At 38.8% G+C, this 72,089-nt stretch overlaps 2 protein-coding genes and 1 long non-coding RNA gene across 4 annotated transcripts in view; 2 read left to right on the top strand and 1 right to left on the bottom strand.

The window, feature by feature from the left end:
* The window catches only part of PAPSS2 (3'-phosphoadenosine 5'-phosphosulfate synthase 2), a 101,704-nt gene extending 92,202 nt beyond the window's left edge, over positions 1–9,502 (top strand). For both annotated transcript variants that reach the window (XM_018041299.1, XM_018041298.1), the window contains 4 exons: positions 2,270–2,405; positions 5,302–5,570; positions 6,983–7,212; positions 7,752–9,502. In XM_018041299.1, the coding sequence (XP_017896788.1) occupies positions 2,270–2,405; positions 5,302–5,570; positions 6,983–7,212; positions 7,752–7,893 (777 nt within the window). In that variant the 3' untranslated portion in view covers positions 7,894–9,502. The remainder of the gene's footprint in view (positions 1–2,269; positions 2,406–5,301; positions 5,571–6,982; positions 7,213–7,751) is intronic.
* ATAD1 (ATPase family, AAA domain containing 1) lies at positions 16,580–55,974 on the bottom strand. Its single transcript, XM_005698174.2, has 10 exons — positions 55,898–55,974; positions 52,211–52,385; positions 41,299–41,397; positions 39,256–39,376; positions 37,245–37,445; positions 32,537–32,643; positions 26,510–26,599; positions 23,609–23,659; positions 19,911–20,044; positions 16,580–18,235 (listed from the first exon to the last, which is right to left on the bottom strand). The coding sequence occupies exons 2-10, from the start codon at positions 52,370–52,372 to the stop codon at positions 18,115–18,117; spliced, it is 1,086 nt and encodes a 361-aa protein (XP_005698231.1). The 5' UTR covers positions 52,373–52,385; positions 55,898–55,974; the 3' UTR covers positions 16,580–18,114.
* LOC102185707 lies at positions 56,010–62,462 on the top strand. The gene is made up of 3 exons (XR_311111.3): positions 56,010–56,133; positions 56,633–56,737; positions 62,377–62,462. It is a non-coding gene; the product is annotated as an uncharacterized LOC102185707 (long non-coding RNA).

Raw genomic sequence — 72,089 nt, 5'->3', positions numbered from 1 at the left:
CTTCGTTTGCAGCCACCCCGTCCTCTTCCAATGCTTGGCCTTGCTGCATGCCATGAGGACCCTCTGGGTCTGCTTGTGGGCACTCCAGGCGGAATGTCCCAGGTACACAGATGATGGTCTAGAGAGTAAATACAGATTTCAGGTGGGGCTGCTCACAAGAGGTTCCTTGCGCTGACAGAAGGGGCGCAGTTGAAGAAGACCAGAGTCGGGCCATCTAAAGTATGGGACAGTGCACAGGTGGTTCTTTCCAAAAGTCTCCTTGTTCTGTTCCTCACCAACCCTTTCCTGAAGTCACTTTTTCAACTGAGACTGGGTATTGAAAAGTGAGAATATTGATAGTAACTTTAGAGAAAACTTCAATGAAGAATAAGTTTTATCAGTCATCTATGTATCTACCATCCATCCATTTTGGGCTTTCCCGGTAGCTCGTTAGTCAAGAATCCGCCTGCCAATGCAGGAGACGCAGGGGACGCAGATTTGATCTGGGTCAGGAAGATTCTCTGGTGGAAATGGCAACCCCCTCCTGTATTCTTGCCTGGAAAATCCTATGGACAGAAGAGCCTGGCAGGCTACATACAGGCTATGGGGTCGCAAGAGTCAAATATAACTTATAGAGACTAAACGACAATTCAGTAGTGTTAATTCACCTTGTGAAACAGAGCTCCAAAACTTTTTTCATCTTGAAAATCTGAAACTGTGTACCTGTTAAATAACAAGTCTCCTTTCCTCTCCCCAGCCCCTGGTATCAACCGTTCTATTTTCTATGAATTTGACTATTTTAGATACTTCATGGAAGTGGAAAAATACAGTATTTATCTTTTGTGCATTGCTTTTTCACTTAGCTTAATGTCCTCAAGTTCCATCCCTGTTATAACCTGTGACAGGATTTCCTTCGTTGTGAAGGCTGAATAATATTCCATCGTATGCATAACATTCATGTTCATCTTTGGTTCACCTTTCGAGAGAGATCTGGGTTGCACCCACCTTTTAGCTATTGTGAATAGCACTGCTATGAATATGGATGTGCAAATCTCTGTGAGACATTGCTCTTAATTCTTTTGGATATATATCCAGAAATGGGATTATCAGATCATGTGTCAGCTGCATTTTTAATTTTTTGAAGAAACTCCATACTGATGCACCATTTTATAATCTCACCAACAGTACAGGAGGGAGTTCTCCACATCCTTGCCCACCCTTCTTATTTTCTGTTTGTGATAGTAGCCACGCTAATAGGTATGAGGTTGTATTTCTCCAATAACTAGTGATGTTGGACATCTTTTCTTATCTCTGTTGGCCATCTGTACATCATATTTGGATAAATGTCTGCTGAAGTTCTTTGCTGATTTTTAAATTTGGTTCTTTAATTTTTTATGTCAACAAAGAATATCCACAATGATAGAAAAAGGCTATTCAAGTATTTCCCTTTTCCAACCACCTATCTGAAGTTGAATTTTCTTTACCTGTTTCAGTCAAAATAACATATTACCATGGAATAAGTGAAAAAGTAGATATGAGAATCCAGCTGCCTTCTATTAAGTCAGATAATGAAGAGATTTGCAAACATGTAAAATAATGCTACTTTTCACTTATATTTTTGGAAAATATTATTTTTCACCAAAAACTAAAATGTTTATGTTACTATTTAATGACTTTACTATTGTTAGTTTTAAGTCAATAAATATTTTTAAGGATTCTCAGTTTGTTTAAAATTCATTTTACTTTTGGCCGTGCTGGGTCTTCACTGCTGTGTGCAGGCTTTTCTCTAGTTGCAGCAAGCAGGGGCTATTCTCTAGTTGCAGTGCCAGCCTTCTCATTGCAGTGGCTTCTCTTGTGGAGAACAGGCTCGAGGGCTCAGTACTTGTGGCCCGTTTGCTCCAGAGCACAGATGCTCGCACAGCCTTAGGTGTTCCGGGGCATGTGGGATCTTCCCGGATCAAGGTTGGAACCCTGCCTCCTGCCTTGGTAGGTGGATTCTTTACCACTGGGCTACCAGGGAAGCCCTAAGCGTTTTCACTTTTAATTTCTAAAATAGAAAATAATGATAGATACAATCAGTGTTAAAAAAAAAAGCTCTTGTTTATCCTCAATAATTTTTAAGAGTAAAGGATTTGAGAAATCAAAAAGTTTGATATATACTGTGCTAGAAATGTTGGAGAACTGAAAGCAGTTAGTTCAAGTAGCCCAAGATTGGTTCAGAAGAAGAAACTTTCTGAGATAAAATAGATAACAATATGTATCACTAAGAATTTTAATAAATTCTATCTAGATGGTGATGGAAAGTGGGGATTGGCTGGTTGGTGGTGACCTTCAGGTGCTGGAAAGAATACAGTGGAATGATGGTTTGGACCAATACCGCCTGACACCTCTGGAGCTCAGACAGAAGTATAAAGAAATGGATGCTGGTATGTAGGCTGACTCTCCTGCATTTGTTAATACTCCTAATCATCCTCTGCTTACAGAATTAAGGATATCAGGAAACAACATGTTTACAGGTTTGAAAAGTTGAAAACCTTCATTGTCTATTGATACGTCTCAGTTCAGTTCAGTCACTCAGTCGTGTCCGACTCTTTGTGACCCCATGAATTGCAGCACGCCAGGCCTCCCTGTCCATCACCAACTCCCGGAGTTTACCCAAACTCATGTCCATCGAGTTGGTGATGCCATCCAACCATCTCATCCTCAGTCGTCCCCTTCTCCTCTTGCCCTCAATCCCTCCCAGCATCAGGGTCTTTTCCAGTGAGTCCACTCTTCACATGAGGTGGCCAAAATGTTGGAGTTTCAGCTTCAGCATCAGTCCTTCCAATGAACACCCAGGACTGATCTCCTTTAGGATGGACTGGTTGGATCTCCTTGCAGTCCAAGGGACTCTCAAGAGTCTTCTCCAATACCACAATGCAAAAGCATCAATTATTCAGTGCTCAGCTTTCTTCACAGTCCAACTCTCACATTCATACATGACTGCTGGAAAAACTATAGCCTTGACTAGATGACCTTTGTTGGCAAAGTAATGTCTCTGCTTTTTAATATGCTATCTAGGTTAGTCATAACTTTCCTTCCAAGGAGTAAGCATCTTTTAATTTCATGGCTGCAGTCACCATCTGCAGTGATTTTGGAGCCCAAAAAATAAAGTCTAACACTGTTTCCACTGTTTTCCCACTATTTCCCATGAAATGATGGGACCAGATGCCATGATCTTCGTTTTCTGAATGTTGAGCTTTAAGCCAACTTTTTCACTTTCCTCTTTCACTTTCATCAAGAGGCTTTTTAGTTCCTCTTCACTTTCTGCCATAAGGGCGGTGTCATCTGCATATCTGAGGTTATTGATATTTCTCCCAGCAATCTTGATTCCAGCTTGTGTTTCTTCCAGCCCAGCATTTCTCATGATGTACTCTGCATATAAGTTAAATAAGCAGGGTGACAATATACAGCCTTGATGTACTCCTTTTCCTATTTGGAGCCAGTCAGTTGTTCCATGTCCAGTTCTAACTGTTGCTTCCTGACCTGCATATAGGTTTCTCGAGGCAGGTCAGGTGGTCTGGTATTCCCGTCTCTTTCAGAATTTTCCACAGTTTATTGTGATCCACACAGGAAATCATAAAGCTTAAAGCTTCCAATCATAAAGATATGGAAAGCATATAAAGTTGAACTACTGTAATATTATGCAGCTATTTAAAAAATATACACTGACACACAAAGATACCCAAAGTGTATTTGTTAAGGGAAAAAGCAAATTTCAGAACAGTATGTATAGAATAATCTCGGAAAACAAAGTAAAATGGGATAATTGTTTTTAAAACCCAAACCTACTTCTGTGTGTAGAAGTGGGAATGTCTGGCAACATGTGAACCAACCTGCAGCTACCTCTAGGGACAACTTGGGGCCAAGGGGAAGGGAAGATTTTCACTTTACATATTTTGAGAAAGAGAGAAAAAGTAATGACAGGAAGATGGATGATTTTTATATTCTATTTTGGGCTTTTCTGTATTTCCTAAGTTTTCTATAATGGATATACATTAATCCATTTCATAACCAAAAGAAAAATTAAGCCCCCCAGGACTTCATCACTAAGTGGAGTAGTTTTGAAGATTTTCGTAAAGTAAAGAAGTGTTTTTATATCTTTAAGTTGTTAAGATTTTGCAGATTCCAGAAAATGTTCCTAATCAATATTCACACCCTAGGAAAATGAGGCTGGAGCAGGGCACAAGGGGACGGATCAATACCAGCCCCTGCCTGAACTGCGGTTTGTAAGAAAGGTCTTGGCAACTAACATGTTCATTTCTGAGTCAGGCTCTCCCTTTAGGGCTTCCTACCTGTGTCCTATCCCTGTCTAAAAAGTCTGGTACTGGTACCTTTGGGAAAAACACCCCTAAAGATCCAGGTGGTTTTCTAGCTGGTTCTTAAAAGCAAGTGGATATACTCAAATTCATTTTTTTTAATGGCTGAGTAATACTCCATTATATATAGGTACCACAGCTTCTTTATCCATTCATCAGTCATGGACATCTAGGTTGCTTCCATGGCCTGGCTATTGTAAATAGCACTGCTGTGAAAATTGGGGTACGTGTATCTTTTTCGATTATGGTTTTTCTTGGGGTATGTGCCAAGCAGTGGAGTTGCTGGGTCATATATGGTAGATTTATTCCTCGTTTTTTAAGGAATCTCCATACCGTTCTTCATAATAGCTGTATCAGTTTACATTCCCACCAGCAGTGTAGCAGGGTTCCCTTTTCCCTACATCATCTCCAGGGTTTTAGTCAGTTTAGGGAGGTGGATGAACCCAGAGCCTGCTATACAGAGTGAAGTCAGAAAAACAAATATAGTATATTAATGCATATATATGGAATCTAGAAAATGGTATCAATGAACCTATTTGCAGGAAAGGAATGGATGGATATGTGGATGTAGAGAACGAACTTGAGGACACAGTAGAGGAAGGAGAAAGTGGAATGAATGGAGAAAGTAGCATCAACATATATATATATATGATCAGGTGTAAGATGGATAGCTGGTGAGAAGTTGCTGTGTAGAACAGGGAGCCCAGTCTGGCACTCTGTGATGGACCTGGAGGGATGGGTCGGGGGGAGAGGTGAACGTATGTATAATTATGATTGATTTTGTTGTTGCACGGCAGAAACCAACACAATATTGTAAAAATTTTTTGAAAATTTAAATTAAAAAAATAGAAGAAAAAGCAAGTGGATATAACAAGTACACTGAGCAATACCCACAGCTGTGTCTTTTTCTGTTCTGGGAGATGTTGCATGTCTTTGATCTTGGTGTTCTGCTTTCACATCCCAGACGCAGTGTTTGCATTCCAGTTGCGCAATCCCGTCCACAATGGCCATGCCCTGTTGATGCAGGACACCCGCCGCCGGCTCCTGGAGAGAGGCTACAAGCACCCGGTCCTGCTGCTCCACCCCCTGGGTGGCTGGACCAAAGATGATGACGTGCCCCTGGACTGGCGGGTGAAACAGCACACAGCTGTGCTGGAAGAAGAGGTTCTTGATCCCAAGTCAACCATTGTTGCCATCTTCCCATCTCCCATGTTATATGCTGGCCCCACAGAGGTGAGCAGTTCCCTGAACTGGGCTCTGGGACTCTCAAGTGCAGGGTCAAGTCTCACTTAGAAAAGCAAGAGTGCTTCTGGGATTCTTTATGAGCAGATTCTGACGTCTTTTGGTCTCTTTTATTTATCTGACCTGATTATGTTTCCATATAGTATTTGTGGGCTTCCCTGGTGGCTCAGAGTCTGCCTGCAATGCAGGAGACCCATGTTCCTGGGTCAGGAAGATCCCCTGGAGAAGGGAACGGTAATCCCCTATAGTATTCTTGCCTGGAGAATTCCATGGACAGAGGAGCCTGGCAGGCTCATGGGGTTGCAAAGTCAGACACAACTGAGCCACCAACACTTTTCACTTCTCATTTGTGAAAATACTAGCAACACCAAATCAAACCTAGCATATACTGCCTTTGAGGCTCTGAAAGTTGGTATGTGAACGAGGTAGATAATACAGCTTACCTGGGTTATAGGGCAAGATGTATCTAGCCTAGTATTTCAGAAGTCACCTCTTACTCTTCAGTGATTCACCATGCTCAGTGAGCTACATTAGAAGGGAGAGGTATCTTTAAAAGCTTAATGTCTCCCTTTCATCATAACACATTGGGCCTGTCAAATAGACTTTCTTTGTCACACAGCACCACCCGTGTAGTGGATATGAACAAGTTTGTGGTAAGAATGATGAACTGAAAAGGTCATAACACTTTGGAATGCTCCAAGGTGAGTTTAATGAATTGTCTTCAACCAGATCAAATTTCTAGGCCTCTAGCTCTCTTCCCTATCCTCTCTATTTCTATCTTAGCTTCAAAGAGGGCAACTTGTTTTGAAATCCCAGTGCTGTGTTGAAATGGAATCAATGTGTACATATGAATGTTAATTAGCTCATTACTGGCAGTTACATGGAATTCCATGGTAAGAGATTAGAGTTTGTAATTTCCCTTAAACTGTGATTTATTTTGAATAGGGAGGAACTGAAAAGTAAAATTCACATAGTTCTGTGGAACAGTAAGATCTGGGTGTTCATCTTCTGTTAGTCTGGAGAGATTACGAACTATAACCTCAGGTTCTGAGGGAAGGTTCTTATCTTTAAAGCTCCTGTGTTAATTGCTCAGTCATGTCTGACCATTTGTGACCCCATGGACTGTATGTAGCCTGTCAGGCTCCAGTTTCCATGGAATTCTCTAGGCAAGAATACTGGAGTGGGTTGCCATTTCCTTTTCCAAAAACTCCTATATTCTTCCCAGTAGGACAGTACAGATGAGCTAAGAGCAGCCTTGGACAGCTTACTGCCTTTCTTACAGTTATTGGTTGACCCACATTGCTGAATTACTTTGGAAGCAGAATAAAAGGATGTCTCCATAAACTGGGGCCCAAAGGATTGGCCAGTGATGATCAGCATGTCTTTGATGTGATATTTCCCAGGTCCAGTGGCACTGCAGGGCCCGGATGGTTGCAGGGGCCAATTTCTACATTGTGGGCCGGGACCCTGCAGGAATGCCCCATCCTGAGACCAAGAAAGACCTGTATGAACCCACTCACGGCGGCAAGGTCTTGACCATGGCCCCTGGCCTCACATCTGTAGAAATCATTCCATTCCGAGTGGCTGCCTACAACAAAGCCAAGAAAGCCATGGACTTCTATGATCCAGAAAGGTAGGCTTTTGGAGGAAAACTCTTTAATCAACATCTGTATGACTGGGATGATGAGAGAGAATCTTGGGAAAGCTCCCAGCTGGAGTGACAGTCCCTTGTAAGCTCAGACCTGGTCTTGCTCATTCTTGGTCCCCCAAAGATGTAGTGCATCTTGTGGTAGATGGTCCTTAAGCATTTCCTTTCCAACACACATTCCTTGCGCACGCTTTGAGTGCCTGGCACATTACATGGAAGGGTTGTATATGCGTAAAAAGATTTCATGTGTTAATAGAGCACTCAACCCTGCTCAGAGCTCCCCAGGTAGTCAGAGCTACAGAAGACAAGCCCCATGAACTGAGAGGCACAGTGAGCGCTGACTGCAGAGCTGCTATGATTTCCGGGTCTTCCGCAAGGTCCTTTACTGAACTGCTTAACTTAGAAAGATGCAGCCTTTTACAGAAAGAAAAAAATGTAGTCTCAGAACCCATAACATCCTCCTGGGGGCTTTGAGATAGATGTTATTTACCTATGCTGAGTTCTTTGTTGCTACCCTGTGACAGGCACAATGAATTCGACTTCATCTCAGGAACTCGTATGAGGAAGCTGGCCCGGGAAGGCGAAAATCCCCCAGATGGCTTCATGGCCCCCAAAGCATGGAAAGTCCTGACAGATTATTATGCGTCCCTGGAGAAGAACAACTAAATGCCCTTCAGAGCCCTTTTTGCTCTTTGATTTCTCTTTCTATTTTTGTGATTACTTTTCAATTGCTTTTCAATGATTGATTTTATTTAGCTTATATATATGTATATATACCACACACACATGTGTATGTATGTGTGTGTGGTACATATATAGTATATACAGTAAAACTGAAGACCAAACTTTAGCAGGTAAAAGAAATATTGTTATCATTTCAGAATGAAATTACTTTTCTGCTGCATCTGAGCGGTAGCTCCTATTTTCTTAAAGCTTTGACCTTGTGTCTACTTGCCAAAAAGTAAAGCGTATTTTCCAGCTGAAGTCTTGCCAACTTGCGCTCTAAAAGAAAATCTCACCCTAAATGAGGGGTTGCTCACGTCAAGAGTCTCCTTTGTTTCCCTCATGCCCAAATCCAGCCTTAATGCTCAGGCTCTTCTGTGCTGATGTATGACCCGACTGGAGAAACCCAATGAGTGAAAATGTGAAGTTAGTCTCAGAGAGATATGCAGTCTAGTTCTGCCACAAAAATTACATTGTCTAATAAGTCTTTTTTCTGTGAATAATAGAACTCCAGTTAAATGGTGACTTTTAATTAAATAGCATACAGGGCTTTGATGAAAAGATTTGCACTCAGGCCTCAAACAATCTGGCAATGTGGAGACTTAATATTTTTCCTCCTCTTTGCTGTGGTCATTGTGTTCCACGGAGATGCTGCACCTATTAACTGCCGTGGAATTGGCTGTGACCAGACACGATTCAGACCCATCAGGCTATTGAGCTGCTGGAACTGGACAAAAACACAGGAAAAGTCAACTTCATCTTGCAGGTGACCAGGCTAAGATGGTGCACGAGCACAGGCTTGGTGAGGGCACTGTAGCTGAAGTCCCAAACTGGCATTTTGGAAGTGCTGGTGGCACGGAAGGAGCACCCAGCTCTCCTGACTCAGGCTGATATACCGTCTGCACTGTACAACACAGGAGCTGGGTCTGGTTCCTGTCAACCGCTCAACAAAACTCCTTAACAGAGGCCACTTAACCAAGAAGTTTTCTTGGATGCTGAAAGGTCCAGTTTTTTAAAACCCAGCTGATTTTATTACAGTTGGGAAAAAAAAAAAAAAAAACTTTTCCAAAGACTCAGCATGCTGCTCAGACATCCAACCTCTGATGGCTTTACTCTCTGGGAGGCACTCTGGCCCCTTATGTGTAATTCCGTGTTAGGAATATATGAAGAAATAGTACCTTTTGTAAACAGGTCTCTCTGGAAGAGACTCTGGAAAGAGAAAACTGTGATTTTTTTTCATATTCAGTTTTTAAAAGAAAATGCTAATCCAAGCTAATGAAACTTCTTTTGAGAAATAAATCACAATGGCCACAGCAAAGTATGACTATCTTGAATAGTGTTATAGTGCCTATATTCAGGTAATCAGAGGTCCTACTGCCTTTTAAGAAACAGCATGAAAACACAGGACAAGATGCAGTGCCTTAATCAATATATTTTGTGAGTTTTTAATACATTTAAAACTGCTCTTCTGCTTGAGTAGCACTTAGTGCAAATCACAATTTCTATGTACAACTGATGCTTAGTCTTAATAAATTTCCAAGATAAAGGCTGAGTCTTTCCTGCCTGTCTTTTCAAGGATTGGTTGATATGTGTTGGTTGAAGCCCCTGTGAATTGGTGTAATTGGATAGAAACGGCAGCTCTTTCAGACCATAATTAAGAGGCTGTTTACCTCTGTTTGTGTCATTTTTAAACTGTGCTCTCTACGTGAAGGCACAGGATCTCAGCCAACACTGCAGTTCCTCAGGGACCTCACCCTGGGATTTCAATGCAGTGGGATCTGGTGACCTTTTACTTTTCCTTAATTTGTTCCCTTTTCTTCAAAGTGCCTCCAACAAGCTTAAGCAGTTCCAGCAGTTCAGAAGTAGCTATGCTTTTCCATGGCACCCACTGCTCCTCTCACCTCAGCAATTGCTGCTGGTGTATTCAGTGGCCTTGGCACAGGCCTGCAGGTTTGGGGGTCTTGGCCTCCTAGAGTCCCGCGTCTCTTCTGTGTTGAAGGCTTCATGCAAATTTTTGTTCCTGAACTCACTCTAAACAAAACTGGTGTAATAGCCAACTCAAAGGTGCCTTTGTTACCACTTTCTCTTTCTCTCCAAATCTTTACTTGCTGGCTCCTGGACAAAGCAGAGCAGGGAATGTATAAGTAAATAAAGTCAGAAGTGGTACTGAGGGAGTAGGCCAGACCGTACAGGGCTGTGTGGAAGGCACATGTGAATCACTCATTTGTTCGGATCGTGGTGGACTCACACCGATCAGCATTTTTATCAAGCCTACAAGATTCCTTTCCAACCCATCCTTCTTGCACAAAGAAACACATCTTAGTGATTTGAGAACAGTAAGTTCACTTTTGTTTTTTCCCCATCTTCTTCCTATTACCTTTTAGGTCTAGTATAGATCTTCAACATACTTTCCTAATAGGTAGGTAATCAGGAAATCAGGTGAGCACAAGAACAATCAATTGTTTTTATGTTTGATGGAACATAGTGCAGCTTTTGTCTTTGAGATTTTGAATGATTCAGGTTTCTATTATATGTGCATATTCCCATTACCAATAATGCATAAATCATCAAGAATTAGCCATAGATTACTGCAAGAGTAAACCACTAATTTTTCCTTCCCCACGGCATGCATTTAATTCTTTGGTCAATATTAACTATTATTGGGCCATTCATTATACATACTCACCAATGATTAAAGTGACATATACAAGCAATTCACTCCAAAGGTGCCTATTTTAATGTTTTTTGCTTATATTTTATTGAAATTATTACTAAAATAAATGGGCCACTGTCTAGAGTTTGGACATTTTAATTTGATAAAGAAAACCCAGACAAAATAAATACTTTTTACATGGAGCTAGGAAAGAGTGATAATGCAAAGAAGTCTTGACAAACAGAGAAACAAATCTTTTACAGGTGAGTCTGCTATTAAATGGTTTTTCAATGCCTTATCTTTTGTTACTGAGGTACTCACCCTTCCCTGCCAGGCTATTACCATTTCCATAAATTTACTCATTTGGATTAACTGTAGGGAAGACCACTTTCAATTAGAAATCTAAATTACAGAATGTTTTTAAAAAAATAATGCAATTTTATTACATTCAAGTACATAAGCCACAAATGGGCACAGCTTTTTAAATGTCATAACATATATTTGTAATTGCTGCCATCGGTGATACAGACTTTATTTGGTAAAGTTCTTCCATATGGTTGGCTTGTTTCAGAAACTCAAACCTGCTCTGCACTAAATAACATTTGTGAAAGTTCTTATATACCATAAAACATATTATACACTTTATGGGAGGTAAAGAAAAACCTTGATTTATTGCATAAGCCTGCTTTCCATAAAGAGTTGAAAAGTACAGTTCAGATCAGGCTGAAATAATAGTGGCCTGTGTGTCTGTGCTGTCACTTCTCTCTGCAGCCCATGGATTGTGGGCCTCCAGGCTCCTCTGTCTAAGGAGTTTTCCAGGCAAGAATACTGGAGCGGATTGCCATTTCTCCTCCAGGGTATCTTCCAGACCCAGGGATTGAACCTGGGTTTCTTGCATTACAGGCAGATTCTTTATCATCTGAGCCACCAGGGTAGCCCCAATAATGGCCTGCTACTAAGTCACTTCAGTCGTGTCCGATTCTATGTGACCCCATGGACTGCAGCCACCCAGCTTCTTCCATCCATGGGATTTTCCAGGCAAGAGTACTGGAGTGGGTTGCCATTGCTCATGTAAACAACTCCAATACTGATCTGGTCTTTTAAGCTAGTTAAAAGAATGGCCTTCTATGAATGTATTCACTGAGAAGAACCTACATTTATAGAAGATAATTCCATCAACTACTAAAGAGGTTGTACCCACATCTTATCCTCAAATTGTATTAAAAAATTATATAAAGTATCAGATCTTTGGATATTCAAAGTAAACAACCAAGGAAGAGCTTACAGCTTCAAAAGAGCCAAAGAAACACGTTTAATAAGCAGAAACACCAAATACATGGAAGTGTCTATGACTTGTCTACCTAATGTCATGTTTTATAATTTAACAAGTCTATTTACAAGGCTGACACCTGTCAGTAGCTAACAAAGTCGCCAGTTTAAAGTTCCGATTATCAAGTCAGTATTGCTAAGGGCCCCAAATGTCTATCAACATGGGCACTGGTGCATCAGTGTGCTGTTCAGTGAAAACCGGAATGGGAACTTAATAGCACATCTATTTCAGCATCTCCATTATTGAACAGATAAGGAAACGGAGGCCCGGAAATGTGAGACGACATCCCTAAGGACGTGACAACCTACAGACATATTCACTTTCTAGTTCCCAAAGCATTTTCATATGATGCCTAAAACCACCACAGAAGGTATACATTATAATTTCTATTTACAGATAAGGGTACAGATGCCCACAAATGTTAAGGGATTTTGCCCAAGGCGACACTATGTGTGTGCTCTGTAGCACACTCTGTTAATAAGAGTTCCACAACCGCAAATGGAAGCTATAAAGCTGCAAGTGAACTTTACATGACTTACAATAAATATCTGCACGACTTCTTTTGCTAGAATGTAGAAGGATGCAAAAGACTTTCACTTCCATAGTAATAAGAAAAACCCACACAAAAGAAAAATAATACTTTTCTATGAAACTAGCAAAGAACAGCGGATACAAAGTCTTCCTCATGAACTGACTTCCACGGAGAAAGAAGCCCTTCAGAGGGAGCAGAGCGCCTTGGTCCTTTTTTATACCAGGGTAGATGCCTGAGTCTGGATATATTGTTTGGAAGAGCAGGCCTGGCTTAGATGGGAGACTTTGTAGGCATGAGAAGAGTTCAGTTAACACTCAAGACAGTAGTGATTGATATTAGGAAAAAACATTTTAAGACAAACTGCTAGGCTAGACAAGTACCCTTTCTGGATTGTATAGAGAAAATGGTAGAAGAGAGGTAGGAAGTCTTATACATCCTCGTGGTAACTGGGCGCCAGAACCCTGTCAGAACTGAATAAAAAGAACCACGAACATCTGACCATCAGAGGAACGGACTTGTACTTCCTGGAAATAAAAACCCTGGAGGGGGGTTCATGTTTGGGAACGCATGTAAGAATTAAAGATTTTAAAATTAAAAAAAAAAACAAACCATGTTATACTTCAGTCTCCACCGTTCTTTTTTTACACCTACTACCTTGAAAAAAAATAAATTACAAGTTAGAGAAACAATCATTGTGCTGAAGAGTTTGGCATGCCAAGTAGCATTCCATCCCTTATCAAGTGGTAAAACCTATGGGATTGCACCAAGCAGTTTCTGAAGGCCTGTCCACACAAACTGGAGTGCGTGTTGCTCGTATGTCCAGCAGGCCCACCTGAGTCATAATACTGCCCTTCACTTAGCAGTACAGGTCTTGTGTGACCAGCTGACTCCACAATATTCCTTTCAATGAAACACCACTCCTTTTGTAGTTGACCGGTAAATCCAGATAGAGTTAACCCTTGAATAAAGTAGGGGTTAGGAGTGCTAACACTCCGTATCCACAGTTGCCCTATATCCAAGGTTCTAAACCTGCATTCAACCAAATGCAGGTAGACTGTGTAATACTGTAGTACTGTTGAAAAAAATCTGAGGATAAATGGACCAATGCAGTTCAAACTTGTGTCATGCAAGAGTCAACTGTATTTGTTCTCAAACCATTTAAGCCAAAAGAGTTCCTGAAAGGTCATTCTCTTAAAGCTCCAGGATTGCCAGAGGTGACTTTTTAGTTGGGGTTGCACACTTCTAGGATTCTGAAACTTGTGTGGGGCAATTTAAATATTTGGAGTTCATTTAATCTAATGGAGGAATAAAAGCAACTTTCTTAAGCTATTCCTGTTTTAAAAAAAAAACAAACCTTCTGGAGCTTTCAGAGTTCCTAACCTAAGTCCACTTTCTTAGCCTCCTATGATCTGAAGAGGCTCCTCATATCTTTCAAATAAATCCGTTATTGCTTAGGTCAGCTAGAATGGATTGCCTGCAACAGAACCCTAACTGGTACTCTTTACAAGACTGTGACTGTGGTCCAGCGGACAGTGCTCATCTCCCCAGACATGTCTGCGAAGACTCTGCTTACTGGATGATATACTACCAACCCGTTTGAGTATCTTGGTCATTTTTAGAATTTCTAGATGCTGTGTATCCTCAGGACAGTGAGGCATACATCACTATGTTCTATTCTCAGCTCCAAATCTTGCATGTCAGTAATTATTTCAATGTCTGGCTCTAGTTTTACCAACCTATTATGATGCGCAAACCTGTGTCCTGAATGCATTCCATACTAGCCCTAACGTTCACTGAAACTATATCCCACAGCACATAAGCTTTTATCTAAAATTGTTCTCAAGCAGGTTTATAACAGTAAATGTTAGACAATCACAAAAATATACTCCCAGTTCAGTATTTTGGTAATGAGACCTTCATGTTCGGTTAGTATTAACAGTGTGTACACCAGTGTTAAGAAAGGATGCTTTGTTTTTACTCACATGCTAAATGGTTTCTTTTAGGTTTGATCTTGTTTGCATTTGGCATCTGTGCTATGCAGGCATACCTAGGACATTATTGTGCCTTTTGCTGCAGACCATTCCAATAAAGAAAATCTCTCAATAAAGTCACACAAATTTTTTGGTTTCCTAATGCATAAAAAAAAGTTATGTTTACACCATACTGGTAGTCTATTGAGTATGTAATAGCATATCTAAAAAAGCAAGGTACATACTTTAACAGTACTTTGTTACTAAAAAATGCTAACCATCATCTGACAATCCGGGGTTGCCACAAATCTTCAATTTGTAAAACACCCACACAAGTAAAAGCACTATCTGTGAAGCACAATGGAACAATGCATGCACTTTTATCTTCTTCTCAATACAAGAACCTCCTGCATACCATAGGGAGCGATATTCAGCATCTAATGATAACGTATAATGGAAAAGAATCTGAAAAAGGTTTTATATACCTAGGTATACGTATGTATATAAGATATACGCGTAATGTTAAGTATGTATAGATATAAAATCAAATGTGTATGTGTATATCTGCGTCACTTTGCTGTACACCTGAAACTGACAAGAATGTAAATCAACTATACTTCAATTGAGAGAGAGAGTGAGCACTGTAACCTTTGAAATGATTAGTAAACTATGTTTGGTAACTAAGTTGATAATAATTTTGGTAATGAAAGCTCTCTAATCATTCTGTCAGCTTTAAATGGAATGATTCTGTGGCTTTATCTGAGGCTTCTAATTGGTGCTGGGGTTTTAGTCTTGCAAGTTACAAGTCTAGCATGCAAGTTACATGCTTAGCATATTAGAATTCTATTCACTATTCTGACACTGACCTTAAGAGAAACTTAAAAAGGAATTACAAAATATATACATAATCCAATTCCTTTCCTTTATCCAGAAGCTGTAATATTTGTCTACAAATAAAACAATTCCAGCTGAAAAACAAACTCCTACTGACAAATGTGTTTATTCAGGCATACTCAACGCTTGAGACATCTGCAACACCAAATCTTCCAGTTATAGCTACTAAGCAGTGTTAGGCTACGGTGATCATACAGGCTATTTAAATTACTCCAATCCAGCTATTGATCACATGATGAGGTCTGGATCACCCTATATGTGGGGGACTGAATGAGAAAGGAGAGAAACTGGACAGGAGACACTGAATTGATTCAAATATTGAGTTTCTAAAGTCTATTTTAAAAAGACCAAGGAATAGTTTAAGATACACCAGACTTACCAGAAGTCTTCCACCAATGAGGCTTTTAGAGAAACACCACAGCTGATCATTTCATCTCAATCCCTAGAATAAAGATCTAGGGATATCATGGAAACAGGATAACCGTGAAGAATGCTCAGAAACTGAGCCTGGCCAATAGATATGTACACCAGTGTGCAAGAGTAATGAGATGTGATAGGGAACATCAGAACATACTATGCCAGGCTCTGTGCTAGGTGTCTCATAGGCCTCATCTCATCACACACCCTGTGAGTCCCACTGTCACGCCGCTTTATAGATGAGCATGTTAGGTGGCCAGTCCAAGGACACAGTTAGTTAATGCAGAGTCTGCACTTAAACTCCAGATCTAGTACTTCTAGCTGTTACCCAAGGTGAAACTATACCTTAGAACTGAGAACCCAATGCATGCCAGAGGCTTAGGTCAAACACGTCTATAGCAGAAGGACCTATTACGTAACACTAAACATTCTTTAAAAGCACAGAATAAGGTTTCCTCAGTTACTTGAAGACACTGAGATACCTAGATGAGTTATGTGGTAATGGCTTTGTGGTGTTGGTTAGTGAATTTTTCTAACTTCATCCGATGATTAAAACTATGATAAATTTAACTATTACTATTGGTTATTCTGAATTTAAAAGAAGATAAAAGAACACGGAGAGAGGTATATTACCCCTATTTTTGATCAATATGCCATCAGAATTAAAATTAAATGACTAAAATAAAATACTAAACAAAGTAATAAGTTAGATACTACAATGTATGCTATAAAAATTATACAGCAAGATGAAAATAGTCTAAGGGCAAGTTTTATAAACCAAAGTAACCCAGAAAATTTTATGTAACTGAAATAAAGGAGTAAGTAGAGAAAACTCAATTAAGAGGGACCTCTTTATTGCATATTTATAAAATAATAGTATAATAGTTATTAAAAATGGAGATGAAATATTTTATTTTTGGTATCTTGTGTTTTGCATCAGTTTTTCAATCATCTTCACAATTTTTCAAAACTTGAACCTCTGCCCCACCCATCATTCAAAGAACAAATGATGAACAAACTATCCAATGGGTTCCTGTGAGAGACTTATTATCAAAGAAATTAATTAATAACTCATAAATAAACAACAGAGTTTTCAAAGAAATACAATAAAAACAAAAAGTCAGAAGGCAACTCAAGATCAGATCGTGCCCTTTTCCTCATGCCTGTGTTTTAAGTGCCTATAACAGAATTCTGGTTAGTGACATTTTGGACAAAATGTGTCATCTTTTGTGCACACAGCATCAAACGACTGCAGATACAATAGGGGGATTCTGATGTGTGTATCCGTACTAAGTAGGGCATAATTTATGATATGCTAAGAAAACAAAAAGTCTGGATTACAAATGAGTATTTTTAGCACATTTAGTAACAGCTAGTTTTAAACTATCATTTCATTTTTGATGACCAAATTATATTTGACATAATTAAGGAACATATATTTTTAAAATACTGAAAACCCATGGTTACAACAGAACTGTTACATTAAACGAAGAAAGGAAAAGTCACATACATGGGTTGAATGGCACTGAGGTTTTTCAAAGTTATTCTTTTGCGAGGCTTTCAGCCCACCTTTACATATATCAGTAAAAATAATGTCTCTACTCAGCATGCTCGCAGCAAGAGGTGAAGCAGGTGTTGATCACACAACTGCCTGACAACCATTCAGTGCTGATCACCGAACAAACATTTTTATTTAATTATCCCGACAACCATAATTAAGCCACATCTAAGTTTCTGATGTCGCTGACTTCAACTATTAACTCCAGAGAAACACTCAACTTAAAAAAAAAAAACACCTGAAATAAGTGACAACTAGAAATGGCTGAATCATTGTATGTTTTAGACACAACCATTAATCTTAGTTTTGCTATATGCTATTTGGTACTTTTTGATTCAGTAGTTGGGATTAAAAAAAAAGTTTCTGTATTCAAACCTATCTACAGAATGTCAATATAAAATGTGTGAATATATACATTTAATACACACACACACACATACACATACTCTCACATATCTAGAAACCAGCACTTAACCACGTCTCCAATTCTCACTAATGACTCAATAAATCATTTGTTACCTTAAGACCAGCTTAGACGCTATAAGGCTGCAACATATGGCTAAAGAGGTCAAACACAAGCACCCACAGTCAGGCTGATTAAATTGTTCCTCCTCATGATTTTTCACAAGTAGTAATACCATTTATGTAACAACTATGTCTCAATAACTTAGAATTCAGAGTATAAAACCAGTGTCATGAACATAAAACTCTCTCACTGTTGAAAGAACACTCCTCCTTCAGTTATTTCCACTAATGATAAGAGGGCACACCAAACTAGACCATGTTGAACTGTACACATGACCTTTACTCTTAATCTAAACAGACGTGCGTTAAAACACTCTGAAACGCTGCATCCTTTGACTTCTTCATCTTTTCAATTGCCCGGTGCAGGTCCTGTTGCTGCACAGGTCGAATTTCATCTTCATCATGGCTAAAATGTAAAAAAAAAAAAAAGACAAAAACAAAACAACCCATCAATATTCACACAGCTTTAAAATACATCTCCCTAAAGTATTTTACCAAGATTGAAAAATGAAGTCTCTTTCCCATCCAAAACCCCCAAAACAACCACAATTAACAGCTTATGGAATTAATCTACACAGATAAGTATCTTAAAAATTTTTAGAAAACACTGACTGCCAAGAGGCAGGAAGCTTAAATGGCTGACTATAAACATTATAGCTTGGTTAAAATCAAATACTTTACACTAAGAATGTATAAGTGTGAAATTTGATCTAAATAGGATTATAATTCTAATGAATAAATAAATTATTCCCATGAAAACTGGAATTAAAAAGTAGAAGTTGTAGGTATCTATTATTCATGTATGCGTTTACTTTTGAGGAACTGAAAAAAAATTCACTGCTATTAATATAAACCACCCTCTCCAAGTTCTCCCCACTTCAGTGAGAAGGAAACACAATCCAATATACAATGTCTCCTCGGTCATTTACAAACACTTAGGAAAAAATTCAGGGAAAAGGTTATGATAACCTAAGTGCATTACCCACATTTTTCATACTGAAATGTAACATTTCCAGGGCTTTAAGGACAGCAGAGAAACAATTTTCATTAATGTAATTTAGCCAATAAACAGATGGAATGACCCTCTCCACGAAGGGGCCCAAGGGAACACTGAAGATAGGTCCAGAACCAGTGCAGGAAAAACTCCAGGTTAAAAGGGTGGCTTTCATATGCCCCTTTCTACACCAAGAAACCTTTTTTGGCAAAGCGTGCTATAAGAATACAGTGTAATTAAGTGCAAGAATAAGACACGCAAATCCAGATCACTTGGAGTGACAGCCTCAGGGGATGAATAAGGGAGACCAAGAACCAGTAGGGCGAGAGCTAGAGAACTCATTCCGCACAAGCCCTCAGCGCACACTGGTTTGCTAAGAGTCACAGAAATTCTTCATTAGAAGGTTGATATTCTGAACAGGGGTTTAGAAATGGTCAGTGTTATACCGGTCTAGGGTGAATGACCTTATGGGAAACAGGACACTGGTTCATCAGGGCTGAGCTATTTCCAGTTCACTAATACAGCTGGTACAAAATTGGTTTCTTAAGCTCAAAATACTTTGAAACTGGTTTCAAGTAAAGTTTGCTGCTGTCACAAATGACTTCTTTTTTTAGTGAATACATTATTAACAAGTTGAAGTCTAGTCAGCAGCAACGTCCCCATAAATATGAAATTTCTGGAAGACAAGGTACTCATTGCCATATGAAATGCAATTTAAAAATTAAAAAAACAAAAGCAATCTAGAGATATCAGAGCAACAGTTTTCATGGTAGAAATGGGCAAGCCTCCATTTCTGTGAGCTTGAGGTAACCCAGTTCATGGATGGTCAGAGAAATTCAGTTTTCACTTCTTTCTCTTCATTCCAGATGCTCTCCATAACCACTCTCCCTTGCAAATTCATTTCCAGAACCCCCTTCAGAAAAAAGGCAATAAATTTGGTGAATTTTTAATTTCAATTTATCTTTTTATTTTGTAAACAGAGCTGGTATTACAAAGCAAAACAGAAGACCTAACCTAACCTTTTAATAACCTAAAAGCTCTAAAAGGGTCTGACAAATATTAAGAGATGAACTCTAAATACACATACCTTTCTTCCGATGTAGAATTAACATATTCTCTGACACAGAGGAGGGCAGCGTCTCGACACATTTCTTTTAGGTCACTGCCTGAAAACCCATCAGTTTCCTGGGCAACTTCTAGCAGGTCCACATGTCTATCCACCTTAAGCAAACATAAAACAGACTTTAAAAAAAAATATAAAATACACGGCAGAAGATACATCCAAACACTTCTTAGAATTAAAGAAAGTTAAAGCATACGGGAACAGCAGGGGAGGAGAATCATTAGAAATTTTCGGCTGTAGAAGTTTTCTTTTTTTAACCATAAAAGTTTAAGATTTGAAATCTACTTTTCAATAATTGTCACTATGACCAAAACTGAAATAAGTCTCACGAGACACTTTACAGAGTGATGGGGAAGAACAGGCATTCAAATGCTGTTGGGCTGACTTTGGTACCTATTAGGAAGGTCCCGCGTTCCTAAGAGGTGGGGCACTTTTCTAGACACTAGTCAACGTACATGGCGAACAGTCCGGATCATGAAGTCCTGAGTCTATTACAAAAATCACACTCCACTGACACAGTCTAACCCTCATTTGAACTGTCCTGCTGTGGTATTCTATTCTAGTTCCTCAACACTCATTAAGCACCTATGGTTTTGCTCCCCAACTGAGCTTATATAGTGAAGCTAATAAAGTGATCCTCCTGGGCATATAACAAACTTATAATTAAGCTTATAAGAAGATTAAGAAGAGAAAGTAAATAATTATAGTAACTAACATGTAATAAATGATTATGTGTCATTTGCTATCCTAAGTACTTTACATGGATTATGCTCATTTAATCCTATCAGGCATGCATTCTCATTTTTAATTTCAGATAATAGTAAACCCTGTAGAGGTTAAATAAATTGCCCAAGGTCACACCACAGACTGAGCCAGCATTTGAACACTGTGCAGAGATCCAGCTGTATTTCTCCCCCTACCTAGCTAACCATTTGTCTTAATATTTACTTTCCCCAAGTTGATATGAAATGCCATCTTTATCTGTTACTAAATTCCCACTTGTCTTTGTGGAAAACTCAGTGTAATTAAGAGTAGCAACTCTGCACAAGGACAAGAAGAGACTTGGAGGTAAGATGACACGGAGGCTACTGTTAACTCTGCAACTGTGACTTCACATGGCAGTGTTCTCATTCCTAAATGCGGAGATTAAATAAAGAGAAATCACACACTCACATACTCTCTGACAAAAAGAAAACCACCCAGAAGGGAGGTGTGAAGGAAGGAAAACGGTAAACTATATACAGATAAATGTAAATGAGTTACTATATAAGCAGTAATAAACATCATTTAATTGAGGGTAGAGAACTAAGTGGGCTTCCCAGCGGCACTAGGGGTGAAGAACCTGCCTGCCAGTGCAGGAGACGTGAGACCTGGGTTTGATCCTTGGGTTGGGAGGATTCCCCGGAGGAGGGCAAGGAAACCCACTCCAGTGTTCTTGCCTGGAGAGTCCCATGGACAGAGGAGCCTGGCAAGGGTCGCAGAGTCAGACACGAATGAAGGGACTTAGTACGCAGGCACCTGGAGAACTAAGTAGCACTAAATAGGAACGCGTGACTTCCAAATGACTAGAGAAGAGGGAAAGAGAAGGAAGCGCACAAGAGCAACGCTGGAGAGGGAAGGACTGGGGCAGAGGGAGGCGAACTGGAAGGTGGGGCCAGTACACCTTTTTTAAAAGAGTGAGCTGTATTAAGGATCTAACAATAAGGAATGTGAAAGACGGGAAAACAGAATCATTTCAAAAGATCCATTTTTTTCTTCAGAGAAGAAAAAACTCAAAATATAAGGCTATTCGTATGTTTGCATCAAAAACTCTTAAAATTCTGCTCAGGAATGAATAAGCATGATAGCGCTCATCTTATTATATAAATTTGTGTGCTACTGATTTGAAGCATCTTTTAGCACAATTAATTTTTTTATATGCTATTAAACAATATGGCTTCAGCATAATATTAGCAGCTAGTAGGAAATCACACATTCCCATGTCAGCAATTATCCAGAGAGCATTCATATTCTGCATCGTAAAACTGACTAAAGACTCATCTTCTGTGCCTTCATGAGTAAGAAACTGAATGCTAGAAATTTCCTGCACCAATGACAAACCTAACTCTAAAAGAATTTCCAAAGATACTACAGTTTAAAAAGGCAGAATACCTATTATGCTGGCACAAAGCTCCTTACCATTTGCTGGCAAGGCTACAGGGCAAGAGGCACTCTGTCTAACTCTGCTGGCGCAGAACAGTGAATCGGCATGGACACATCTGGCAACCGCTGCCAGAATTATGAGTGCTTCCCAGGTGCTGCTGGTGGTAAGGAACCCACTTGCCAATGCAGGAGACATAAGAGATGTGGGTTCAATCCCTGGGTCAGGAAGATTCCCTGCAGGAGGGCGTCCATGCCTGGAGAATCCCATGGACAGAGGAGCCTGGCAGGCTATAGTCCACAGGGTCGCAAAGAGCTGAACATGACTGAACTGACTGAGCGCAGCCACACCAAAATAATAAATATCATACTCTTTGATCTGCTGCTGCTGCTGCTGCTAAGTTGCCTCAGTCGTGTCCGACTCTGCATGACCCCACAGACAGCAGCCCATCAGGCTCCCCCGTCCCTGGGATTCTCCAGGCAAGAACACTGGAATGGGTTGCCATTTCCTTCTCCAGTGCAGGAAAGTGAAAAGTGAAAGGGAAGTCACTCAGTCATGTCCGACTCTTAGCGACCCCATGGACTGCGGCCCACCAGGCTCTTCCGTCCACGGGATTTTCTAGGCAAGAGTGCTGGAGTGGGGTGCCACTGCCTTCTCCGATACTCTCTGATCTAGTAATTTTTTTTCTAGGAAATTCACCCCACTCATGTTTCTGGCACACGTGTCAACTGACACACGTACAAGGCTATTCGATGCAGCATTTTTGTAAGAGTGAAAGACCAGAATCAACCCAAACGTCCTTCAGTGTGGCACTGATTAAAGAAACTATAGCACACACATGCAGTGGAACCCTATGCAGTACAAAGGAAAAAAAGAGAACAGGATGAGGGAACCATCTGCTACTACGGAATCGCAAAGATTAAGTGGAAAAAAGCAGCACAGAGAACACTGTGTATGCTTTACTAATGTGGCTTATGTAGAAAAGGGGAGAGGAGGAGGAGCGCCTTCTATCTGCTTGTATAAGCATAATGCCATCTGAAAGGACACGTAAGAAACAAGAGAGAAATGAGACTTTTCCCTGTTTATCATTTAATATACGTATTTTGACTTTTGAGACGTGACTGTACTATTTTTAAAAACCTTAAGTTATCAAAGATTATGATTATCATATATTTTTAATTCTAATTTTCAACTTCAAAAAGTATTGCAATGAAATGAAAAACAAAACTTCCCCATACTTCTCTGCAAAAACAAATGTATAAAACTTGAAACTGGTCTGAAAAATATCAGAGGATTTTAATCTATAGATATGAAAACACATGGCTATTTAAAAAGCCTTTAATTACCTTTAATTAGTTCAAATATGCCATGGTGATTGAGTTATATGAGCAGCCTAGAGTTCTACAGTAATTTACAAGTTCAAAACTACATTATTCTCAGGTTCCTTTTTCATTCCTAAAATGATTTTATGAACATAATTTTTTCTTTATAGGATGGGGAAAAACTGCAATTTTCTACTTACATTTTCATTTTTCAAGATGAGTTTCAGGATTGCTTCTCTTTGTTTCAGAGCCTAAAAGCAGGATAATTTTCAATTAGCATAAAAAAAAATAAGGATCAACTAATTTTCCTACTATTTCTTCCTTTCCTTGTAAACTACCCAATACCTACAGGAAATGACAGAAACTCTGACAGGTCATGGAAACTTTTGACTAAAGCAAGGTCTAATTCTAGACTCTAGACTAATCATTTGTGGTTCTTGTACTGAACTGTAACTTCTTATTCTGAATCCCCAGTGCCTAGCACATGCCTTGAAATGTTTTTCAAGTGAGTAAATGACCAATGTCTTTCCTCTGCAGCTCTGCATATCTCCTTTTCTCCATTTAGGAAACTTCTGAAAACTCCTTACTGCCATAAAATTTTTACCAGTAACTGGATGAGACGGCAAGAATACCTGCTTGGTTCTTCCACTCAACATGTAACTTCATGTCCACTGATTTGTGCTAGTGAATTTTATTTAGTGTTGATACTGAATTTGTTTATATCCTTGTATGCTTTTGCCTCCAGTGATGCTGCCTAATACTGTACTAGGAACAGGAGTTTTAAAAAGAATATCTTACATATATAGTAAATACAAACGCTTTTAAAAATTATTGTGGGTGAACTTCTGCCTATTCCCACAACTGCTTAAAACAGAAAACAAAAAAAGGAGAGCCAATTACCAGGAGTATCAAATTAAATGATGTGAAAATCAAAACCAAACCAAACTGCTGTTTCTGTAACTGTGTTCAGTATGAAGGTTAATTAATTTGGTATGTTATGTGATCACCAATAAGTACTTTCTGTTAATCAACATTTAACTTGGAAAGGAATTTTAAGGTAAGGTTTATCATATACTTTGATATCACAGTTATGCATAAGTAACAAATTATCCTATAAAATGTGTGTGTGTTCACTAAAAACAGAATGAAAGGGAGATTAAAAATTCCAGTTTCTGCATTAACAGTATACAAATTTATGACAAACTTGATAAACTGTGTTACACAACCCATTCTGAACTCACACAATAAATACATTAAACTTACAACCTTAGCAAAGGCTACTTTACAGGCTGTTGTACCCTGTGTTCTATTCTGCTACTGTACATCAAAACCCTGTGTCTGCTATTGGACTATAAGCAGAGATTCTATCAATGTAAGCTTTACTTTCAGAACCAATGAAGTGAACTAATTATTTCTAAAAATATTCTGAGGTTCTGGTAATAAAATAAGATCACATATCTTGTATGAAGCATATAAAGGTCATCTAAAACTTCAGCAGTCAACCCCTTCCGCCTCATAACCACTGATTTTCCTTGGCGCCTTCTAACTGAATATCCCCAGAAGTCTCCATTAAATATGTGCTTCCACACCTCCTTGCCTTTGTTCACTTCGGCAGAAAAGCATTTCCTCGCTTCAGTTCAGTTCAGTTCAGTCGCTCAGTCGTGTTCGACTCTTTGCGACCCATGAACCGCAGCACGTCAGGCCTCCCTGTCCATCACCAACTCCCGGAGTTCACCCAAACTCATGTCCATTGAGTTGGTGCTGCCATCCAACCATCTCATCCTGTCGTCCCCATCTCCTCCTGTCTTCAATCTTTCCCAGCATCAGGATCTTTTCAAATGAGTCAGTTCCTACCATCCTTCATCCTTCAAGCCCAGCTGGATTCTGTAAGTTTCACTAACTCCTCGGACAGAATTATTAGTTTTCACCATCCTTGCAGTTGGTTACACATACCTTTGTAAAGTACATATTGCATTATTTATTTTTGTTGTCTGGCTCCCCCTGCAATACAGAGTTCTTTTAGGACAGGGGCCATATTCTATTCATCAGAACCCAGTGGGTATCTGACATACAAGCTCAATAAACATTAATCAAATTTTCCAGTCTCCTGTATCACATTAAAAAATCTCTCCACTGAATTATCAGGTAAATTCTCTAATAGACTGCCTAAGTAAATGCATACCCTCCAGAGGAATCGGAGGCTGTAGCTGTAGCAAACAGTCGATCAGAGTAATTTTATAGAGACCACAACTACCAATTTTAGATAACCATGTTTACAGAGACAAACTGTTAGGTTAAAGAATATAAAACAGGGCAAAATTTTCAGGCCAGATGTTAATGCGAAAGGGGTGACAGTGGAAGTTCTAAACAGCAATACGTGTAGCATGGTGTTTGCACGCTGCACAGTCTGGTGCTGACCCTGTTTGTTTTTTCTTTTTTAATCTAAAAGCAGACAAAATTCAAGATTTGGGGATTCTATGCAACAGAGGATCAGCAAGTTATCATCCTCTACTTGAGGGTACTTTTAACCAGCAAAAAAAGAGTGCTAGAAGTTACAACTGCATCAACACCAAAATCAGATTTTCATTCTTACATTAAAGTGCAATATCGTACTTCCTGGTTAATCATTAATCCTGTCAGAGGAAAGCACCAATTACAACTGCTAATAATTAATCAAATAAATAGCAGATGTTCTCCCTGTCCAGCATTCCGAACAGAACAGTTCTTTAACCCTAAAACCCCTAAATTTCATCCTATCCTAAAACAAACTGATAATTTACATTTTCTTATATATCTTCCATGGATAACTTGCTACATTCTAAAGAAAATCACTACCATGTCTAGGGAAACTTGAGGTAATTCTATACATCGGAGAGACGCAAATGTATACAGCCGTAAACAACACTGATCTCAAAGAGAGTAAAAAGGCAAGAGGAGGAGCAGAAGGACAGCAGTAACTATGGGGTTCTTGCTCTATTCCTTCCCTGCCGGTGACAAATAGTAAGTCTCATTTTTTTAATCACTCCCTTCCTGAAATCACGGATAAAGATCTGCAAAAAATGAATATTTAACTGTTCATAATATTAATCAAACCCACTTACAGGCTGGTTGATATGGAATCTCGTGGGCATTCTCCTCATTATAGCTGAATCCAGATCCTGAGGACGATTAGTAGCTCCCATCACTATGACCTAAATACATAAAGAAAACAAAGCTATTAAATATACCAGTAATACTCCTTTTAAGTTGTTACTACTAGGGCTTAGAAGATATAGAAAATTAAGTGGGGCTTATACTAAATCTTCTATAAGAAATCTGTTTTAATCCAGTATTACTCAAATATTTATAGATACAAATCAAAGTTAATCCTAAACAGATCAAATGATAGCAGAGCTGGTAAGACTGTTACATTTCACCAGACTTCCAGTAACTAAAATAATATACTATTCAGTTAGGAAGGAATTATAAAAATTTTTAAAAACCTCCTGTATTTTTCAAAATATGGTCACTTGATCGCTACATGCTGAATAACTGAAAGCTATTTATGTTAACAGCTTGGCAGTATATGTGACAGAATAATTCAAGTCCTTTAATAATATTAAGGAGAGAATCATTTCCCTACCAGAGTCTGAGGGTTCTGGTAATAGTAATATATATACTGTGTATTTTTTCCTCTAGAGTTCACACCATCATTTCACAATACTATCAGCACTACAGGTAGAATCTTCTTAATAATAATAGAACCTCAACCAACCCAACTTTATACAAGGGCAACAAAATAAAAGCAGGCATCAAAATACTGGGTAGAATATTAAAAAAATAGAAAAGAAAAAAAAATTGCTGGCGGCCTTGCCAGCCTCTGAGTCTATGCCACTTATTTATAAAGGATATAGAGATGAAAAATCAACAAGAATAAAGACAAAGATACACGAAACAATTTAACTTCTGAAGGGCTTCAATATTACTGTTATTATTGACATTTCTGTATAATACAATAAACATATACATCTGCTCTCTAAAATGAAATTTATTGGTATTCTAATGAAAACTTTGATTTCAGCCTGAGATGTCTTAGGTTTTTGAAATAGTCTGAAATCTAACTCCAGAACATGTTGAAAAATCCACTAAGTTTTATATTCTACTTCTACTCTTTACATTAAATGTCACTCAACAGCCAAATTACTTTCAATTAACCAGGAGAGACTGCCATCTACAGGGAAAAAATCTAAATACAAATTTGAGAAAAAGTTCTAAAACATAATACAATTTTATAGTTGGTTTAACTGGTCCTCAAGTCAAAATATTAATGCTCTTACCTGTTTCTCTTTATTGACTCTCTACAACTCTAGAAAATTAGTAAGGAAAATTTCTACCCAATGTAAAACAAAATTTATCTTTAGAAGTGATCAAATGAGTTCGTTTTTTATATGAGCAAAGATCAACATTAACTACATTCTAACATAGAGTATTCATAAGATATTAAAAGAGAGACTCAAAGTGACATGGAAGCTTGTTGAAGATGGACTCTATTAGGTTGAGAATCACAAAAACCACTGTGGTTGAGGAAGTACCTAGAAAAAAAACTCAAAAGGGGGCTGAAATTTGAGAAATATTCTAGGTAAACAAACAGCCTAAAACAAAAGCTCACTATGAAAGAGGAAACCCTAAAAATTAGGATCAAGGAATACAGATAAATTTAGCACAACACGGTCTAACAAATACATGTAAGGTAATAACAGATACCCATGATGAATAATCAAAGCAAGAGTGACTGACATTACTTAAAGAAACAAATTTTAAGTGGCAAAACTGATAATATTTACATATATATTAATTCTAGTCCAGATAGGCTAAAATTAAAAATGGGAAGCAACAGTAATTTTTTAGTATTTATGTAGCAAAATTAATGAACATTTTAGGTATTAGTTAAGACTGAACTGAACACTTTAAAAAGTCTTTAAAACAAAATATTAAAAAATTTTTTAAATTATTTCACATTTAAAACAATCAGATCTAAATATATGTCTCAAAAGTTGGAACTATGTCAATTAATCCCCTAAAAACAACGTTAGCTTTTGTGTCTCATGTATTTCAAGATGAAAATATGTCATCAACTAAGTTGGATTTCCAGTAGTAGTGACAGGCTTAATGGGGTCATGCAACTATTTTTGTTTCCTTTGTCGCAAGAACCACACCATGGGGCTTTGGATGAAGCAGCTCTGAAGTATACTTCATTCAGATATTATTATTTCCTTGGTTTTAAAACTATACTCTGATAAGACATAATATTAAACTATTTTCTCTTACAGGGGCTCACTATTCAATTCTCTGCATACTATAAATACTATTGCTTAGGAGGATAATTAGTTTTTGGAAACCTGCACACCAATCTCATTGAATAGATCTATCAGAACAAATTATTAATAAAAATTATTTCTATTAATTCACCTACATTTATCTCTGTTGTGCTTTCTTCTCTAGTCATCCAACACTAAAGGCAATTTTCCTCAAAATGAAATTGTATTTTCATAAAGGGACTTTCCCGGTGGCTCAGATGGTAAACAATCTGCTTACAATGCAGGAGACCCAGGTTCAAATCCTGGTTTGGGCAGCTCTCCTGGAGAAGAAACTAGCAACCCACTCCAGTATTCTTGCCTGCAGAATTCCATGGCAAGAGGAGCCTGGGGGCTATAGTCCATAGGGTCAAAGAGTTGGACGTGACCAAGTGAAAAACAAAAGGGACGTAGGAGGAGGATATGGGGCTTAATTTTCTTCCTGAGAATTATGTCTCTCAGGACTTCTGATCTGTGGTAATGCGACATTAAACTCTGGCTACAAAACATGTAAAAATTAATAATAACGTATTAAAAAAAAAACTCAAACAATAAGTCTGCAAAAAAGTAAAGCAATTACACTGACAGGTTTATTTATCAGTAAAGCCTATCCATATAATGGAGGTAAGCAGCGGCAGCAGCTGACTGCATACCATATGGATGTGAACAGATTTTAGACAGTGGGGTGTGCTGGACTTCTGACAGGCTAGAGGGCCTGATAAGAGAGCATTCTACACAGGGCTGGGACTCATGAAGTATTATGGCCTGAGAACAATGGTGAAAAATTAGGAAACCTATTCAGCAGAGCCAAGCCTTGGTTCTTGGTAAGACACAGAAACTTAACACATATAAACATATGAACAAAAACAGCTGCAGTGATCAAAATAGTATGTTACTGGCACAAAGACAGATTTATAGATCAATGGAACAGGATAGAAAGCTCAGAAATAAATCCACACACCTATGATCAATTAATCTACAACAAGGGGAGCAAGAATACACAATGGAGAAAAGACAGTCTCTTCAATAAACGGTACTGGAAAAACTGGACAGCTTCATGTAGAAGAATGAAATGAGAACATTCTCTAACACTATACACAAAAATAAACTCAAAACGGATTAAAGAACCAGATGTATAAAGCTCTTAGAGAAAACATAGGCAGACACTGACATAAACTGCAGCAGTTTTTGGATCCCCTCCAAGAGTAATGAAGATAAAGACAAAAATAAATGCATGGGACCTAATTATTAATTTCCAACATAAACAAACAGCTTATGTAGTTCAATATCAAATAATAAACGTGATAAAAAAAATGGGGAGAAGACCTAAAAAGACATTTCTCTAAAGAAGACATGAGTGAGTGAGTGAAGTGGCTCAGTCGTGTTCGACTCTTTGTGACCCCATGACGGTAGCCTACAAGGCTCCTCTGTCCATGGAATTTTCCAGGCAAGAGTACTGGAGTGCGTTGCCATTTCCTTCTCCAAGGGATCTTCCCGACCCAGGGACTGAACCCAAGTCTCCTGCATTGCGGGCAGACACTTTACCATCTGAGCCACTAGGGAAGTCAAAGACATACCGATGGCCAATAAGCACACAAAAAGACGCTCAAGATCGCTGATTATTTAAGAAATGGCAATCAAAACTACAATGAGGTGTTTATCACTCACACGGGTCAGAATGGCCATCATCAAAAAATCTGTAATCAATCAATGCTGGAGAGGGTGTACAGAAAAGGGAATGCCCCTACACTGTTGGTGGGAATATAATTCAGTGCACCCACTAAAGAGCAGAATAGAGGTTCCTTAAAAACTAAAAATAGAGCTAACGTATGATCCAGCAATCCCACTAGTGGGCATATATCTGGAGAAAACCATAATTTCACAAGATACATTAACTGCAAAGATCACAGAAGGACTTACAATAGCCAAGACATGGAAGCAACCTAAATGCCCAATGAAAGAACAGACTGATTCAAACTTGGAAAGGGAGTACGTCAAGGCCGTACATTGTCACCATGGTTATTTAAGTTACATGCAGAGTACATGATGTGAAATGTCGGGCTGCATGAATCACAAGCTGGAATCAAGACCGCCAGGAGAAATACCAACAACCTCAAACATGCAGATAATATCACTTTGCAAAGAGGAACTAGAGAGTCTCTTCATGAGGGTGAAAGAGGAGAGTGAAAAAGCTGGCTTAAAACTCATCATTCAAAAAACTAAGATCACGGCACCTGGTTGCATGACTTCATTTCAAATAGATGGGGAAAAAGTGGAACCAGTGGCAGGTTTTCTTTTCTTGGGCTCCAAAATCACTATGGACAGTGACAACAGCCATGAAATTAAGACACTTGCTCCTTGGAAGAAAAGCCATAGCAAACCTAGACAACATATTAAAAAGCAGAGACATCACTTTGCCGACAGAAGTCCAGACAGTCAAAGCTATGGTTTCCAGTAGTCATGTGCGGATGTGAGAGCTGGACCACAAACAAAGAAGGCTGAGCACCAAAGAACTGATGCTTTTGAATTATGCTGCTGGAGAAGACTCCTGAGAGTCCCTTGGACTGCAAGGAGATCAAACCAGTCATTCCTAGAGATCAACCCTGAATATTCATTGGGTGAACTGATGCTGAAGTTGAAGCTTCAATACTTTGGCCACCTGATGCAGAGCTGATTCGGCAGAAAGCACCCTGATGCTGGGAAAGACTGAGGGCAAGAGAAGGGGGCAGCAGAGGAAGAGATGGTTAGATAATATCACTGACTCAGTGGACAGGAGTTTGAGCAAACTCCGGGAGATAGTGATGGACAGGGAAGCCTGGCATGCTGCAATCCATGAGGTCACAAAGAGTTGGACATGACTGAGCTACTTAACAACTGAGGAATGGATAGAGAGGATGTGGTACATACATACAATGGACTATTACTCAGCCATAAAAAGGAATAAAACAATGACAACTGCAGCAATACAGACCTAGAGATTATCATGCTGAATGAAGTATTTCAGACAGAGTGACAAATATCACATGATATCACTTATACATGGAATCTGCAACAGAAACGGACTGACAGAACACAGAAAACAAGCTTAAGGATCCCAAAAGGGAAACGTGTGGGAGAGATGAAAGAGCCTGGGGTTAACTACACTACTCTACAAAAAATTAAGCGACATAAGAACTGAGAGTAAGGACTAGCAGTTAGGGTGAGAGTCAAACGAAATGGACAGAATACTCAGAGCTAGTCACTTCCTTTTCTATGACACAAAAGGTTCTAATACCTGGTTTTTCTCTCTTCTGTTGTATTTGTTTTGGGCATTTGGGAAATCTTTTTTGACATTTTATTAATTATGAAGCCCTCAAAATGGATGAAGGAGAAGGCAATGGCACCCCACTCCAGTACTCTTGCCTGGAAAATCCCATGGACCAAGGAGCCTGGTAGGCTGCAGTCCATGGGGTTGCTAAGAGTTGGAGAGGACTGAGTGACTTCACTTTCACTTTTCACTTTCATGCATTGGAGAAAGAAATGGCAACCCACTCCAGTGTTCTTGCCTGGAGAATCCCAGGGATGGTGGAGCCTGGTGGGCTGAGGCCTATGGGGTCACACAGAGTCGGGCACGACTGAAGCGACTCAGCAGCAGCAAAATGGATGAAGACATAAACAAATCATACTCTTTCAGATTCTCACCATTTATGGATAAGTATAATTTATGAAAAAAAATTGTAAAAAAGCTTAACAAAAAACTGGACACATTTTCTACCACCATCAACACTAACACAAAATAAGGCAGATTTCTGATACCTGGCAGCTATGGTCAGTGTCCAGTCCATCCCAGAGACTCATAAACTGAGCTTTCATCATGGCTGTAGCTTCATGGTCAGAACTGGAACGGTTTCGTAGAAAGGAGTCTAGAAGAAAAAAAACGTTAACCTTAGAAATTAACAATAAATTATTTATTCTTTCAGTTCAGTTCAGTTGCTCAGTCATGTCTGACTCTTTACAACCCCATGAATCACAGCTCGCCAGGCTTCCTTGTCCATCACCAGCTCCTAGAGTTTACCCAAACTCATGTCCATTGAGTCCGTGATGCCATCCAGCCATCTCATCCTGTCGTTCCCTTCTCCTCCTGCCCCCAATCCCTCCCAGCATCAGGGTCTTTTCCAATGAATCAACTCTTTCCATCAGGTGGCCAAAGTACTGGAGTTTCAGCTTCAGCATCAGTCCTTCCAATGAACACCCAGGACTGATCTCCATTAGGATGGACTGGTTGGATCGCCTTGCAGTCCAAGGGACTCTCAAGAGTCTTCTCCAACACCACAGTTCAAAAGCATCAATTCTTTGGCACTCAGCTTTTTTTATAGTCCAACTCTCACATCCATACATGACCACTGGAAAAACCATAGCCTTGACTAGACGGACCTTTGTTGGCAAAGTAAGGTCTCTGCTTTTGAATATGCTATCTAGGTTGGTCATAACTTTCCTTCCAAGGAGTAAGCGTCTTTTAATTTCATGGCTACAATCATCATCTGCAGTGATTTTGGAGCCCCCCCAAAAATAAAGTCTGACACTGTTTCCCATCTATTTCTATTATATAATCTCAAATCATTAATCAAACCCTGGGTTTGGTAACGAGTTTTTACATACATAACACCATAAGCACAATCCATCCAAGAAAAAAGTTTAAGTTGGATTTTATTCAAAATGAACTTCCTGTTCTGGGGAGGACATGGTTTAACAGAAGATAAGCTTGAGAAAAGGAAAAAAAAATTTATAAAACAGATTTGACAAAAGACTTGTATCCAAAATATACGAAGGACTCTTAAAATTCAACAAGAAAGCAACCCAGTTAAAAAATGAGCAAAATATGGATAAAGATCTTACCAAAGAAGACACACAGATGGCAAATAAGCATATGAAAAGATGTAGCCAGGAGTTTGGGACAGAGGAGTTTGAGAGGGATAAACATGTAGAGCACTGGGGATTTTTAGGGTGGTGAAAGTATTCTGTCTGATATTGGGAAGATACATGATATTTTATTTTTTTTTCAGACCATGGAACTGTACAACACAAAATAATGAACCTGGACTTCAGTTATTAATAATAATAATGGTTCATTAATTATAACAGATACATCACACTAACACAAAATATTGATAATAGGGAAACTGTCTGCTCAACTTTAAATTTGCTGCTGCTGCTGCTGCTGCTAAGTCTCTTCAGTCGTGTCCAACTCTGTGCGACCCCATAGACGGCAGCCCACCAGGCTCCCCCATCCCTGGGACTCTCCAGGCAAGAACACTGGAGTGAGTTGCCATTTCCTTCTCCAATGCATTAAAGTGAAAAGTGAAAGTGAAGTAGCTCAGTCATGTCTGACTCTTAGAGACCCCACGGACTGCAGCCTACCAGGCTCCTCGGTCCATGGGATTTTCCAGGCAACAGTACTGGAGTGTGCTGCCATTGCCTTCTCCGCTTTAAACTTGAAACTGTTCTAAAAACTAATCTTTTAATTAAAAAGAAAAGTGTTAATATCCAAGATTTTAAGGAGAGAAAAAGATGCCCAAAAGGATGTACACTCACAGAAAGTATAGGCATGAAAAAAATTCTGCTCATCACTACAGAGAGTTAAGCAAACTTGTTCTTCTATGCCTGGGCTCTGGAGGGAAATATGCAGCCCCTGAAAAATTATAAAACCAAGATCACAGGGGCGCTCTGTCAAGTTTGAAGTCTAAATTCGAACCATCTTTCAGTCTAAAAACACTCATATTAAGAAATTAGATCTTAAAAGCTCTAAGTGGAAGACACAAACCAACTCTGGATCATTTTAGGCAACGCAGAATTTTATACAAAACCAAGTCATGAGCAACCTAAAGTGAGAAATGGCACATGGAAACAAACTACTGTGAAAGAGCTCACAATATAAAGGATAAGTAGAATTTCAAGCAGAACAATCCAAAAAACTGTATTATAACAGCATGCTCTAAATTCTGAAGACATAAAAGGGACTGAAATTCTAACAGAAGAACAAGCTACAATGAAAACAGCTAAATCTGAAAAATAAATAGAACTTCTAAAGTTCACTTTTAATAGAATACAAACCCAATGGTTATGAGACTAAATATAGCCAAGCAAAGAAATGTTTTTTATAAGTTACCCAATGACTGATATCATTTTATGCATCAAAAAAATTTTAATATATTGCCGAGTAAATTATAATACTAAAAGAAGAGAAAGCTTAGGGCTTCCCTGGTGGCTCAGTAGGAAAGAATTCGCCCGTCAATACAGGAGACGTGGGTTCGACCCACACGCCGTGGAGTAGCCAAGCCCATGTGCCCCAGCTACTGAGCCTGTGCTCTAGAGGCTGGCAGCTGCGACCACTGAGGACAGGCGCCACACCTCCTGAAGGCCCCGCGCCCTAGAGCCGTGTTCCACAACTACTGAAGCCACCACAATGAGAAGCCTGCACACACGATTAGAGAACAGCCTCTGCCTCACTGCAGTTAAAGACAAGCCCATGCAGCAAGGAAGACCCAGCACAGCCAAAAATCAATCAATAAAATTATTTCTTAAAAAAGAGGAAACAATTCTGCCAGCTAAACTATAACATGCTATCCCAATTTCAGATATTAAAATATAAAAAACTAGAAGTAGTGTGTTTTAGAACTGATGAGATATGGTAGAGACCTAGATGCTAAAACTATGGAAATGACTCAAAGTTAAGTAAAGAGTTGAAGAAGTGTGTGTGTACACACACACACACACATATATATATATATAAATAGAAATCTTATAATTTGAATAGCAAGTAGACAGAAAATATAGACTAAATTACAAAGAAATACTGGGTCATAAGCAGATTTCTCAAAAGCAACAAGATCGACAGACAGTGGACTTCTAACTTTAAAATACTGAAAGGAAATATAATTCTGTTATCATTTAAAAATAAAAACACAGAATGAACACATTTCACACAAAGAAAGAAGCTGCTGTATTCACAATCTCTGCTGAAAGAATTTTGACTTCAGAAACAAGGAAATTAAATCCAGAAAAGGCAGGTTCAAGAAGTAATAGTGAACAAAAAAAGCGGCAAAGTAGATCTCTAAACAAGCAATGTCAATACAAAAATAACAACTCATATCAAAGTAAAAAATAAGAGAAACTGTTGTCAGAAACATGTAAGAGAAGAGAGGAGTGACTCGTAATCAAGAGTCCTGAGAGCCCTGTCTTATTGGTAAGAGGGGAGAAAGAATTAGCTTAGACTCTTACGATGAGCAGCTATGCCAAGGGTCTTCCCTGGCGGCTCAGATGGTAAAGAATCTGCCTGCGATGCAGGAGACCCGGGTTTGATCCCTGGGATAGGACGATCCCCTGAAGAAGGGGAAGGCTACTACAACAGGGAAAAGGGAATAAAAAGAAAAAGCACAGAAGCCCACTAGATTGGTAAATAAAAGGCACACAGTTAAGTGGTAAAAACGAATCTGTCAGCTATCGAAATAAAAGCAAACTGACCCTATTCCTTATTAAAGAGTCTCATTTTGAATTTTTAAAAAATCTAGCAATATGTTCTCTTATGCAAAATTTAAAGCAAAAAAAAAAAAAAATTGGTAAGATACACAAGGCAAACATGTAACCAAAATACTTCTATCTATACCTATCTTTCTCTATGTATAATTCTATACAGCTTATTATATTACATATAACAGTAAAATTAATTCAAAGTCAGTTTTAACTACTGTAGCTTTATTTAACTTAGTGTAACAAATATGTAGATGATCCACAGAATGTTAAATAGAGAGAAGTTCACTAATATAAAAGTCGTGACAGAGAAAGATGATCTATTTACGTTGACAGTCCATATGGCAAGGAATTAAACTAGATTCTTACTTCACATTATATATTTTAAAAACAAGAGCATTTAAGGAGGTAGTGAGGGATTTGTAAACCAGATACACAGAATATAAATCATGAAAGAAAAAGACTCACAAATGAAACTACATTTAAGTATTCATAAAAGAAGCTATCATAAAGTAAAAAGACAAGCCAGTCTAGAAAATATTTGTAATCATATTAAAACATTATCAAAGAATTACTAAGAAAAGCGCAAATAATCCCAAAGAAAAACTGGCAATTTACAAGCAAGGAAACCTAAATCGCTAATCAACTTGCTAAAAGGGCACAAATGTACTAGTAAGCAGCAACCACAAAACAATGAGATGATTCTTGCTCTTTAAATTGACATAAATTAATGTTACTGCCTGAAAAAGAGAAGTTTTGGGGAGGAGTATGTAAGGAAACAAACTATTTACTGATGAGAGTGAAAATGGGTATAACTGCTTTGAAGAACTGGTGTAACACAGTAGTTAACACTAGTGATCCTAATGAAGTTGAAGATGGACACATTCCACAATCAAGTTGATGGTCACCTTCTGGGTGCCTACCCTGAACAAACATATAAGCGGAAGGAAACATGTACACGCAAGCCCGCTGCACACTGTTTAGAGACACAGCATACCTATTTCATCTATAAAGATGATGGAAGGCTGTAGCTTTATGGCAAGGGAGAAAACCGCAGCAGCCAGTTTCTGAGATTCTCCGTACCACTTATCCGTCAGAGTGGAAGGCTGAAGGTTAATAAATCGACAGCCTGCTTCTTTGGCTGTGGCCTTGGCAATCAGTGTTTTGCCACAGCCTGGAGGCCCATAGAGAAGCACACCTGGAAATTAACACATTATTTTATTATCTCCTTTAAGAGAATGAGATTTGCTAGTTTATGGGATAATCAATGTAATATTAATTCTGTTCATACTAAAATGCTTCATAATATTCATTTCTATTTTTATTAATTTTTTCTTATAGTAGAAAGGAAGGTGCCACATCCTAAGTTTGTGTCAGTGATGACATCTACTTGGGGTTACAGCACCCTCGTGCTTCCTCCCTTCATCAAACAGTCCAGTTCAGGAGAACGACCTTTGTCTTCCACTAAGCTGGTCCCTGGTGCCAAAAAAGCTTGGGGACTGCTGCTTTAGATCACATAATAAGGAAATACCTATGTAACTTAGAAAAATTTGGAACCACCCTTAGTTTCAGGTGATGCACTTAGATAAAAACCAGATTTACATAAGGCTGTTAAAGTACCCCTCATAATTTGGCATCTGCTATGCTAATTGGGATTTTAAACCAAGTCCAATTGGTTAAGTCACCCAATTACCTAGCCTAAAAAAACATCACTGATGAGAAAATTTCCTACATTCATTAGCATCGTGAAACTGAGACATAAAAACTCACAAAGTTCATTCTTCACACTATAAACAATCTGCAAGAAGGTAGCGAAGAACTTAATAACTCAATTTCTACCTTACTCTTTTGATCTGGGCACAGATAAATCATTTGAAATTTTCTTTGGGGAAAACTTTCTCTTAATCACAATAAACTAAATGCATTTTGTTAGGGGAAAAAAAGCAGTTTTGCTGTTTTAGAAAATAAAATAAATATATAAAAAACAGATTTGTTGTTTTAGTTAATGAAAAAGTAGGCGATTTTTGATAACTGTCATCCTCTATTTACCAGAAACAAAACTTTTCTACTTCATAAAAATGTACAGCTATTTGTTTCAATTTAATGCACTTTTTGATACAGCTGTAAAATTAGTTAAGATTATAAACAACTACAATTTATACATGTTGTTTTGATATTTTTAAAGATCCTACTCTTTTGAGAAATGTATTTATCTAATAATTTGATTTCAGTGTTGACTAACAACCTCGCTAGCTTTGATAATATAATAAAGAGAAGCTTCTACTAGATGGCAATAAATAAGCTACACTATAGAATTTATATCTGAAAGCCACAGCAACACACCTCTATAGATCTCACTGTCAATTATCGAGAAAGCTACATTTGAATCGCCTTCAATAAACCTTAAACATGATCAATATGTGAATGATTTATAACAGAAGTACTGTATTTAAGGATGCATTTATAAATACTGTCGACTCTTGAGTTACAAGGCTTCTGCAGTTATTACTAACTAGGAATAAGAAAATATTCCCCTTAAAAATAAGTAACATTTAATTCCTTAATTTCTAGTTCATCCATTCACTATTCCTTCTAAAAAAACAAAAACAAAAAAAACTATTGTAATCTAAAAGTAAATAGAAATACCAAAAGGGAAAAAAAAAAATCACTAGTATAGTGAAAAAACAAAAAAGAAGTCTTATCTTCTTTTGGACAAAGATCCATATTTTTACTCTGAATCTTTTTTATCATTGATTTCCCTAATTTCATTTTCTTGTAATAAGTATGAATTTGAAATACAGGGATTATTTTGACATGTATTATCTATACAGGGGAAAAATTATCTAAATTTGGAAAGCTGAAGAATGAGCAATTATCTTAAAAACCATTCACTGGATCTCAGCAATCTCTTGAAAATCCAACTTCAAAAACGTCAGTTCTATAAAGGCAGAAAGTTTCCGTGTTCTCCAGATTTTTAATGTTTTCACAAATATAAACTTTTAATATACCTTTTGGAGGCTGTAGAAGCCTGGAATTTTCAAACAAATGCTTCTTTTTGATAGGTAAGATGACTGTATCTTTCAGATCTGTAATGACATCATCCAAACCTGCTATATCACTCCAAGTAACCTGGTAAAAGGTAAAGTCAGCATGAAATTTTACCACTAATGTATATTCACTGAAGTAAAAAAACAAACCAAAAAATCCCAAATGATAAGGCTTGATTATACCTAAATAATAAGTTTAAAATGATCTATTAATGTAAGTATTCTTAAGCAATACTGAAATTATTAAACTACTGTGAGCTGCAAAAAGCAATTTAATAGTCAGCTGCTGCTGCTCCTGCTGCCGCTGCTAAGTCGCTTCAGTCGTGTCCGACTCTGTGCGAGCCTGTAGCTGGCAGCCCACCAGGCTCTGCCGTCCCTGGGATTCTCCAGGCAGGAACACTACCTATTATTTTAAAAAAAAAAAAAAAAACTAGGTCTGGCAGGGGTCTAATAAACTGAAGTCATTCTGTTAAGACGTAGCTGAGATTGAGAGCTAGCTGAGACAGATAATTTAGCACTAGCTAATAGGAAGAGCTCACCAGGAGTGTGCCTAATTCAGACATGATGCCGTCAAACATAACAGGAAGGAGTTTAGAAATAAGGCCTAAACCCACCAAACTGGGCTTCCGAACTTTGTTGATCAAAACGAAACTGTGTCAAAATTTCTATATTTATAAAGAGTAACAGGGGATATATATATTCAAAACAGATACAGCTTGTGTATTTTTAAGCCTTCTGACTCAGCTTTAAAAAAAAAATTGGAGGGAGTCAGGGGAGGGCAGTCTATAAACTAACTGAAAAACAAACAAAAACAACTTAGATTTGATTTAGAAGAGTAAAGGGGCTGGAAGGGGGGCTGGTCAAAAGCAATGTTTACAACAGATTTATTTATTCTCCATCATAAAGAAAAAAGGGAAAAATCATAGCCAGAACTGAAAAAAATCATCACTTATTTTCATTGTAACTAATTTTCACTTATTTTCATTGTAACAAAGGATCCTCATTTCAAATGGAGGATTAATTCTGGAAGGGCATGTATGTCTCTGTGAACAAAGATATTAATAGACATTGTACATTTTTATTTCCTAGATTTAGAGATAAGCGTATCATATTTCATTCTATTTATTTATACCTATGTTATAAAATATTCACCCAGGATTTCAGAATTTATAAATTACATTAATCTGATGCTCAAAATAATCCTTTAGAAGTAAGAAGAGCAGATACTACACTGTTCCTGGATTACATATGAGGAAATTGAAACTCAAAGGAGGAAATAAATTTCCCAAGGGCATAAATGGAAAAAGTGGGATTCAGAATCTTGTGCTATAATACTTTAGATCATAAAAATTTAGATTTCAACTCCAAGTCAAACATCAACTTACAGCAGTAATTTTACATGCCACAAAGGTGAATATATAAAAATACAGGTTTAACTAAAGAATGTGTGCTAAAAAGGTTCCTACAAGTGGGCCTGAGACTATTACCCTTAGAGAGGGTAATAGCTGCATGCGCAGCTAGCCCTTCTTTCAGGAGCTTCCTCCATTCTCCAGATAAGAACAGCTTGCTGCGTCTAAACTGTGTAAACAATATCTTTATGGTGGACACCTATTTTCCTTATGAGAGTCTAGAATTTTGATACATGTTAGGGAAATGGAACCAATCCCAATTAAAACTCTGGGCCCCAAGTCTCTAATGAGCTTCCTTCATGGAAAGCATTTGATATGTGTTCTCACAACCTTCTGATGAAAGAATTAAGTGCATTCTGTGTGACTTCATTGGGAGAACTCCTGGGAGTCTGTCTGATTTCCTACAGACTTCACTTCATGTCCCCTCTTTCTTTGCTGATTTTGTCTTATATCCTTTTGCTGTAGTATCTTATTCATAAATATGACTGCACTGAATTCTGTGATTCCTCCTAGAGAATCATTAAACCTAGTCATGGTCTTTGGGACTCTTGACAGAAAACGTTAGACAAAAAAAAATAAGATCAAGGATACATACATGCATATTAAGAGGGTCTACTAGATGAGCAGCAATACTCATTTCATATTCTGAAAGCTTCACATTTTTCACACCAATTTGTTTCATTAATTTTTCTGCCTAGAAAGAAAAAACAAGCAACCTCCTTTAGTTTGATATTTAGACACTAGCACTTCAAAACATGCATCTGTGAAGTCTACAGAGCAATGAATAGACATGCAAGATTTTCCAGATATTCTACACCAACTGATTTCATCCTTCCCCACTGGTAAGTCCTTCGGTTAAAAAAAAAAAAGACCCGAAAGTCGACTCTACAGAAACCAGGGCAATTTAAATCAGCTCCTGGGAAATGAGAAAATAGAGCACATGACTGAAGAAATATAATGCACGGCCTCTCAGTGCTGCAGTGAGACTCTTAAGGTCCAATCAGATTTCTCTTTCCTAGGAAGATTACGACGACAGATGCAGATGAAGCCTTAAGACGAAAGATCAAGGAGTGCAGGGTATTAAGAACTGGACAAATGAAGTTTCTTTCCTTAAATTTGTAGAGTATCTGAAAACAGGTGTCTAACTTTCCTGAAATTACCTATATATCTACAACAGGTGTTCTGACCTACCTAATTTCAGATCGTTCTCTGATGCCACCCTTTTTACTTAAAGTCAATTCTTGAGGCTAGGCAACCAGACAAATAAAAGTAATTTTGAATTAGGAGTATGCTTGCACATTTGGAGAAGGGAATGGCAACCCACTCCAGTATTCTTGTCTGGAAAATTTCAGGGACAGAGCCGCCTGGCAGGCTACAGTCCATGGAGCCGCGAAGAGTCCCACAAGACGGAGCGACTAACACTTTCACTTTCACATATTTTCAGAGCTGGGCAAAACCAACCTTAAATTGTAAGCTCTAGTAAAGCAACAAAGCTTTCAATTAAAATAAGGATACGGATAAACATTTACTGAATGTGCCATACATCATGCCAAAACACTCTAGATGGATTAACTCACTGAATTCTCAGAGAGGTCCTATGAGGTAGGTACAATTTTTCCCCAAAACAGAAAAAGCAACTGAAGCTCAGGTCAGACTAAGTTATCTGTCTTAGTTTAAGTTAGCAAATGGAACAGACAACATGTGAGTCCAGGCAGTTCCAACTTGAGCCTATATTCTAACCGTCACATATATTATTTTGGTTTCCTCAATTACATGATTAGTTTGTAGCCACTAGAGACAACATATTCATATTTCAATTAAGTGAATCTTTTTAGAAATGAAGGTGCCCTGATAAATCATTTACTTAGATTTTTGCTGTTACATTTTCCTAGAACACTTCTCATTATATATAATCTTGCTATTTGTCAGCAATATTGCTACTCTTAAAAATATTCATATCACATGGCATGATTATAGGTTAGCTACAGGATTAGGATGTGTGTTGATCATGTCATAGTATTATGGCATTTTTTAAGAAGTGCTATGAACCAAATCATTTTTCCTCATTAGCCACCCTCTATAAATTTACTGTATTAATGGATAAAGCAGCCTTTTCCAGATTCTTCTCTTTCTTACAAATAATTTCTCTTTCACTGATTTCAAATGTGTCGGCTGTAAAAGGTATCCTATTTTCTGCACCTATAACCTATTTAGAGCATTTAACTCTTCTTTTTCACTGTACTTCTATAAATGAGAAGCCATCCCACACATGTTCTTTTTAGGCCATGCTCTGAAACAGTGGTTCTCAATCAAGGGTGACTTTGTATCCCCAGGGGACATTTAGCAATGTCTGAAAATACCTTTGGTTATCACAACTTGGATGCTAATATTTCATTAAAAATTTTCACATTCATTTTAAAGTTTTGGAATTGTCGATATGCTACCCTCATAGAAAGGTTTGGTGTTTCCTCTTTTCCTACTCTCTAGAAAAGTTCATATAAAATTGTTATTATTGTTTCTTAAATCTTGCTAGAATTTGCCAGTAGAATTCTCTGAGCTTGTAGTCTTCTTTATGGAAATATTTTTTCCAATATCGATGTATTTCATAGTTATGGAAGTATTATTCTAATTCCTAAGTCAGCTATGGTAATTCACAATTTTCTAAGTTTGTCTATGTCATTTAGGTTTTCAAATTGACTGATACAATTATTAACTGTCTTAATTTTTAAGGCCTACAGCACCTGCCATTGCACTGCCTTTTATCATTCTTAGTAACCATTATTGGTAGCTTCACTTTTTTCTTGATTGGTCTTACAGAAGTGTCCATTTTATCAGTCTTTTCAAATAGCCAACTTTTGGTAGTACTGAGTTTTTCTATTATATATCCATTTTCTATATTTCTATTCACTCTCTCATTATTCTACTTTTTACTAATTCATCCTATCTTTAGTAAATCCATGGGTTTACTTTGTTAAAAACATTTTCCTCAGCCCAGACTGGGTACTTACTTAATCAATTTTCTACCTTCTCTCTAATAAAAATACTCAAGAGCAGCAATTCCCCCTGTGCTGTGCTAGCTGTGCAGTCGTGTCCAACACTTTGTGACTCCAGGGGCGGTAGCCCGCCAGTCTCCTGTCCACGGCATTCTCCAGGCCTAATACTGGAGTGGGGTGCCATGCCCTTTCCCAGGATATCTTTCCATCCCAGAGATCAAACACAGGTCTCCCACATTGCAGGTAAATTCTTTACTGACTGAGGCACCAGGGAAGCCCAAGAATACTGGAGTGGGTAGCCTATCCCTTCTCCAGAGGATACTCCTGACCTGGGAATAGAACCCGGTCTCCTTCATTATAGCCGGATTCTTTACCAGCTGAGTTACCAGGGAAGCCCCAAATTCTCCCTAAATACTATGTAGTATTTTAAGTTTAATTAAATTACAATATCATTTCTATGTGTTCTTTTATCTAAGAGTTATTTAGAAATGTTCCCTACTCTCCAAACTTATTGGATATATCTAATGATCCTGGGATTTCTTTGGAAGGAATGATGCTAAAGCTGAAGCTCCAGTACTTTGGCCACCTCATGCGAAGAGTTGACTCACTGGAAAAGACTCTGATGCTGGGAGGGATTGGGGGCAGGAGGAGAAGGGGACCACCGAGGATGAGATGGCTGGATGGCATCACGGACTTGATGGACGTGAGTCTGAGTGAACTCCAGGAGATGGTGATGGACAGGGAGGCCTGGCGTGCTGCGACTCACAGGGCCGCAGAGTCGGACACGACTGAGCGGCTGAACTGAACTGAATGATCACACTGGACTGCAGTACAGCCAGTGAGTGCGTGCGCTTTGTCACTCAGTCGTGTCTGACTCTTTGCGACCTCATGGACTGTAACCCGCCAGGCTCCGCTGTCCATGGAATTTTCTAGGCAAGAATACTTAAGTGGCTTCCCATTTCCTACTCCAGGGGATCTTCCTGACCCAAGGATTGAACCCGTGTCTCCTGTGTCTCTTGCATTGCAGGCAGATTCTTTATCCACTGAGCCATCAGGGGAACCCCTGTAATAAATATGCTACCAGTAAAACGAAACTTCAGATTTTGCTTTATAAACCAGCATTTGGTTTAATGTCACAAATCTTATACGCATGCTTGGGAGATGCACTTAACATCTGTTTTGGGTACAATGTACAACATAAAGGTACAGATAAAGCTTATTATTTGTTTAAATCTACATTCTCTAAAAATGTTTCATCTACCAATTATTGAAACAAATGTTTAAAACCTTCCACCACGATGATGAATATGTTATTTCTCTCTGTAATTCTATATATTTTTGCTTTATGTATTTTAATGCTACATTAATAGATGCACATAATATAGAAATGTTATATTTCTTGGTGAATTGAATTTTTAATCATCCTGTAGTGAACCTCATTTTCTCTATTAATATTTCTACCTTAAAGTTAATTTTTGTTCAACCAGCTTTCTTGATGCTGTAAGTGCATGTTTCAACTCATGTTAAATACAACTTAAATTTCTTTTTCTAAACCATAACTACAGCTTTGTCTTTAGTTACATACATACAGTCTTTGGGGGTCAAAGAATATCATCTTTGAGGCTTTGATGGGAATATCATCTCTGAGGCTCTCTATCTTTGATTGGTACTATGCTTTGTACTCTGACCTCCTCTGGATCATAAAAACAGAAGCTCAAATTTTGTAGGTTTCGCAAATTCCACCAACTGTAAAAGTTAGCCATCAAACTCAATTTACCTTTCTGAATTTTTGCTTTACGTTTTTTATCTGCGTATTTTACTTTCTTGCAAGCTCATGAATGCCTTTATATCATTTAGAATGTGTAGATTGTTTAGTTATTTTCATCAGGAAGGTCAGTCCAGGTACTTACCATACTGACCTATTCACTCTCCACTTGGTGTGCACCATCTTCCTATCCCCAAAATGAAGGTTTACTCTTCAGCCTATTATTTATATTATATAACATCTCCTTTAGAGATCTCCCAGTCACTAGTATCTATTGTAGTGACATATTACATATGCTTTCAACAGATATTTGAATGTATAAATCCTAATGGTTGAAGGAGCAAAGTGGAAAAGTGATTTGGTAAAAAAAAAAAACCCCAAATTTTACTGTGGGAAATTCTTAAAGAGATGGGAATAACATATCACCTTACCTGCCTCCTGAGAAACCTGTACATAGATCAAGAAGCAACAGCTATAACCAGAAATGGAAAAATGGACTGGTTCAGAATTGGGAAAGCAATAAGACAAGGCTGTATTGTCACCCTGCTTACTTAACTTATATGCAGAGTATATCATGTGAAATGCCGGGCTGGATAAATCACAAGCTGAAATCAAGACTGCCAGAAGAAATAACAACATCATATATGCAGATGGTACTACTCTAATGGCAGAAAGCCAAGAGGAACTAAAGAGCTTCTTGATGAGGGTGAAAGATGAGTGAAAAAGATGGCTTTAAACTCAACATTAAAAAAACTAAGATCATGACATCCAGTCCCATCACTTTGTGGCAAATAGAAGGGTAAAAAGTGGAACCAGTGACAGATTTTCTTTTCTTGGGCTCCAAAATCACTATGGATGGTGACTGCACTGATGAAATTAAGACACCTGCTCCTCGGAAGGAAAGCTATGACAAACCTAGACAGTGTATTAAGAAGCAGAGACATCACTTTGCTGACAAAGATCCGTATGTATAGTCAAAGGTACGGTTTTTCTAGTAGTCATGTACAGATGTAAGAATTGGACTCTAAAGAAGTCTGAGAGCTAAAGAATTGATGCTTTCAAACTGTGGTGCTTGAGAAGACTGTTGAGAATCCCTTGGACAGCAAGGATATCAAACCAGTTAACCCTAAAGGAACTCAACCCTGAATATGCATTGGAAGGACTATGCTGAAGCTCCAATACTATGGTAACCTGATGCAAAGAGCCGACTCACTGAAAAAGATCCTGATGCTGAGAAAGATCACAGGTAAAAGAGGGCGGGAGAGGATGAGACAGATAGCATCACTAACTCAATGGACATGAATCTGAATAAACTCTAGAAAGACAGTGAAGCCATGTGTGCTACAGTCCATGGGGTCACAAAGAGTAGGACACAACTTAGGGACTCAGCAGCCACACACCAGTGGCCCTGGGGCCTACCCTATCTTACCAAGACTCACTGCCCCAATGAGTCCAATTCCTTAAGGGCATCTGATAAGCAATCTCCAAAGATTGCTGGGATTCTCTGGTTGCTCAGACAATAAAGACTCTGCCTGCAATGTGGGAGACCCGGGTTCAGTCCCTGGGTTGGGAAGATCCCCTGGAGAAAGGAATAGCTACCCATTCCAGTATTCTTGCTGGAGAATTCCATGGACAGAGGAGACTGGCAGGCTACACAGTCCACGGGGTTGCAAAGAGTCAGGCACAACTGAGCAACTTTCACTTTCTTTTTGGCTTCCCTGGTGGTTCAGTTGGTAAAGAGTCTGCCTGCGAGGTGGGAGACCCGGATTCGGTCCCTGGTTCAGGAAGATTCTTTGGAACAGGAAATGGCAACTACTCCAGTATTCTTGCCTGGAGAATCCCATGGACAGAGGATTCTTGTGTACTATAGTGCAAGGGATCACAAAGAGTTGGACATGACTGGGTGACTAACACAAAGACTGATCCTTCCCCTGCCATTTAGACCTACAATTTCAACAGCTCCAATGAATATTTCCTCTTGGATTCCTACCACCAACACAATCTCAATATGCCCAAATCAAACGTCATCTTCTTAAGTACTTGCCCCATCTATAGATTCTAAAACTCTATAAAAGACACCATGAGTCTGAGGATTCCAGACCAATCTCAGATTCATCTGTAAGACGTACCTTTTCTCGTCATCACAAACTCCTTCGAACATTTACCTACTTTACCCATTTCACTTCTTTGGTCACTCCTTTATTCTAGGTCTTTGCTAGCATTACTTGTCTATAACCAACATATCTTGGTTCTAGTTTCCTTTGTCAGTGACATATTTGCACTTGCCAAGGGCATTTGCCTTCTGTCCCTGAGAGGACTGAATCCTGTGCTGCCACAGCTGTTGACCTTCGACATGCCCTGAAGGGAATCTAGGGTTGAAAATGAGGCATTTTGTGCTCCAGAGAAACTACTGGAACAGGTCTTCAGACAGTTACTTTCAGGAACTGATATCTTCTCGGGCTCCACAATCACTGCAGACGCTGACTGCAGCCATGAAATTAAGACACTTGCTCCTTTGAAGAAAAGCTATGACCAATCTAGAAAGCATATTAAAAAGCAGAGACATTACTTTGCCAACAAAGATCCATCTAGTCAAAGCTTTGGTTTTTCCAGTTTTCATGTATGGATGTGAGAATTGGACCATGAAGAAAGCTGAGGTGCCGAAGAATTGATGCTTTTGAACTGTGGTGTTGGAGAAGACTCTTGCAAGTCCCTTGGACTCCAAGAAGATGAAACCAGTCAATCCCAAAGGAAATCAGTCCTGAATATTCATTGGAAGGACTGATGCTGAAGCTGAAGCTCCAATACTTTGGCCATTTGATGCAAAGAACTGACTCCTTGGAAAAGACCCTGATGTGGTAAAGATTCAAGGCAGGAGAAGAGGACGAAAGAGGATGAGATGGTTGGATGGCATCACCAACTCGATGGACATGAGTTTGAGCAAGCTCCAGGAATTGGTGATGGACAGGGAAGCCTGGTGTGCTGCAGTCCATGGGGTCACAAAGAGTCCAACACAACCGAGCAACTGAACTGACCTGAACTGATCTTCGGATCTCCTCATATTTAGAAAAGCACTAAGTCAGTCCCCTCATGGTGACATCACCTCCTTGGAACCAGTAGCAAAATCTTTTTGTACAAAAAGTGCTTGATTGCATGAACACTTCTTCACCAAAATCACGTATATTGACCTACCTTGCCTGACCCCTTTATAAACAGCAGTTTCTCAGAGGTATCTGAGGTGTTGTCTCCCAGGCTGCAGTCTTCATTTTGTCCCAAATAAAACTTAACTAGCAACTCTCATGTTGTGCATCTTTTAAGCTGACAGTTATGGCAACTGATGAAAATACCCAGAGTGGACTTCTTTCCTTTGCCTGAACTCTCTGAGAAATGGAGCCTTGGTACCAGAAGTGGCTCCCTGTACCCATCCACCTCCCCGGGTAAATAAGACATATTTCCTGTCCCCTTAACAAAATCAACTCCATCCCTCATAACTTCTTTAATAGAAAATCACATCACACTTTCCTTAAGCAATCATGAACTAACTGTCCTTTATTAGTATTCTGTAGATTGGCAAACATAAACACCAATGATCATTTCTAAAAACAACTGCTTTCTCATAGAGGACATCTCAGGATGGCACTGAACATTATTTATTAATAGTCCAAAAACTCTAGTTTCTTTGTAAGAGAAAGTTAGTGTTCAGTAATTAATATTTCTGAATCTTATTTTTTTTCATAAAACAAAATTGTATATAACTGAAGGATCCTTCCTGGGACTAGTTAATTGCCTTTATAAAAAAAGAGCAAAGAATGAAATTCCAGTGTTCCAAATCAACTTGTTACACATCTATATAAACCCACAGTGTCCTGGCAAACAACATGCTTTCATTTTCTGTCTCATCTTAGAGCTAGAATCCTGATTCATTTCAGCAGAAACTCCACAGGCAACAGGAAAGACTGTGGCATTAAAATATTCATTTACACTTTTGCGGCAGTTCAACAGTAGTTCTGGGAAAGCTTGCGAACCATACACAGTCGAAAGCATCATAAGTGGGTGCTAAGACTCAAATGGGAAAAAGAAAAAAGAGAGAAAAAGTAGAAAGAAAAACCTCTGGGGAGAGCCAGGGGTATTTAAATGAACCACAAGAATGACAACCATATTTAAACCCCCTTTTTTAAAAAGGGGATTTTTCTTTTTTGACTTAAAATATTTCACTCTAAACAGATTTATGCCAGCTGTCAATGAAAACAATGTCACTAATACACTGTGAACATCTTTTGCAATGTATATCCATGCCCTCTTTCTTTTTCACATGGTGAAGTTCAACCTAGCAATTATTACAACAAATGTTATAGTCTAAAGCTCAAAAAATTTTTAGCAATTTTGAAACTGAATTGCATACAAACCAAATAAAATTTACATTATAACAAGCATTTCCACCTAGGACTGAGGGGACACTTGAGCCTTCTGCATTGATCTCAGGGCCTTTTCACCAGGTGCTTTTCTAAGTCATCCAGGTTATCTTTACCCTCACTTTCAGTCTCCTTTTTAGGCTCTGGTTCTGTCTCTGGTATTTCCTGTGCTGATGTGGTTGTGGGAGCAGCTACGAATGCAGGGGTTATAACACATGCAGTAGTGGCGGCTACAGCCTTCTCTGTTCTGAATCTTTATTTGGAAATGACCTAGCTATTCAATAACTTCCATCGCAATAGTTCAGCACAACCCATCAGCTCCTGTGACCAGCAGAAAACCTTTCTGTAAGATAAGTGCTTGATTGCATGAACTCCCCCTTCACCAAAATCATGAACACTGACCTTGCCCCCACCACTTTGGAGCAGTTTCTCAGAGCTATCTGAGGTGCTGTCTGCTGGCCTGTAGTCCTCATTCTGCCCCCAATAAAATTTAACTCATAACTCTTATAGTAAATCTTTTTCAAGTTGACACTGATTCCAATCCCTGTTATATGCTACAGTAAGGTGAATTATTCATAAAACATTGCTGTGAACATCACCTAAAATCTTTAATATACGATGGAGAAAAAGAATAGTCTCTTTAGCAAGTGGTGTTGAGAAAGTTGGACAGTTGCATGTAGATCAATCAAGTTAGAAAAGATGCTCACACCATACAGAAAATAAACTTAAAATGGCTTGAAGACCTAAATACAAGACATGATACCATAAAACGCCTAGAAGAAAGCATAGGCAAAACATTCTCTGACATAAATAATAGCAATGTTTTCTAAGGAAATAAATGGGACCTAGTCAAACTTATAAGTGTTTCCTTGATACCTCAGTTGGTAAACAATCTCCCTGCAATATAGGAGACCCCGGTTTGATTTCTGGGTCGGGAAGGTCCACTGGAGAAGGGATAGGCTACCCACTCTAGTATTCTTGGGCTTCCCTTGTTCAGCTGGTAAAGATTCCGCCTGCAATGCAGGAAACCTGGGTTTGATCCCTGGGTTGGGAAGATACCCTGGAGAAGGGAACTGCTATCCACTCCAGTATTCTATGGACTACACAGTCTGTGGGGTTGCAAAGAGTCGTTCACAACTTCTACAGTCAAGCTTTTGCACACCAAAGGAAACCATAAACAAAATGAAAAGACAACTTATAGACTGGGAGAAAATATTTGCAAACAATGCTACTGACAAGGGCCTAATTTCTAAAATATACAAATAGTGTATGTGATTCAGTAACAACAACAAAAACGAAACAACCCAATTCAAAAATAGGCAGAAGTCCTAAACAGACATTTCTTCAAAGACATACAGATGGCCAATAAGCAGATGAAAGGACATTCAATACTGCTAATTATTAAAGAAATGCAAATCAAAACTACAATGAGGTTATCACTTCACACCAGTCAGAATGGTCATCATCTAAAAAGTCTACAAATAGTAAATGTTGGAGAGGGTATGGAGAAAAGGGGACCTTCCAACACTGTTGGTGGGAATGTAAACTGGTGCAAACACTATGGAGGACAGTACGGAGGTTCCTTAAAAAACTGAGAATTATCATAGGATCCAGCAAGCCCAGTTCTGGGGATATATCAGGAGAAAACTATGATTCAAAGAGGTACATGCACCCCAATGTTCACAGCAGCACTATTTACAACAGCCTGGAGGCAACCTACAAGTACTGGAAGCAACCTATAAGTCCATGGACAGATGAATGCATAGAGAAGACGGGTGAAGTACATATTAACAATGGAATACTACTCAGCCATAAAGAAAAATGAAATAATGCCATTTGCAGCAACATGGATGGACCCAGAGATTATGGTACTAAGTGAAATAAATCAAACAGAGAAAGACAAATATCATATGATATCACTTATATGTGGTGTCTAAAATATGATACAAATGAACTTATTTACAAAACAGGAACATTTCACATGTCACACAAAGTAAAATGTATACCGTTACTGAAGATAAAATTTTTTGTTTAGTGTGTTGAAAAATTTTACCTAGATCCCTTCATTTATAAGCTGAAAAATTATTCTAGGTAGGATATTCATTAAAAATACTGTAATATTTTTATTCTTCACTTTTTCTAAGTTGCCTACACAGTTGAAAAGGATTTAACAAAAAATACCTTTTTAGGAATAATGAAATTAAATATTATATAAAAACATTTCCACATGGGTCTTATAGAATTTGTCATTAATTTATAATTCTACTATATCCTTAGTTTTATGAAAAAGTATTTGTTAGCTACAAGAAAAATGATCCTCAAACATTTCAATCATACCTGTTTCTGGGCTTCTACTTTTTGCTTTCTGGTTGGATCAATTGCATCTACCATCCATTTAATTGTAAAGTATGTTACTGCACCAAATATTGTCAAACGGAAAATTAAACCAACAACTTCATTCCGACTCAAGGGACGAGAAAAGGTTTCAGCATGTACCATCTTGATTGTTAACCTTAAAAAACAAATAGAAATGTCAGTAGATAACAACTAGATTCATTAAAATTGGGAGACTGATAGGTAGCATAAACTAAACAAGAAAAACTGACTTTTAGTCAAAGTCAACATTACCTACCTTGTAAGTGTTTTAGTTAAGGAGAAATGGATTTTTAAATGTTAAGTAAACAAACACATTTTAAGCTCCTCTTGGAAACAAGCTTATTTATTAAATTTTTAAGTAAACGTTCCTAAAAGTTCATATAATTTTAAGCACAGAATAATTCTATTGAAAAATGCAGTAAATGTCTTAAAGTATTTATTCTTTTAAAGAACTTTTAAGTAACTATTTCAGGGAATCTAGATAAATAATGACTATAATACTTACACAACTGAAAAAAGGCAGCCAAACAATGAAATACTTTACTAATGTAATGGTATACGAGGTAATTTCCGAGTAAAATTCAAACTGTGAACTGACTTATTGTTCCCTCATACTTACTTTTAAAGGTTTCCAAAGCCTGCTAAAATTTATACACGCCATTTCTCAATTCACAAGTGAGATGAAATTGTTGGAGCCATCTTACTATTTCCAACAACCTAGCTATGTAAGAAACAAGCAGAATCTTCAAAATATTTGAGCCACAAAAATACAGCTCTCACCCAAGATAAAGAGGAAAAAAGGAGGCAACATGCCTATTTTTACACATATACCTAAGCAGTTACATCAGCCACAGCTTGGCCTACAGGAGGCATGCACACTTATGTCAAAGGCAATGACCATCCAACAAAATAAGCTTTAGGGATGATGTGACTATCACATTTTGAGAGAGAATCTTGGTTTCAAATAACGCTATTATACTCTCTCCACAAGGCGTGTGCTGAGTACTATGTGATTTGGGGGGGTGGGGAATGTATATTTTGCATTCGTGTGAAAAGGAATAATCCAAAATCTGTACTCAGAACAACAGGTGAAAACTGGGTTCTTCATAGGCTAATTTATGGTCATTCCAGCTCTAGAATTATTGTTTCTATTCTCACTAGTACTATTTAGTTAAAGATTTTCTTCAGTCATTCCAACAGAATTGGTGTCAGACTACTGAACAATTTCCAAAAGAAAACTCAAGGATTCCAACCTTCTGCATCACTAGGAGACATTCACTTCACAACAATACATTATTTAATTTAAACTTAACAACTGGGTTTAAATTAAATAACTGAAAAACCTTTATTTTGGATAAAGACATTTTGGCCTAGGGATATTAAATGACTCAATTCATACAATAAAGCACTTATCAAGCATGTGTATGTATTACCTACTGTATTTTGAGTATACAATAATAGCTAAGACACAATTACTTTACTCCAGGAATGCACAGTCCATTATTATCTTATTAAAAACTAAGCTAGAATAACCAACCCCCTCTCCAACAACAACAAAAAAGAGAAGCTAGAGAGAAGCCATATAGTTAAAATCTCTTATGAAACAAATCAAAGTGTGCTTTCTATCATCAGCATGGATTTCTAAAATGGGTTAACAATACACTCCTTCTTATAGTAAGTGGAAAAACTGTCCTCCCTAGTCTTTATTCCAACACAGTAAATTTGAAAATTCAGTTGGAACATGGGATATCATTATGTGGGAGCATTATTCACAAATGAAAATAAAACAACAGGCAACATTAAGATTTATTAGCTTAAACTGCTGATGCTAAGTCACTTCAGTCGTGTCTGGCTCTGTACGACCCCATAGACGGCAGCCCACCAGGCTCCCCAGTCCCTGGGATTCTCCAGGCAAGAATACTAGAGTGGGTTGCCATTTCCTTCTCCAATGCATGAAAGTGAAAAGTCAAAGTGAAGTCGCTCAGTCATGTCCAACTCCTAGCGACCCCATGGACTGCAGCCTACCATACTCCTCCGTCCATGGGATTTTCCAGGCAAGAGTATTGGAGTGGGCTGCCATTGCCTTCTCCATTAGCTTAAACTGCTGCTGCTAAGTCGCTTCAGTCATGTCTGACTCTGTGCAACCCCATAGACGGCAGCCCACCAGGCTCCCCTGTCCCTGGGATTCTCCAGGCAAGAACACTAGAGTGGGTTGCCATTTCCTTCTCCAATGCATGAAAGTGAAAAGTGAAAGTGAAATCGCTCAGTTGTGTTGGACTCCTAGCGACCCCATGGACTGCAACCCACCAGGCTCCTCCACCCATGGGATTTTCCAGGCAAGAGTACTGGAGTGGGGTGCCATTGCCTTCTCCGTAGCCTTCTAGTGATATTCAAATAAAATGTTCTCAAAAGTTTGAGTTAGCAGTGATAAAACTGCCATCTACTGGATGGTCACTGAAATACATGAACTAGGACTACTATCAGTATACCCCAGTCAAAGAGGTAACAATTTTTAAACCTATCAATCAGAAAAACCAAGACAAAGCCTTTGCTAACCATATATTTTCCTATAATTAAACTATTAACTGCAATAGAGTACTCTGGACCTAGTCACTTCTTAAAGGGATCCTTCTTCTAAAGTGACCTCAAAATCCTGAAATGAAAGTGAAACTTCTACTTGTAGGTTTTAACTGTGTATTTGATTATACACTCATCTAACATTCATATGACACTGATATGCCTGCAATGTAACAATACCATTACAGCAGAATATATAAAAGTTGCACATGCGTACAACACTATGGGCTGTATTTCAATTTTGTATGAACATTAGGATCAATACACAAATATACACATAAACACGGATGATGCCATGTACAACTAAGATATATGACAAAACACCGTAATTCAGAGTATTTGTTAGGCAAATATAACAACATATAGCTTCATTATAAAGAGTTCTCCATTTCAGGGTAGAAAACTTTAAAATCGTACCACCTCCTCAATAAGCAGTTTACTGGCAGGTTAAGGTACAAGAGTATTCATGCTACAGCATTTCTCTAATTCACTGCAGTGTTTTACAAGGTTTTTCTCAACCCCAGAAGTCCCAATTTCGCAGACATCAAGGCCCTATGAACACTGCCTGTGACAAAGAAAGCCTGCCAACATTCACATACAGGACAGATTATTAACAGCACCATCTTCCGCGAAAGCGTGCCCAGGCCTGAAGAACCACCTCCACTTTTGCACTAGGTGGTGGCAGTGCCTGTGCGACAATCAGACCCGGTTCGTTCTGGCCGCCTTTCCCTAGGATCCCAGCTCTGAGGTCGCCCGGAACGATCCTCAAGCCACCGCAGCGACCAGGCTGCCTAGAGATTCCCTGGAAAGGGCCTACGTCTTGGGGGCAGCGCTAACGGAGACTTAAGGGCCTAGGCCGGGCCGGGAGCCAATGCGAAGCCCGGGATGCCCTTGGAGGTTAATCCGGTGGATAGGAAGGGCTGCGGGAAGCAGAGGGGCGACAATGAGGTGGGGCGTGAAAGGACGGCGAGGCGACCCGAGATTGGCGTCCCAGCTCCGCGCAGGTCCCTGAAGGAGCTCAGCGGGACCCATCGCCCGGCCTACGAAGCCCCGCGGGAACCCGCTACTCACCTCCTGGCTTGAAACAGCGCCCGCAGGAGCCCTTACCAGCCTTGCACAGGAAGGAAATGCCGCCTGGGAAAGAACACTTCCGGCCGGAGTAGCGGCCCGCCCCCTCGGACGGAGCATGCGCCGCCGTGCCGAGTGCTTGAGGGGGCGTGTTTCCGGCTTGTAGAAGTGGTGGGGGGATTCGGCGGGTGCGAGGTCCCTCACCAGATGTGTAACCTGCTGTCCGCTGAAGCGAACCTGTGAGTTTAGTTGAGTATCAGAGAGAGAACTGGGGCAGGCGCTTGTCACGTAAAGTCCCTGCCCTGCTCACAGCTCCTGTCCAACACTGACAAATCCGGGAGCCTTCTTGAGAGTGCAAAGAAATGCTCAGTGTTCTGAGTATTCAAAGAAGTTCTTTTTCGACTTCTACTTGACCCTTACCTCGGCCCTTCACCGTCCCCCTGGCTCCCAAGCCCCGGTGCAAACCCATACGCTGCTGTTCTGTCCTTTAGCCAAAGCTCTAACGCGCATGGCCAACCCCCACCCTTCACCATCTGTCTTTCAGTTTTAGGGTGAGCTCACCCACCTCCCCCCCTCGTCTGAGCAGACAAACACCTGGGGGTGGCGCCTTAAAATCTTGCTGCGAAAAGATTCTGTAGCCTACCCGGGCAGGCCTGATAGCAGGGACTAAATAGGGCATCTGTAACAGGTTTTGCATTTCGGTGACTTCCCTTTTTCTTTTCCCCTTCCCCTTTCCAGAATGAGACGTGGTGAAAAAAGGTCCCCCAGGGAGCAAATCTGAAAGCCGGCTCCTCCAGAACACAGACTACAGGGGCCGAGACGACTTTAGACGCTGGTCCCCAGGTATACCAGCATCACTTCCTTCAGACTGAGGTGTTGAGACTAAGAAGGAATGGAGCAGTTCCTCTTACTAACCTCCTTGGAAGGCAGTTTGTGCCTCTCTAGACAGCATCCTTGATGGCTAAAATTCAACAGCCTGATTGTTGAATCTAGTGAATGCAAGCTTGTGATATTGTGAGGATAATAGCTACAGTTTACTGAATGTCTACTTATTGGCAGGCATATTGTCAGGCAATATGTTTCTATGGGAGCCTCTGGAAGGCTACAGTCCATGGGGTCGCAAAGAATCCGAAAGGTCTGAACTCAGAGAGAGAGATTTCTATGCTTCACACCCATAACCTAAATTCCTCAAAATCCTCAATCCTCTAAAATAGCCATTATTTTATTTATTATTTATAGATGAGCATATTTTAAAGCTTAGATAAACTTTCCTAAGTTCATGCACCTAATGACTGACAAAATTTCATTGGGACCTAGATCTGATTGAAATCCTACACTTTACATTCTCTCTTTGAAGTAGTAATTTAATATCAGTTAAATTTTAAAATCAAGGTGAACGGGGTAAGACCATGACATGATGAAATCTTAATTAAGACTTTAAAGAGTAAGGAAGGGATGACAGGAATATAATGAATATTTAAAAACTATGATTGAATTTATTGACGAATCAGTGGGGGCCTTAGAATCTAATACTGTAAGTGGTCCATGCTTTACATCGATGCCTTTTTGCCTGTATTTTTGTTTACAACCATAAATAAATTCTTTAAAAAAAGATATGAAGCTGAGTTTGGAAGTGCTAGACTGATTATTTAGAGAGGGTAATAAGACTCGGAGAACTACAGAATGGTTATGAGACCAGGATAATATTTACCAAAAAATACAAGCCATGTGTTCAGCAGTCTTGGAAGAGATTCTCCACTGGATCCCTGGGATTATCCTCAATGTGAGTCATTGCTTGGGATGCTCATAGGAGAGTTCCTTGACAGAGCTAAAAGGTAGACGTTATCGAAGTAAAGAACTTTAGGTTTTGTGGCCCGTGAGGATAATCATACCCATTGGTAAGGAAAATGAGCTGAGACATTCAAGGTGGTGATAGATTTCCATCATCCAGTGAATGAAACTGGGTCAACTAAGGCCCCCACTTGCCTTGCTTTAAGAACCAGGATAACCAGCCTACCCAGTTTGTCTGACATTAAGGGGGTTTCTAGGACATAGAACTTTAAATGCTGGAAATACAGGGAAAGTCTCAAGCAAACCATGAGGAGCTGGTCACCCTACTAGGGACATCTAAATGAAATCTAGAACCAGGTGGAGCTATCAGTATGGCTGCATCTAGACTCAAGTCACCTGCTTAATATCTGGGGTTCGGTTGCACGGGAAAGGTAATTGTTGGATAAGTTAATTAAGGCTGACTGTAAAGACTCTAGTTGCTTCAGTTGAGTCTAGTTCTTTGCGAACGCCTGGACTGTAGTCTGCCAGGCTTCTCTGTCCATGGGTTTCCCCAGGCAAGAATACTGGAGTGGGTTGCCATTCCCTTCTCCAGGGGATCTTCCCGACCCAGGGATCGAACCCCGGTCTCCTGCCTCACAGGCAGATTCTTTACCACTGAGCCACCTGGGAAGTGTCAAGAGTCTACATGCCCCAAATAAATATTGCTGCTCATGCCTTTTTCCAGTGGTTTTACTATAAACTGAGTACCTACATCTCTCCTTTTTTGGATCTGATTTTCATTTAGCACATCCTTAAGAAGCCTTCTATGTCTGGGACCTAAGACATCAAATTACTGCCTTCCCTTAAACCATGCATATTCATTTCCGGCAATCACTAAATCAGCTATATTCTTCCAGAATAGAGCTGAGTGAACATATGCTTTTCATCCCAGGATAGCTTTATATAATCCCTGGCAGCACAAAGCACCATATTTGGCCCTCAGTAGGGGCTCAATAAATAATTCACTATGTGTAATATTAATCAGGAAATTATAACAACAGATTTTTGGTAGACCTTCTGAGTCTTCCCTCTGTGATTGTCAGAATCAAGATATTTAAAATAGTTATTAAATTTACTGCAAAAAGTTTTTATTTTTATCTTTTGTGATTAGTTATTAATATTTTCTATTTCTTTGTTTTAGTTTTGAAAAGTTATACTTTTCTAAGAATTTCTCCATTTCTTCCAGGTTGTCCATTTTATTGGCATATACTTGCTGGTAGTAGTCTCATGATCCTTTGTATTTCTGTATCATCTATTGTAACTTTTCCTTTTTAATTTTATTGATTGAGTCTTCTCCATTTGTTCTTGATAAGTCTGGCTGATGTTTTGTCAGTTTTGTGTATCTTCTCAAAGAAACAGCCTTTAGTTTTATTTATCTTTGTTATTATCTCCTTCATTTCTTTTTCACTTATTTCTTCTATGATCTCTATGATTTCTTTGCATCTATTAACTTTGGGGGATTTTTGTTCTTTTTCTAGTTGCTTTACGTGTAAGGTTAGGTTGTATATGTGATGTTTCTCTTGTTTGTTGAGGTAGGCTTGTGTTGCTATAAACTTCCCTCTTAGCTCGCATCCCATAGGTTTTGAGCTGTCATATTTTCATTGTCATTTATTTCTAGGTATATTTGAGGTATATTTTTATTTCCTCTTTGATGTCTTCAGTGGTCTCTTGGTTATTCAGAAACATATTGTTTAGCCTTCATGTGTTTGGGTTTTTTTTTCTTATAGTTTTTTCCCCTGTAGTGATATCTAATCTTACATTGTTGTGGTCAGAAGATATATGAAATGATTTCAATTTTTTTTAATTTATCAAGGCTTGATCTGTGACCCCAGATGTGATCTGTGCTGGAGAATGTTCCATGTGCACTGATAAAAAAGTAAAATCTACTGTTTTTGTATGAAATGCCCTGTAGATATCAATTAGGTCCAACTTGTCCATTGCATGATTTAATGCTTGTGTTTCCTTATTAATTTTCTATCTGGTTGATCTGTCTGTTGGAGTGGGTAGATTGTTAAAGTACCCAACTATTATTGTGTTACTGTTGACTTCCCCTTTAGCATTTGCCTTCTGTATTGAGATGCTCCTATGTTGGGTGCATATATATATATATATATTTATAATTGTTATATCTTCTTCTTAGATTGATCCTTTGATCATTGTGTAGTGTCCTTGTCTCTTGTAATGCTCTTTATCTTAAAGTCTATTTTATCTGACACGATATTGCTGCTCTTGCTTTCTTTTGACTTCCATTTGCATGGAATATCTTTTCCAGCCCCTCACTTTCAGTCTGTATTTGTCCCTAGGTCTGAAGTGTGTCTCTTGTAGACAGCATATATTAAGGGTCTTATTTTTGTATCCATTCAGCAGATCTGTATCTTTTGGTTGGAGCATTTAATCCATTTACATTTAAGGTAATTATTGATATGTATGACCCTATTGTTTTGGATTTGTTTTTATAGACCTTTTCCTTCTCTTGTGTTTCCTGTCTAGAGCAGTTCCTTGATGTTTATTATATAGCTGATTTGGTGGTGCTGAATTCTCTTAACTGTTGCTTTTCTGAAAAGCTTTTGATTTCTCCTTCAAATCTGAGTGAGATCCTGGCTGGATAGAATAATTTTGGTTGTAACTTTTTCCCTTTCATTGCTTTAAGTAAATCTGCTACTCCCTTCTGGCCTGCAGAGCTGATATTGTTTGTTTTTAAACTGTTGCTTCTTAAGACAGTTAATGGCAGTTCTCTCCTCAGGAAACTGAATTTTCCTTTGTTTTTGTTGGTTGGATGGAGGCTCTGCAGCCAAAGCAAATCAATGCACTAGACCCTTGAAGTGGAGAAGGCGATGGCACCCCATTCCAGACTCTTGCCTGGAAAATCCCATGGACGGAGGAGCCTGGTGGGCTACAGTCCATGGGGTCGCTAAGAGTGGAACACGACTGAGCAACTTCACTTTCACTTTTCACTTGCATGCATTGGAGAAGGAAATGGCAACCCACTCCAGTGTTCTTGCCTGGAGAATCCCAAGGACAGAGGAGCCTGTTGGACTGCCGTCTATGGGGTCGCACAGAGTCGGACACGACTGACGCGACTTACCAGCAGCAGCGGACCCTTGAAGGGGGAAGGGATTCCTTGGATTAGGAGCTGTAGAATTTCACTGTGAGTCTATTCACTTGAACAACTTGGCAAAGTGCCGATTCCCAGGTCCCAGTCTTAAAAGGCTCCTATTTAACTGCTCTAGGTTTTGGTCTAAGTCTTTGTATTCTGAATAAGCATTTGAGATGATTTGGATATAGGTAGTTTGGGACCACACCTTGACAAACTCTTAGTATATAAAACTCTTAGTATATAAAAGTCTTATATATAGTATATAAAGTATTAAAAAAAACTCTTAGCATATAAAACTCATATATAAAATTATTAGTGATAATTTTGTATATATTTTTGTACAAATCTCTTTTGTCTCAGACCCAAAAGCGTATTTGATTCACTGAACCATTAAGCTAGCTGGGATACATTAAGAAATCAAGGCCAGGAAGCCTCATGACAAGATTCAGAATAAAACAATCTTTGGAAAGAAAAATAAATCTGAAATATTGGATAAATAAACATGGTAAACATGACTGTATTCATTGCTCATTAGAAATGATTCACTTGACAGTGATTTTTTTTAGAAAGAATAGAGCTTCAAGAAATAGATAAAATTACATAGCAGTAGTTCTGCCAGTGTAAGAGTCACTTGGTAACCTTGGTTCTTTTAAAAATATTTCATTGGAAAATAATAATCTTGATTATTACTTTGACAAGTTAAATAATAGAATGGGTGGAGGAAGAAAAGTAAAGCAAAAATATGAAGCTGTATCTGAAGCCGTGAAAGCACTGAGAAAGACTAATTCTGGGTGCTTGAAGCTCTAGGAGAAAGAATAAGAGGGCATATCAAGGCAAAACTAATGGAAAATTAAAATTTGAACAGATTGTATGGAGTGGAAAGATGAATTGATAGCTTCATTCTATGAAAAGCACAGAGAGCCAAAAGACTCAATAGTAAAGTTCAAAGAATATTGTAAATCTACCTTTCATGCTTTAATGTTTTTAAACTTTGTATATAATTTAAAATGAGTGTATACAGAAATTAGTGTATATGTAATTTTCTCGTATCATCAGGGTAGCACTAATCCACATTCTTACATTGCTTCATAATCCTTTTTGTCAAGGACTACTTCCAATTATGCTTTTTTTTTTTTTTTTTTACAGTTTATGCTACCAGAAAATATTTTCTAGAACTTACTTTTTTAAACTTTGCAGTATTTTGTTGTTTATCTTTAATACAGTACTAAAAATAGACTGTTTAAGTGATTGTTGTTCTGTCACTACGTTGTGTTCAAGTGATACTATATGTGAAAGGTCAGAATTGATCAAACCAGGGAATTGGTTGGGAAGGTGTCTAACCTTACTGTAGCCTTATTAGCAAGAGTTTTAAGTCATAAATGAAAGGGTAAACTCCCTAGAATTTATCTGGGCCCTTCCTAAATGCCCTTCCGTATAATTTTTTTTTTAATGGGCAAGGAGAAGGGAGGGCTTGGGTAAGAATAACAAAGATATGAATTCATTAGCCAAAAGAGAAGAAACTAGTTGAAACATTAATTCTCAATTCCTGTAACAGCAGATTGATAGATGAAGCATAAAACAAGACCAGATGCTGTGGTTTCCAGGATGCACTTGGCTTCCCATCCTTTATAACCTGGAGCATTTTTTGCTGTAAGTAGGTCATTTGCTTGCTCTCATTTACCTGATTCTAGGAAAATGCCCTTGAAAGTATTTGGAAAATAAGACTTTCATTAAGCTTTTGCTTAACATTTTAAAAGTTAAGATTGCATGAAACCTCTCCCAACCCCATTTCTCTTAGCCAGAATAACCTGTAACCTTGAAGCATAAGTAAAACTGAAATCGACAAGAAAAATTCAGGATCTTTTATTTTCTAAGGACTTAAATTTATGACCATAGCACTGGCATATAGTATTCATCTCACGGAATTATAATTGAGGTTTAAGTTTCTCTATTCTCCTATCAGTTGTGAACTTCTTGAGAAAAGAGGATGCCTAGGACATAGCTTTTCAGACACCATTCTAATAGATTTACGGTGACTGGGAAGGGAAAAAGAGGAAAGACAAATGGTCCAAAGAAAAGGACATGTGCAGGACTTCCGTGGTGGTCCGGTGATTAAGAATCTGCCTGACAGTGTAGGAGACAGGAGTTCGATCCCTGGTCTGGGAAGATTCGACATGCCATGGGTTAACAGCCCGTGAGCCGCCACTGCTGAGCCCCACTCTGGAGCCTGTTCTCAGCAACAAGAGAAGACACTGCAATGAGAAACACATGCACTGCAATTAAGAGAATAGCCCCCTGCTTCCTGCCGCTAGAGAAAGTTCATATGCAGCAACGAAAACCCAGCACAACCAAAAATGAATTGTAACCCCGTAGACGGCAGCCCACCAGGCTCCCCCATCCCTGGGATTCTCTAGGCAAGAACACTGGAGTGGGTTGCAATTTCCTTCTCCAATGCATGAAAGTGAAAATTCAAAGTGAAGTCGCTCAGTTGTGTCGAACTCTTAGGGACCCCATGGACTGCAGCCTACCAGGCTCCTCTGTCCATGGGATTTTCCAGGCAAGAGTACTGGAGTAGGGTGCCACTGCCTTCTCCAAATAAATGAATAAAATCTTGACAAAGTTCAAATTTATAAAACAACACCAACAGCAACAAAGAAAAGGACATGTGCAATCAAACCATTTTACTGGCCATGGTTATATTACTGTCCTGTCATGACCAATCTGCTCCTGATAGGTCCACCAGAGACCAGTCTCATCAGGGATACAGAGGTTTAAGAACATGGATGCTGCAGCCCAACAGAGTTGGCTTTGGATGTAAGGTCTGTTCTTTACTAGTTCTGTGACTCAGGGCAAATTATTAAGCTCTCTAAGCCTCAAGTTCCTCACCTCTCATACAGGGACAAAAGCAGTCTGCACGCCATGGAGTCGCACTGAGAATGAAAGGAGACAGTGCCCGGAAAGTGCTGCATACTATTCTTGACACTTAGCAAGTGCTCAATAAACATGCCGTTGAACCAGCTCAGATGTTATTTTGATTATACCGTGAAGTGATATTATCTCAGTTCCAGAAGTTTATATGAACAAAGATTCTTTCATATCTCTTTAGTATTTGTGTGAGCACTTGTCAACCATGGCATATTGTCTGGGAATGTTTATCTTCTCTGCCTTGTGAAGAGGCCCTGCCTCTGTCCCTTTGCCCTCTTAGTTCTCAGTTTTAATACACCCCTCTGGGTGAATCTTACAGATTAGTGTTCTGTAAAGTATTAGTGATAGTTATGGAAAACCTGTAAGATTTCACCCTTGTGACTGCCCCATACAACTAAGTTTAAAATATTGATCAATCCATAAAAATGACTATCTGGATATTTCTCAGTTCACTGAAGACCATCATTAATATTGACTGTCATTCCCACCTGTCTAATAACAGCCATTTATTGAGCTTACAGTTTGTACTCTCATAGAATTCTGAAGACTCAAATATCTTGTGAAAATGCAAATCTTCATAGAACTGTTGATGTTTTTAAGTTAGAGGTTTAACCTGTCTTTTATTCCCATTCATTATTTGTTTTGGGAAAACATCCTTGCCTGGATTGCCTAGTGAGTTTTGTCCTGAAGAAAGAAATTAGTTCAATGGATGAAAGGGAGAAGCTGAACCAGATTTGAGATTTTAGAGGTCAATACTTTTCCATCTCTTATCATTTTGCAAATGGCGACATTTTCATTACCCTTGAGGACTGTCATAACATGAGAGCTGCTATTTTTCATGTAAAATTGAATTAATTTGAGCATAACATGTTTTTTAAAAAATATTTACTATGTGCAACTCTTGGAAATGCTCCTAAAGTTGAGGGAGTTTTACTGAGCAAATACAATGGTATATCCTGTTTAGAGACTGAGTGCGTGGCTTTCAAAGGCAAAAGCAAGGGCAAAACTTGCTAACTTTAGATGTTTAGGGGTGAAATATCTACTAGGCCTTCTTTCATCTTAGGTCAAACATGAGTGCACCAACAAGCTAATGTTAGATTTGCCCTCCCCTCTTATTTATTGCTAGTGTTTCTGGAACCAGAAAAACAAAACAAAGGGGTAAAAAAAGAAAGAAAGCAAAGTCTGTATGTAACTTGAGTTAGAGAAGTCCAGGAACAAGTATACCAAGTTGGCAGTGCTCAAAGTCCCATTCAACTTCAAAATAGTATACCTGCTCGAGTTTCACAAACCTCTCTCCTTTCTAGCCTGCTCTTTATTAAGTTTAAATACCAAAACCATTCTGAGAGCTGTGAATGTCCCTATAAGGTCTAGAGCCAGAGGCATGCCCCACTCCCATTTCTTTATATTTTCTAAGTTCCCAAGGTCAGAAGAAGGGACAGTAAAGGAAAGGAGACAAAGTCAACTCCCCAACAGTGTTCTCTTCCCCTTTGGTGTTTTGCAGAAAAGTTGAAGAGATGCTAATGATTCTTAACCAACTGAAAGCAGCGTTAGAATTCTGTCTGGGCATTCGTAAACTCCTGACTGGGCAGTGCTCCACCTTCCACACTCCAGTCCATCTTTCGTTCAATACTGTGTGTGTGCTAAGTTGCCTCAGTTGTGCCTGACTCTTTGCAACCCTATGGACTGTAGCCTACCAGGCTCTTCTGTCCATGAGATTGTTCAGGCAAGAATACTGGAGTGGATTGCCATGTGATCCTCCAGATGATCTTCCTGACCCAGGGATCAAACCCATCTCCTGTTTTGGCAGGTGGGTTCTTTACCACTAGTGCCACCTGGAAATCCTACTTACGCTAGATAAATAGGCTTGCCGTAGTTTATTAGTGTGTTGTCCTCACAAGCTGGTATTCAAGGAGCCTTCCCTGACCACTTCCTTGGGACTCTTGGAAATACACATAAAAACAGTTTAAATGACTGGTTAAAAACCGATGAAATACAGTGATTATTCTGGGTGGGAGGGATTGGGGACAGGGAAGGGGAGAGTAAATAATCATATATCTTCAGTTGAGAACATCACAAGGATTTCTAGGACATGAACTCACATTCATAGGCCAAGAACAGAAGACAACTAAAAAAAGCTCTGCAGAGGCACAACATTTCCTCCTCATTCCCTAGGAAGGTGGGGATCTATGACACTCCTTTTTAATAATCATCCCCAAATTCTGTTTCTGTGCCCAACACAATAAAGTGTTTCCAAGTACAGAGTGTCAGATAGATGAAGAACAGCCTCTGCAAAACTGTTTGAAGCATGTAAAAGGTAGATTATTGAGGGTAGTACTTAGGAAATGCTAAGTTATTTGAAATTATTGTGTCCTAAATGACAGCTCTGTGACCTGTCTCATGTTAGGTAGCCTTTCTGGGTTTCCTCCTCTGAAACTGAAGTAGTTCTACAAGCTTCATCATTCCATGATTTGTTCATTCTGACCCATATGAGAGAACTGTCTAAGAAGACCTTGTGTAGAAATCCTTTCCCAGTTACCATTTTGCCAGTCATAGTTTTGTCGCAATGTGGTTTTCTTTGTATGCCTAAATTTTACAGTCTGTGATCTTCGTGTATGTATGTATGCTTGAGTTTAGTTCCTTGAAACCAAGGAACTTAATTACAGTTATCCCTACCCTCATCTCCATTCCTACCACAATCTTAAAGTCAGATGGCAAGAAGCCTGACGTTCTCATCCCCTCTGTATATGATGAGTGGAGAATAACAGTTGGAGGCGAGGCCTAGAAAAACCATGCCCTTGTTTTCTGGAAAGACCAGATGGTTACTAAGAATGTTGCCAAGCTTGCAAAAATGATACCAGTGGGAAAAGCAAATACAGGAAAGTGTTGAATATCAATAAAGGCTATATCAAGAACTTTAAAAACAGAAGTGTGGTTAACATGAACTCTGTCTTCCATAGAAGATCATGACCTTTAGAATATTAGCTCATGAACAACTAAGGAAATGTTAGGTAAAGACAACCAGGACACCAAAAGAGTGTCTAACAGGCTTTTTATGGCGAAGTGCTCCCGGGCGGGGTTCCCAGACCCAAACGACGCAGGTCGAGGAAGTCCGCGCCGGGACCGTGTTGGGGGTGGTTTTTATACGTTTGTTGCGAGGGATGGTCAGGCTAGATGGACGGGGGTTCAGATAGGGCACCAGGCCGAGGCGTTGTGGCCTGACAGGTCCTTCTACGTGCCTGGGGTGGGGCGGCTTTAGCTGGTGAACTGTGCTGTCATTGGTCCCCGGGATCTGGGAGGCGCCTTCCATTAGGGACTTCCCCCGCCGGCGGGAGGGAGAGGAGGGGCGGCCCATCTGGCCACCGGGGTCCAGCCTTACAGGAAAAAGATTCTTTTCTGCTTTTATAACCAATTTTGTTGTTTTATTCTCTTGAAAATTCCCTACCCTTGGACTCACCAATCAAGGTTTTGTCTACATAGCACTTCTCTGGAATGTAACCATCACCACCCCCAGTTGGTGAGAGATTACCATAAAATACTGAAAACACTCACATAGATCCTCATGAGTAATGTTTTTGAGAGCTAGCCAAAAAGGAAGACATAAGTTTACCTTTACTTGTGTGTTTATTTCTAGTTTTATTAAGAGAAAAAACATTTTCAGTCCGTTCAGTCGCTCAGTCGTGTCCGACTCTTTGCGACCCCATGAACTGCAGCACTCCAGGCCTCCCTGTCCATCACCAACTCCTGGAGTTCACCCAGACCCATGTCCATCGAGTTGGTGATGCCATCAACCGTCTCATCCTCTGTCATCACCTTCTTCTCCTGCCCTCAATCTTTCCCAGCATCAGGGTCTTTTCAAATGAGTCAGCTCTTCGCATCAGGTGGCCAAAGTATTGGAGTTTCAACTTCATCATCAGTCCCACCAATGAACACCCAGGCCTGATCTCCTTTAGGATGGACTGGTTGGATCTCCTTGCAGTCCAAGGGACTCTCAAGAGTCTTCTCTAACACCACAGTTCAAAAACATTAATTCTTCAGCACTCAGTTTTATTTATAGTCCAACTCTCACATCCATACATGACCACTGGAAAAACCATAGCCTTGACTAGATGGACCTTTGTTGGCAAAGTAAGTCTCTGCTTTTCAATATGCTGTCTAGGTTGGTCATAACTTTCCTTCCAAGGAGTAAGCGTCTTTTAATTTCATGGCTGTAGTCACCATCTGCAGTGATTTTGGAGCCCAAAAAAATAGTCAGCCACCGTTTCCACTGTTTCCCCATCTATTTACCATGAAGTGATGGGACCAGATGCCATGATCTTCATTTTCTGAATGTTGAGCTTCAAGCCAACTTTTCACTCTCCTCTTTCACTTTCGTCAAGAGGCTTTTTAGTTCCTCTTCACTTTCTGCCATAAGGGTGGTATCATCTGCATAGCTGAGATTATTGCTATTTCTCCTGGTAATCTTGATTTCAGCTTGTGCTTCCTCCAGCCCAGAGTTTCTCATGATGTACTCTGAATATAAATTAAATAAGCAGGGTGACAATATACAGCCTTGATGTACTCCTTTTCCTATTTGGAACCAGTCTGCTGTTCCATGTCCAGTTCTAACTGTTGCTTCCTGACCTGCATACAGGTTTCTCAAGAGGCAGGTCAGGTGGTTTGGTATTCCCATCTCTTTCAGAATTTTCCACAGTTGATTGTGATCCACACAGCCAAAAGCTTTAACATAGTCAATAAAGCAGAGATAGATATTTTTCTGGAACTCTCTTGCTTTTTCTATGATCCAGCAGATGTTGGCAATTTGATCTCTGATTCCTCTGCCTTTTCTAAAACCAGCTTGAACATCTGGAAGTTCATGGTTCACGTATTGCTGAAGCCTGGCTTGAAGAATTTTGAGCATTACTTTACTAGCGTGTGAGATGAGTGCAATTGTGCAGTAGTTTGAGCATTCTTTGGCATTACCTTTCCTTGGGACTGGAATGAAAACTGACCTTTTCCATTCCTGTGGCCACTGCCTGCTGGCATATTGAATGCAGCACTTTCACAGTATCATCTTTCAGGATTTGAAATAGCTCACCTGGAATTCCATCACCTCCACTAGCTTTGTTTGTAGTGACGCTTCCCAAGGCCCACTTGACTTCGCATTCCAGGATGTCTGGCTCTAGGTAAGTAATCATACCCTCTTGATTACCTGGGTCGTGAAGATCTTTTTTGTACAGTTCTTCATGTATTCTTGCCACCTCTTCTTAATATCTTCTGCTTCTGTTAGATCCCTACCATTTCTGTCCTTTATTGAGCCCATCTTTGCATGAAATGTTCCCTTGGTATCTTCAATTTTCTTGAAGAGATCTCTAGTCTTTCCCATTCTATTGTTTTCCTCTATTTCTTTGCACTGATTACTGAGGAAGGCATTCTTATCTCTCCTTGCTATTCTTTGGAACTCTGCATTCAAATGGGTATATCTTTCCTTTTCTCCTTTGCTTTTTGCTTCCTTTCTTTTCACAGCTATTTGTAAGGCCTCCTTAGACAACCATTTTGCTTTTTTGCATTTCTTTGTCTTGGAGATGGTCTTGATTCCTGTCTCCTTACAGAAGACAATGTCATGAACCTCTGTCCATAGTTCATCAGGCAGTCCGTCTTTCAAATCTAGTCCCTTAAATCTATTTCTCACTTCTACTGTATAATCATAAGGGATTTGATTTAGGTCATACCTGAATGGTCTAGTGGTTTTCCCCACTTTCTTCAATTTAAGTCTGAATTTGGCAATAAGGAGTTCAAAATCTCATTCTCTAGGTAGTGAATTCAGGAGTAAGTAACTCCACACTTGTTCTGCATAGTCCATTATTGTTAATTTTGTTGTCTGTTGGGAGTTATGTTAATCTGGAACACATCTCTCTCACAAATAACAAACCAGCATTCACACAGGTAAGACACATCATTTACCTTGATGAAGACAGTGTTATAGAAATAGTTAGGAAGATGTAGCTATATTATCTAGAAAGAATTTCAAGGAATCACACTCTTTCAGGATCAAAAGGAACATTAAAGTCATTGCATCTTCAACCAAAGACAGTGTGGAACTGTAGAAAGACTGTATGCTCTGGAATCAGAGGACCTGGATCTAATCACAGCTTTGGAACTTAGCTGTGTGTTTGGGGTGATTTACTTAACATCCTTGAGCCTTAGTTTCCTCATCTATAAAATGGGAATAGTGGCTACATTATAGAGTTGGTGAAAGGATTGAAGATAATGTATGTAAAAGACAGACATAATAAACATTTAGTAAATGACTGTGGTTGTTGTGAACATAAATGTCCCATCAGCTGGTCATTAAGCTTATTTGAATGTTCCCAGTGACAAGGAATTCACTAATTGTCAGGTAGCCCATCTCTTAGTTACCCTTCAGAGTTAGTCCTTCTCTTTGCTGAGCCTAAATCTTTTCCCCTAGAATTTTTATCTATGGTTCTCAATCTTGCCTATAAGGCTGAACAGATTAACCCTGTAAATCAATGAAGCATGTGATCTGGAATGGAATATATGCTTTAAGAAAGGTGTGACCAGTCTGGACACTAGAGGTTTGTCAACACAATTTAGGATCAAACTAGCGTCTTTTTTCCTGAAACCCACTCTTTTAATATCTGTTAATTAAAGTATGTTTGTCTTTTGCACTAGATAGAGCTTGTAGCCATAGCTTGAGTCCTGCATGCTGTACCTGTCAGAATTTTGAGGGAGAGACTCAAGTCTAGAAACTTACAATTAAATCTTTATTGTGTTAATTAACAAACTGACAAAATTCCACTTGATACATACAAATAGAATTTGAGTATTTAATCATATGTAATGTGGCATACCTATAAGGTCACGTAGCCATAAGTGGAAAAGAACATAGTGCTCTTTATTGAGCAAACACCAAAATGGTATCTGATATGTGTCAAGCACTGTTACAAGTGCTTTTCACATATTAAATTATTCAATTCTCAACTAATAATAACCCTATGCATTAGTATCTTCAGAAAAGGAAAGTGAGGCACAGAAAGATTCAGCAACTTATCCAGGTCAAATAGCTAGTAAGTGGCAGAATTTGAATCTGAATTCTAGCTAGTAAGAGTTAGAATTTGAACCAGGTTGTCTAGTTCCAGAGCCTGTGTTCATACAAATGCCCTGTTCCCAAATTTGTCAAAATTTAGAAAAATTCTATTACATGGAGTGTTCAGACTCCTTAAAAGCAAGAAAAACACTGCTCGATTTACAATCTACTTTATGAAAGCACTATTAGAGTATACTTTTTGAGTGATATGGATTTGATTTATGGGAATACAAAACATTGACTGGAAATAATATCTAGCCTCATTCATTCTAATTCAGACTATGCTTCTAATGATTGATTTTATATTTTAGCTATATAATAAAGAGGGAATTGATGAATGCCTCTGTGTTTTGGTCTTCTGTTATATACTTATTCTGCTGAATATTGTTTTCAAATATTAAGACAGCAATACATCATGTATAGTTTTATTTTAAAATTAACATAAAGTTGATTATGTGTGCGTACTTGCATGGGTGTACAGTTCTTTAATTTAATACAATAGATTCATATAACCACTGCCAAAGTCAAGATATGTAACAGTTCCATTATCCTAAGAAACTCCATTGTATTACCCCTTTGTAGTTACCTCCTCAACCCCTGGCAGCCATGGATCTGATCTCCATCACTGTTAGTTTTTTCTTTTTGAGAATGTTATATGTAAATTCAGTCATACAGTATGTAACTTTTTGAGACTGACTTCTTTACTTAGCATGCCTCTGAGAGTCATCTGAGATGTTGCATATGTCAACGGTTTATTCGTTTTCATTGCTGAGTAGTATTCCATGGTAGAAATGTACTACACCCTGTCTACTTATTTGATGAAGGATATTTAAGTTGTTTCCAGTTTTTGGTAATTCTGAATAGACCTGCTGTAAACCTTTGTGTGTAGGTTCTTGTGTGAACAGAAGTGTTTATTTCCTTAAAGTAAATACCCAGTAGTGGGTTTGCTAGGTCATTGTTTTTATAAAAGACTCATGTGTTCAAGAGTAGTTTTAACTTTATGAGAAACTGCCAAACTGTTTTCCCAATCACTATTCCATTTTGCATTTCCATGAGAATGTATGAGCATTCTATTTGTTTTGCATCCTCACCAGAACTTGTTATTATCAATATTTAAAATTTGAGGTATTCTAAAAGGTACCTCATTGTGATGATGTACTGTATAGTACATGGTCTGCACATACTATAGTAGTATTTACACTACTATAAAGAAAAATCTGTGAGTTAGTGAACCTGTGCAGTTCAAACTCGAATTGTTC

This window comes from Capra hircus, chromosome 26 (genome assembly GCF_001704415.2).
Source record: "Capra hircus breed San Clemente chromosome 26, ASM170441v1, whole genome shotgun sequence".
In the NCBI taxonomy this organism is placed as follows: domain Eukaryota; kingdom Metazoa; phylum Chordata; class Mammalia; order Artiodactyla; family Bovidae; genus Capra; species Capra hircus.
This window is presented reverse-complemented; position numbering and strand designations above follow the sequence as displayed.

Coding starts and splice junctions, on each gene's coding strand:
- ATAD1 (XM_005698174.2), bottom strand. CDS start 52,372: ATGGTACATGCTGAAACCTTTTCTCGTCCCTTGAGTCGGAATGAAGTT. Junction 37,446..39,255: donor GCTTCTACAGCCTCCAAAAG/GTATATTAAAAG, acceptor GTTAATTTCCAG/GTGTGCTTCTCTATGGGCCT. Junction 20,045..23,608: donor TCATCTTGAAAAATGAAAAT/GTAAGTAGAAAA, acceptor TGTTTGCTTAAG/GTGGATAGACATGTGGACCT.